General features: G+C 34.1%; 4 protein-coding genes and 1 long non-coding RNA gene across 6 annotated transcripts; 4 read left to right on the plus strand and 1 right to left on the minus strand.

Moving 5' to 3' along the window:
- The first annotated feature begins 6,833 nt into the window (after positions 1 to 6,833).
- LOC131594670 (uncharacterized) lies at positions 6,834 to 9,873 on the plus strand. 2 transcript variants are annotated; one of them, XR_009281446.1, is made up of 5 exons: positions 6,834 to 7,018; positions 7,099 to 7,512; positions 7,765 to 7,947; positions 9,064 to 9,090; positions 9,328 to 9,873. It is a non-coding gene; the product is annotated as an uncharacterized LOC131594670 (long non-coding RNA). The 2 variants fall into 2 exon arrangements; XR_009281445.1 differs by having other exon boundaries at positions 7,204 to 7,512; positions 9,328 to 9,871.
- A 1,743-nt stretch (positions 9,874 to 11,616) lies between these two features.
- On the plus strand, positions 11,617 to 28,550 carry LOC131594668 (protein FORGETTER 1-like). Its single transcript, XM_058866852.1, has 33 exons — positions 11,617 to 11,986; positions 13,438 to 13,503; positions 13,611 to 13,784; positions 13,861 to 13,991; positions 14,119 to 14,195; positions 14,563 to 14,744; positions 14,937 to 15,014; positions 15,621 to 15,753; positions 17,301 to 17,361; positions 17,461 to 17,542; positions 19,808 to 19,933; positions 20,037 to 20,180; positions 20,271 to 20,370; positions 20,461 to 20,589; positions 21,602 to 21,658; positions 21,948 to 22,021; positions 22,102 to 22,271; positions 22,460 to 22,553; positions 22,785 to 22,882; positions 22,966 to 23,101; positions 23,282 to 23,388; positions 24,422 to 24,517; positions 24,620 to 24,707; positions 24,807 to 24,927; positions 25,112 to 25,223; positions 25,304 to 25,427; positions 25,524 to 25,601; positions 25,683 to 25,801; positions 26,457 to 26,510; positions 26,585 to 26,687; positions 27,387 to 27,515; positions 27,882 to 27,993; positions 28,302 to 28,550. Exons 1-33 carry the CDS (start codon positions 11,714 to 11,716, stop codon positions 28,331 to 28,333), a joined length of 3,660 nt encoding a protein of 1,219 aa, XP_058722835.1. The 5' UTR covers positions 11,617 to 11,713; the 3' UTR covers positions 28,334 to 28,550.
- Positions 28,551 to 28,710: 160 nt separating this feature from the next.
- Positions 28,711 to 30,451, minus strand: LOC131594669 (metacaspase-5-like). Its single transcript, XM_058866853.1, has 2 exons — positions 30,026 to 30,451; positions 28,711 to 29,528 (listed from the first exon to the last, which is right to left on the minus strand). Exons 1-2 carry the CDS (start codon positions 30,381 to 30,383, stop codon positions 28,711 to 28,713), a joined length of 1,176 nt encoding a protein of 391 aa, XP_058722836.1. The 5' UTR covers positions 30,384 to 30,451.
- A 27,032-nt stretch (positions 30,452 to 57,483) lies between these two features.
- LOC131596963 (protein neprosin-like) lies at positions 57,484 to 60,385 on the plus strand. Its single transcript, XM_058869687.1, has 7 exons — positions 57,484 to 57,640; positions 57,736 to 57,822; positions 57,910 to 58,104; positions 58,307 to 58,471; positions 58,601 to 58,654; positions 59,559 to 59,696; positions 60,014 to 60,385. Exons 1-7 carry the CDS (start codon positions 57,491 to 57,493, stop codon positions 60,383 to 60,385), a joined length of 1,161 nt encoding a protein of 386 aa, XP_058725670.1. The 5' UTR covers positions 57,484 to 57,490.
- Positions 60,386 to 68,619: 8,234 nt separating this feature from the next.
- On the plus strand, positions 68,620 to 71,589 carry LOC131599007 (protein neprosin-like). The gene is made up of 7 exons (XM_058871531.1): positions 68,620 to 68,776; positions 68,872 to 68,958; positions 69,046 to 69,240; positions 69,411 to 69,575; positions 69,705 to 69,758; positions 70,664 to 70,801; positions 71,125 to 71,589. The coding sequence occupies exons 1-7, from the start codon at positions 68,627 to 68,629 to the stop codon at positions 71,494 to 71,496; spliced, it is 1,161 nt and encodes a 386-aa protein (XP_058727514.1). The 5' UTR covers positions 68,620 to 68,626; the 3' UTR covers positions 71,497 to 71,589.
- Positions 71,590 to 72,089: the final 500 nt, after the last annotated feature.

The raw sequence follows: 72,089 nt of genomic DNA on the forward strand, positions 1-72,089 counted from the left end.
TTTTCTCTGATTTTATTGAAAATTGCATGGAAGTGTTTATGGATGACTTTACTGTTTATGGTTCTTCTTTTGATGCATGCTTGAACAGTTTAAACTTGATTTTAGAAAGATGCATCGAGACTAACCTTGTGTTGAATTATGAAAAGTGTCATTTTATGGTTGAGCAGGGAATTGTTCTTGGTCACATTATTTCTGAAAAAGGAATTTCTGTTGACCCTGCTAAGATTGATGTGATTTCTACACTGCCTTACCCTTCTTGCATTCGCGAGATTCGTTCTTTTCTTGGTCATGCAGGTTTTTACAGGCGTTTCATCAAGGATTTCAGCAAGATAGCTCTTCCGCTGTCGAACTTGTTGAAGAATGACGTCACTTTCGAGTTTGATGACAAATGCAAACAAGTGTTTGACTTCTTGAAGAAAGCATTGACCTTCGCTCCCATCATTCAGCCCCCTGACTGGACACTTCCTTTTGAGCTTATGTGTGATGCTTCGAATTATGCAGTTGGGGCTGTCCTTGCACAAAGAGTTGACAAGGCTGCCCATGTTATTTACTATGCTTCTAGGACTTTAGATTCTGCACAGTCTAATTACACTACCACTGAAAAAGAACTGCTAGCTATTGTTTTTGCTCTTGACAAATTCAGATCTTATTTGCTAGGTTCCAAGGTTGTTGTTTTTACTGACCATGCAGCTTTAAAGTACTTGCTGAAGAAGCCGGATGCAAAACCGAGATTGATTCGGTGGATGTTGCTGCTCCAAGAGTTTAATGTTGAGATTAAAGACAAAAGTGGAGCTGAGAACTTAGTGGCTGACCACTTGAGCAGGATAGAGAGAGAGATGAAGATCCTTTTCCTATTAAGGATGATTTTCCTGATGAGCAGTTGTTTCTTTTGCATGGGATTACACCTTGGTTTGCTGACATTGTTAATTTTCTTGTTGCTGGTGTTTTTCCTACAGGTGCATCTAGATCACAGGTTCACAAACTCAAAAGTGATGCCAAATATTATGTTTGGGATGATCCATATCTATGGAAGTTTGGTAGTGACCAGGTAATCAGGAGATGTGTCCCCGACAATGAGATTGAATCTATTTTAAAATTTTCTCATGCATCTCAAGTCGGCGGACATTTCGGTCCTCAAAGGACTGCAAGAAAGGTCCTTGATTCAGGCTTCTATTGGCCAACTATTTTTAAGGACGCTTTTGAGATTTATCGCACTTGTAAAGAGTGCCAGATAGCAGGTACCAACATCACTCGCAAGAGTGAAATGCCTCAACAGCCTATGCTTTTCTGTGAGGTATTTGATGTATGGGGGATCGATTTCATGGGTCCCTTTCCTGTATCATTTGGTTTCCTTTATATTTTGCTTGCTGTTGACTATGTTTCAAATTGGGTGGAAGCTATCCCCACTAGGACTAATGATTCTAAAGTTGTTGCAGAGTTTGTCAGGTCTAATATCTTTTGTAGGTTTGGAATACCGCGAGCTATCATAAGTGACCAAGGCACTCATTTCTGTAACCGCACCATGGAAGCCTTATTCCGAAAGTATGGAGTTGTGCACAGAGTCTCTACTGCATATCACCCACAGACTAATGGGCAAGCTGAGATCTCCAACAGGGAGATCAAACAGGTTTTAGAGAAAATGGTGCAGCCAAACAGGAAAGACTGGAGCCGTCGTCTAGAAGACGCACTTTGGGCTCAAAGGACAGCTTTCAAGACACCCATTGGGATGTCTCCTTATCGACTTGTTTTTGGTAAGGCGTGTCATCTTCCTGTTGAGATAGAACACCGTGCTTTTTGGGCGGTGAAGAGTTGTAATTTGGAGATGCAACAAGCAGGTATTGAAAGAAAACTCCAATTGCAACAGTTGGAAGAGCTTAGATTAGAGGCTTATGAGAGCTCTAGGATTTATAAAGAAAAAACTAAGCACTTCCATGATAAAATAATTTCTAGGAAGGAGTTTTCTGTGGGCCAACAGGTTTTACTGTTTAACTCCCGCCTTAAGCTTATGGCTGGGAAACTTCGATCCAAATGGATTGGCCCCTTTGTTGTTACTAATGTTTTCCCTCATGGTGCAGTAGAAATAAAAAGTGCAGGTACTGACAAAGTGTTCAAGGTTAACGGGCAGCGGCTGAAGTTATTCCATGAAAGTTCGGGGCCTGAAAATGTCAGCATAGAGGAGCTTTCTTTAGAAGCACCTGACTACACTACAACTTGATCAGGGAGTCCTTCTTTCCTTCTCTCTACTTTATTAGCAATGTCTTTTCATTGAGGACAATGCTTAGTTTAAGTGTGGGGGAGGAAATTGTGTGTTTTATTTGTTTTTTGTGTGTTAGTATTTTGTTTAATTTCAATAAAAAATGCATCTTCTTGAAAGTTTTAGGCTACACACTGATTTGAGTCGGGTTTGCGGAGACTTGGGAAAAGTTCACAAAATCGGTATCGTTCTAACACCGTAAGTCTCCTGCATACGAAAATTGATTTGAATTTGTTATTATGTTTTAGCCTTAATTTCTCATTCTTTGACAGCTCTTGAGTAGTTTATTTCAGCAGTCGGCACCATCTCTCACACACTTTACGCAGGAAGCCGATGAATATAAGTGAATGTTCCGAAAAGAAAAAAAAAAGAGAAAAGAAAAAGGTAATACACCTTCTAAGTTTGGTGATCCTCACCCGGTCACTTAACCCAACGGTTGTGTAATCTTTAAAATAAAAAAAAAGTTTTCAAAACTCTTTGTTAGTTGGTTCAGCGGTTTCTGGTGCTGAACTTGGTAGGGAGGATTACGGTCCGATCCCCCGCAACTACATCTGAGTAAGCAAAGGGTTATGCCACGCAAGTACCGGAACCCCGTGCAAAAGGATCAGAGTCACTAACCGGTTGTCCTGCTATAAGTGTGTGGAGATAACGGGCTTAATGTGATTGCGCCTGAATGAAAAAAGAGTAAAAAGGATGAGTAAGTTAGGCTATGGTATAATAATATGATTTGAATTGGTTTGTGTATTTAGGAGCCTTATGTCTGCATATCTGTGGTTAGTGTTCTTACGATGTCCTTAGTGTGCAAGATTAGTACCTGTCGATGTAAACTCACCCAAAGAAGATCTGTAGCCTAGGATGAGTAACTGTTGATGTTTTTCTGCTTTCTTTTCATTTTGCTCGGAGGGCAAAAGTTCAAGTGTGGGGGAATTTGATCAGTGCATTTTGATGCACGTTCTTCCATGTTTGTACTCAAGTATTTCTTCGGTTTGTTTTATTTATTTTTATGTTTTAATATGTTTTTATATTTTGTTTTATTTTTGCACTTATTTGTTTTTCGTATTAATTTTTCAGCATTAGCAGTCTGCACGGAAACGATCATATCTGGAGTTCCAGAAGTCCGATTGAGGCGTTCTAATAATCGACGGAAAGCTAAGAGAAAGAGCTACAATTCTTATGTTGGAGTCGAAGTCAGAATCGGACTGTAGCAGGGCCAGAAAATGCGTTGAAGTTGCAGCACTAGCTTTAGTTAAGTTTCGGGTTAATTGGTTTTGGGCCTGGGTCGTATGTTTGACCCAGTTGGATTGTAAAACGGGTTGTGGCTTTGACTTAGGTTAGGCAGCCGCGGTTACTGTTCATCTGTCACGATTCACGAAAATATTTTGAAGCTTTGGTACGATCGTGTAATGGAGAACTAATCTGAAGGTGAAATCTGCCGGACGAGTTCCAAATACTTTGAGGTTTTTTATCAATTCCAATTAAATTATTCATTCCTTTCAATATCGTGTTCTGTGTCTTGTTTGCTTAATTCAAGTTCCATAGAATATATATTGATTTGATTCGATGATTGTTCTTCCTATAATTTAATCGCGTTTGCTTTATCCGCGCAATTGTGTTTGCTTAATTCACAATACTTTAATCTGTTTGCTTAATCCGGACATTAGGAATTTATAATCTTGTAGTATGAATTGCGCTTGTTAATTCGAAATTACAATCGAATAGGAATTGAAATCATTTAGGGACTGGAATTATATTGACCGATGATAAGTTGGATGTCGAACCGGCAGATTAACCTGTTTTAATCACTTATTTCAAAACAGCTTATTTTCAGAATCACTTATTTTAAGCGCTTCTTTTTCTGAAATTCGACCACCAAACCAACCCCCCAAATTCGACTTTGCTTTTAGTTAATAAAATCAAGAATCCTTGCGATACGACTCGAGCCATTGTCGCTATACTACGTTTTACAAAATACTCGTTTTTGATCCGCGCGCGACAGCGGATCAATTGCATACCCCTGATGAAGTTGAAGAAGAAGCAGAAGATGCTGAGGAAATTGAGGAAACTGTCGATGACTACCTATTGTTCAGAGATAGGTCACGATAAGCCATCAAGCCACCTCAGAAACTTGGGTATGCAAACCTTATAGCTCATGCCTTAATCTCTACAAGTGAGGTTCTAGACGAAGAACCTAGAGACTACAAGGAAGTTATGAGGAGTCTAAATAAGACTGAATGGATGAAGGCCATGGATGATGAGATAAAATCTCTTCACGATAATCACACTTAGGAACTGATTAAAAAACCTGTTGGGGCAAGGTTAGTCAACTATAAATGGATTTTCAAAGTTAAGGAAGGAATCGAAGGAGTGACGTCAAAAAGATACAAGGTAGGGTTAGTTGCAAGGGGTTTCACTCAGAAAGAAGGTGTCGACTTCAATGATAAATTTTCTCCTGTTGTGAAGCTTAGGTCCATTCGAATGTTGCTTGCCATGGTGACACAGTTCGACTTTGAACTAGAACAGATGGATGTGAAGATTGCGTTCTTGTATGGTGATTTAGATGAAACGATCCTGATGAGGCAACCTGAAGGGTATGTTGAAAAGGGGAAGGAAGATTACGTGTGCAAGCTAAAGAGATCTTTATATGGGCTGAAAAAATCTCCTCGACAATGGAATTGAAGATTCGACAAGTTCATGGCACGCATAAGTTTCATTAGAAGCCAGTTCGACCACTGCGTTTACTTCAGATTTCGACCTGGTAATTCATTTGTTATTTTGTTTTTTTACGTGGATGATATTCTCATAGAAAGCAACAATGTTGAAGATGTGATGGGGGTGAAGGCTGAACTCAATAAGGAGTTCGATATAAAGGATATGGGAACTGCTTCCAGGATTCTTGGAATTGACATTCAAAGAGATAGATATAAGTCGAAGTTATGCTTATCTCAAGAGGCATATCTACGAAAGATTCTCGAAAAGTTTGGTATGTCGAATTCAAAGCCAGTTGTGACTCCAACAAACCCTCAATTCAAGTTGAGTATTGATCAAGTGTCCCAATACTAATGTTGAAAGAACCTATATGAATAACATTTCATATGCTAATATAGTTGGTTCTTTGATGTATGCTATGGTCTGTACTAGACCCGATATAACATATGCAGTAAGTCTTGTAAGCAGGTACATAGCGAATCCTGAAAAGGCTCACTAACAAGCATTGGAGTGGATTTTAAGGTACATAAATGGGTCTCTGAACAGGATCCTAATTTATGGTGGAGCCTTGGGTGAAGATAGTAAAGCAACAATCGAAGGATATGTCGACTCTGATTATGCAGGTCGTATGGATTCTATAAAATCTATTTCTGTATATATTTTCACTATGTTTGGCACAACAATTAGTTGGAAAGCAACACTTCAAAAGGTTGTTGCTCTATCAACCACTGAAGCATAATATATTGCTCTCATTGAAGCTGTGAAAGAAGCATTGTGGCTTGAAGGTTTTGCAAAGAAGCTGCAACTTCAAGGTTGAGGTATCACTATTAAATGTGATAGTCAAAGTGCAATACATCTGTCGAAGAATTCAACCTAGCATGAGCGAACTAAGCACATTGATGTGAGGCTGCATTTCGTCAGAGGAGTAATCGAGCGTGGAGAAGTCAAAGTGTTAAAGGTTTTGACTGAGGACAATGCTGCTGATATAATCACAAAGACATTGCCGAGTTGCAAGTTTTCCCACTGTATGCGGTTGATAAATTTGCATGAAGAAAATTAGTTTGTTCTCTTGATGTTGTATAGTTAGGTCCAAGGTGGAGATTTGTGAGATATTCACTACGCCAAAATTGACTTTAGACAGCACATTAAAGACAGCGCTTTTTTCAACAAGTGCTGCTAAAAGTTCAAAAAAAAATTATATATATATATAACTTGAGAAAAAGCGCTGCTAAAGGCTTATTTTAGACAGCGCTTCAGAAAAGAGCTATTATAGGGCTTTTATAAAGCACTGCTTAGGCAGCGCTTTTTTCATAAAGCGCTGCTATAAGTTCAATAAAAAATTAAAAATTAAAATTATAGAAAAACGTTGTTAAATGGTTATGTTCAAAAGCGCTTTCAAAAGCGCTGCTAAAGGTCTTTTAGAAAAAGCGCTGCCTAAAGTTCAATTAAAAAAATATTTAAAATATATTCTTTAAAACCAAATGAAGAACAGTAGGGATCGAACCCCTATTTTTGCAGTGAGCTAAACGCTACGTTTTAAACTTAATATTACTCCCTCCGTCTCATAATAAGTGTCCCATTTGAGTAATGCGCGGTTTTTAAGAAAATGATTGGATGTGTGGGTTTTAGTAAAAAAGTTAATGTCATTTACTAGAATACCCCTATTAATAGTAGTTGAATAACGTGAAAGTTAATAAATAGGGGTATAATAGTGGAAAAATAATAATGATTGATGCTTTGAAATTGTAAATAGACAATTAATTTGAGCAAGGAAAATCTGTAAATGGGACACTTATTATGAGACGGAGGGAGTATTTTAAAGCATAAAAAAACTTTGGTTAAAATTAGGATAGTTTGAAACCCTATTATTACCTTCTACACCAACTCGCCGCAATTTTCTGTTCATAAACTCTCAATCTCTTCTCAAGCACTTCGTCTCCTCCTCCATCTCTTTGTTTCTTCTCAAAACATCACTAATCAAAGCAATCAGTTTCAAATTCAGTTTTCTGTGTTTTAGTTCAGTTCAAAGCCTCCAAAGCAATCAACTCCAATCTATAGGTATGATATCATAGGTGTGTTTATTGTTTTTTGGTTGTCTTTTCCTTTTTTTTTCTTGTAATTACATTTTTGTTTTGTAGATTCGGTTTTACTGTTTGCAAAACAGAGGGAGCGGTGCTTCGCTTATGGCGAAAGCTGCGATGAACTCACACGAACCTGCACTTTACTCACTTGCTGTTATACAGTTTAACGGAAGCGGCGGTACCAGAAGTAGTAAGGACCTCTGTCGGATCTCCGAGGGGACGCGATTTCTTATTCAAATCTTCAATCTCAACTCCGATTCTTCGCGGCATCTGAATTCCTGGTCCTTGATGTTCTATCATCTCCGCCGCCACCCCCACCACCACCATTTCTTCTAACTCCGTCATCTTTTCATCTCACTTCATTCTTCTATCGTATTGTGGGGTATCAATTTGAAGTCAGTGGGTAAGTCCAAGAAGACAAAACAAACTGCAACAGAATTTGATGATTTATATATGATGCTTCTCGTCAGGGTAAGTTCTATCTCTACTACTATAACACTTGTTAATCTGATTGTGAATAATGGATCTGGGATTGAAGCGATTTCCTTGTTGACTTGTTATAAATTGTTTAAACAGTTTTACAAGTTTATGTCATTAGAATAGTTTGAAGAAAGCAATCCAAACATGCCCTTATTTTTGCCAAAAGCGAATTTCTTACTTTCCATATAATTTTTAAACATATACATAATTCTTACTTTGGGTTTTCTGTTGTTGTTTCATTAGGAGGGTAAGATTGATGTAGTTGTGGGTGCTGTGACCAATGATATTCGTGTTTATGAAGTGCCTGCGATAAAGGTAACTACTCTGAGGTTCACAGAAACTGCTAGAGCTAGAATTGTCAAGGCTGGTGGGGAGTGCCTTACCTTTGATGACCTGGCTGTTAGAGCACTTTTAGGCTAGAACACGGTATGTAAAATGCTGCTCTCCTCTGCTGGTTACAACTCTGTGTTATTTTGTTATAATTTTATTAGTTTTATTAGTTGGGATATTTGGAAGCTCATGTGAGCTAACATTATACATTTTTGTTAGTTTTGACTACCAACTTCTTATCAATATGTTCATGTACATGTCTTGTTGTAAAACTCCCTTTTTTCACCACTGTTTTTGTATCAGAACTTGGAGCAATTTTGTGTTTTCTTATGGCTTTGACTAATGGTTATTCAGCAGGAAATATTGTTTTCACTGTTATCTTGTTGTCACCTTTGTGAAAGGGGAAATCTATAGAATGTTGAATGTGAATGTATCTAGACTTTCTTTATTTAATTATCACCTTATGGTGAACTGTGATGGTTCTTCATGTTCTTTTGTATTTTCACATTATAATTGTTGTACCTACTCTTTCAAACTTGCATTACTATTTCTTGACAACTTCCATATAACTGTAGTGTATTTAATTTATATAAAATTGGTTGATAGTTGTTTTGAGTATAATTATATTTAAACTGTGAAAGGAATAAAAAATATCTGGATGTTCAACTCAAACCTGGTGTATTTCCTGTTTCTAAATTGGTTTGTTAAATATAAATTGTTTATCCACTTCAGACCCATCTATTGTTATAAATTTATATCAATTTGGGCAATTGATTCTATCTTGTTTACAGTTTTCACTTCTGTTTGGAAAGTTGAAGAAGGCATAAAGTTAACTCTTAGCATTTTTTCCATGGATTAATGTTTCCACTCCTATTATCTCTATTAGATGCATTGTAATTTATTTACAAAATATTGTTGCTGCCATAAAGAGTTGCTTAGTTATGTATCTTTCATAATTCATGTATGAAGTGGAATTAGTCTATCTAGAGCTAAAGAACCTGTTCTTTGTTTTCAACTTTAACGTGAAGTGGTGTACCATTATTTAACTTTTACGTGTAATGCTGAATTTTACATATAAATCATGAGCTGAAAAAAAATGTATTTTGATATAATCTTCAAATTTTGTTCAGTAGGTTTTTTGTTAATATTTTTAACAATATTTTTTTCATTTGTGTATTTTATTAATTTATTTCTTATACCTTGTATTTTTAGGTCTATGAAATAGAGATTCCAACCATGGTATGGATTTCTAACTTATGATTTATTTTAATATTTAACATATTTCATCTAATTAATTAGTTTTAACTAAATCATATTAGGCTATATTATGTAGTACTTTGATGAATTTAAGTCTTCTACTTACTCGAAAGATCATATAAGGTATTGGAAGTTGAAAAGTGTTGTGAAAAATTAGATTTAGTTGTGTTGGAGCCAAGTTAGTTTAATTGACCGTGTTGTTCTGTTCATATCTTGCAGGACCAGGACCGTCCGCTCGTCGGATTTTGGCGATTTTGGGCTGATTTTGTTAGGGCTGATTTAGTTTTTGTTAGGGATGACCAGATTTTGGTTCTGTTGCAAACATGTGAATTGAATTATAATGGTGTATATATTTTGGATTATAATGGTATATAATGCCTTTTTTTGTATATTTTCCGGCTTCTTTGTTGAAATAAAAGCTCCTTGAAATGTAAGGCTTGAGTTACAGGTTTATGGGATTAATCCCAAAAATATGCTTTAATAAAAAAAGAAATAGAACTCGCTGATTTATTGTTATTATTATTTTGTGTGCTGCTGTCAAAAGGGGTGCATTATTAGAAGGCACTTATAAATTAAAGTGAGGAATAGACAACATTTTTAAAGAAAAACGTTGTCTAAAAGATAACCAAAAGGGGTGCATTAGAAAGCACTTCTAAATTAAAGTGGAGAATAGACAACGCTTTTAAAGAAAAGCGCTGTCTAAAGCAATGTCTAAAATATAACCAAAAGCGCTGTCTAAAGAGAAAGCGCTGTCTAAAGGGGTGTATACGAAAGCGCTTTTAAAGTCAAAGCGCTGTCTAAAGGAGATATATAGCAGCGCTTTTACATTAATCCAAAGCGCTGCCTTTACTTATAGCAGCGTTGACTTAGGCAGCGCTTTTAAGCGCTGTCTAATGTCAAAAAAAGCGCTGTCTAAAAGCTTGTTTGTTGTAGTGATTGGATCGAACTCTAGTATGGTCGAAGGGTATCTTATTGGTTCGACAGGATTAAGCACGAAGTCGAAGGTTGTTCACATACTTGTGTCAAAGATGCTAGGGTTGTTAGCATGTTAAATTAGGTTTAGTGTTTAAACCCTAATTTGTTAAGTTAGCTTGTTTATTAAGTTGACTTGTGTAACGAGCCTTGTGGAAAAAGCCATTAGTTAGTATGTTAGGTTTTATTATAAATAGCATACTGGTCTCTCATCATTGCTAAGCTGCAAATCTTAATTTAGGGTGAGAGAGGTTATGTGTTATTCTTGTAAAACTTGTAATCTTGTTTTAAGAGAAAGTAAAAGAATAGCAGTTATAACCAATTCTCGCGTTCTTCTTATCTTCCCTAATTCCTATTATATTTTGTTCTTGACATCGTTTTTCACAACAAAGACATTGAAACATAATCAAACATATCCTTCGTTATATCCAGGGTACTATGGTCTTATATTTGTTTTATCCCAAAGTATCCCAATTAGAATTAAGTACTCCTCATAAATAAGTTTTTTGTTTACTTGTGGTACAACTATTTCATGACGATCTATGAAATACACCGTGATAACAACATCATCAAATTATGCAGAACTTTTAGCACCATAGGACAAGTCTAGAATATGTTTGGCCGAGGTCTCTAATTCAACAAATATATCATACTTGAGATTTGTGTTTTGAAAAATAAATACAACAACCATATGTGAAAATAATATTTCATGCAACACACAATTGGAAGATAACATTAAAAGAGAGAATAAAATACATTTCTCTATTTTTTTTTCCACTTATGATCTTCAGAAGAGTGATAATATAAAACATCCAATAGATTCATCCATGTGATAATCTTGCAAACATTTTTACAAAATCACTCATAAGTAGAACTTCTAATCAACTAAACAAAAGATTAATATTCATCGTTGAAAAAATAATCATTCAACTAAGAAAAATGTTTTTTTAAAAAAATATTATACTCTCATTATTTCATTAATTTTTTTTCCATTAAATGTTTTTAAATAAAGTTTTAACTAGTCACATTCAAAACAAACATTGAAAAAGGAGAATGTCAAGAATAATGGACATCCAATGTTATCTCTCAAATATTTTAAATAGGGTTTAATGAATATGCACTGACAGTGTAAAATAGTTTTACACTGTCATCCGATAAAAAATCACAAATTTGTCATGTCATTAAAAATATTTTAAAATAAAAGAGGACTTTAATTAAATACATGATTGTGATTAATTGACACTATAAAGTGCATCACTTATTTTCTCTTTCAAATAAGGGTAACAATTTTTTACGAGGTTCTTCTCTCATATACCTACCCTTTTACCTCCGTTTGCTTTTCTAAACCTAAAAATTTTATAAAGTTTTTTTTTCTTAAAATGAAATGAGTTATTATTATCCAATAAAAGAAACTTACTTAAATCAAAAACAAAATACTATTACTACTATCTGCTATCCTTTTCACAAAACACTGGAGTCAACAAAAAAAAAACTTACTTATAAAAAGTACATGACTATTTATTTATCCACGACCCTTCCTATACCTCTAAAAAGTAAAAAAAAAAAACTTATATAAGAAGATAAAAAGGCCCGCCAACTCCACCATTTTGGCGCTCACTCTTCCACTCTCCCCATGATGCATCAACCGCCACCACAACCTCCTCCCGCCGTTAGGGCTCGTTGCGCCGGTTGCCGGACCTACTTCCACGCGGCGCAAGGCGTGACGGAGCTACCGTGTCCGAAATGTCAAATGCCGCATGTATTCTCGATCGATCAATCCGCTGCTCGGATTCGATGTCCAGCTTGTAAGGCTCTTGTTAAGGGACCGAGTAACCTCGCGAAGTTCCCGTGTCCTCAGTGCAACGTTGAGCTTGATTTTCTTGTTGATGGTGAAGATGACAATGAGGTTTTTACTTTGACTGGTTTTGGTTGCGCTATTTTTTTTACTGTAGTTGGTGATTTGATTTTGACCTAATTTTTGAGATTGGGGGAGTTTTGTGTAATGCATGTTGCGTTTATGAGATAATGATTTTGGATTGTTTATGTGAGTTTGTTAGTTCGTTTTGATTGGTTAATGTTAGGTTTTGACTTGACCTTTCCTTTTTTTGTATTTGTTGATATTGTTACTGTAGTAGTACTAGTACTAGTAATAGTCTAAGAAGCACATACACCAGAAACACGACATTGTCGCGTTGACACTGTCACCAACGCCGATAATAATTTGAAAAAAATGAATAAATTAAACGTAATCGGACACGGACATTGATCCATGTGTGTGTGTGTGTGTATATATATATATATATATATATATATATATATATATATATGTATAATTATGGTAACATTTACAAATGAGTGAGGAATAAGACTTCCGGGTTCAACAAATACTGCATATCCGTTGTTGATTTCATCTTCATTATTGATAAGCAGACTATACAATAATGTTGTTCAGTGGGAAATGTTAAAATCAAGTCAATAGTTGTGGTAGTATTTTGTGATCTTATTTTTAGGCATGCGGCTGCTTCATTTCTTTTATCAAATACTAATTTTTTCTAATTTTTTGTTGTGGGAAAGGAATAAGTATGAGTGGGGCTGGAGTTGGTTGTTATAAATTTTTTATTCATTGTAAAATTGAAGTTGTTTACAGGTCTTGGAGAGTGGTTTTCCATGGCAATGCTACATAGGACAGCCGGTTTTCTTTTGCTCTTTTTTGGTTATATAAATAGAGTCACAGACTTTCTTGTATCATGTTGGATTTTCACGAGATTAGTGTTCAGATTCAGGCTATTAAAAGATTTACAAGCAGCATCCACAATGATGACTCTTTGGAGGCATGATTTTAGAGAGGAACATTTCTTAAATTTAATGGTTTATTGTTCCTAGTATTTATATCTTTTATTTTTCTTAATTAAAGGATTTCATGAGAGGAAAGAATACAGATAGGATGATTGGAAATCTTAGTAAAGCTAGAATCAAAAGATTAAAGAAAAGTAAAGTAGTTTGACTCTTTATAGCAACTATTGCCCCCTTGCAAGTCTAATCTTGAAACCGCCACTATAAATCCATGAGGAGAATCCCAGAGAGACGTTTAAAAACAACCTTTCTTAAAATGTGCTGGAGATGGATTTGGGATAAGAAGCTAAAAATAAATCAATGGATGACTTTCTCCTTTGTTATTTCTATATTTTCTTCAACATTTTAGTTATATTTTATTCCTTTCTTTTATTTCCTCATGGAGTGTGTTTGTCAATTTCCTTTTAAAGGTTTGATGTCTTTGGAAATATTGATTATATATCTTTAGTTTTATTATCCTTGTATTTGTATCTCATTTTCTTTTTCAATATTAAAATGTATCAGCTACTCAATGAAGTGGAGCAGGATGAAGATGATGGTGGTATGGCTGGAGAAACTTTTACAGATTATGTGAGTTAAAGACACTTTCCTCTAGAGAGCCGTTAATATTGAAAGTTTGTTTGGGTTAATTTATCAAACAACACATCTTATTGGTACCAAGGTTTCTTGTTATGCAGCGACCAGCAAAGATATCTATCGGACCTCCACACCCAGATCCAATTGTAGAGACATCTTCCCTGTCTGCTGTGCAGCCACCTGAGCCTACTTATGATCCAAAGATTAAGGATGATTTGGAATGTTCAAAGACTTTGTCATGCTTGCAGATTGAGACTTTGGTTTATGCTTGTCAGGTTTTTCTCGCCACATGATTGAATATTAGTAATTACAATTTAACTTTCATATTTATGGTGCCTGTTTCCTTGGCAGAGACACCTTCAACATGTTCCCAATGGTGCTAGGGCAGGGTTCTTTATTGGAGATGGAGCTGGGGTAGGTAAAGGTCGAACAGTTGCTGGGCTAATTTGGGAGAACTGGCACCATGGGCGTAGAAAAGCCTTGTAAGTTTAGGTCACAGTATGAGCATGAAAACATGGGTGTGCTATTTCAACTAGCAGCGGGTCTATGCATTGCCTTTTCATTTGTTCTTTTTAATTCCTAATTTCATGTTTCAATGATCTCTCTCAGATGGATTTCTGTTGGCTCAGACTTGAAGTTTGATGCCCGAAGGGATTTGGATGATATGGGAGCAAATTGCATTGAAGGTATTCTTTTTGGGTTTGTGTAACTAAAGTCCTATGATATGTTTAACTTCTTTGACAATTTGATGTCATTATCACATGGTTAACATAAAAAAATGTCATTAAACACCAATAAAAGGGATTCAGTTTCAGTTGTGAAGGAAAGAGTAAAGTTAGTAATAATGAAGTGAAAATTCTTTATTTTATTTACTTGATATTTTGCATGTTTAGAATTATAATGTATGAGTAATTCATGGATTTTTTTTGTTAACATTGCACATAAAACAATATTAGGATTTTTTTTTTTTTTTTTTTTTTTTTTTTTTTTTGTATTTTGCAAGATTTATTATGCATTTAAATTTAAATGTATTTCTTTCTTGAATCTGTCCAGTGCATGCTTTGAATAAACTGCCTTATTCTAAGCTTGATTCAAAGTCTGTTGGAGTTAGGGAGGGAGTTATTTTCTCGACATACAGTAGCCTCATAGCATCATCTGACAGAGGTCGTACTCGTCTCCAACAGCTTGTGCAGTGGTGTGGACCAGGGTTTGATGGTCTTATAATTTTTGATGAGGTATCAGACTTTTTTTAATGGAAATTATTTCTTTAATCATTTGGTACTTCCACTGTTTAATATTCACACAGATATAAAGTTGAAATTTCCTCTGTTTATTTTAAAGAATAATTCTATTAAAAGGTATTTCGAGTATTTAATTTATATTTATCTACCCTTTATTGCTTAAGTGTGTGAGTGGCTTCATTACAGTGTCATAAAGCAAAAAATTTGGTTCCCGAAACTGGTAAGAAGCCAACAAGAACTGGTGAAGCAGTACTTGATATCCAGGTTTGTGCATCTTACTATGTAGCTGAAAGCTTCTAATACTCTTTCCGTAACTTCAAATGATACTGATTTTAAGTTGAGATGGCATTCATTTTGGCCAGAAATATTATTTTTTAATGTATAGTTTCTTTTTCCATTTTGATCCTCAATTTTTTCTTCATGTGAACAAGATTTTTTGCGGTGATAAAAAAATTTTATGTGATGATGAAAGGTTTTTGTTGCTGTCGATGAATACTACAATATTGCGAATATTTTGCTAATAGATTTAACTAATTAAAGAATCATATCTAAACTAGGAACTATGTAAAACAGTTACAAAGACGATTGTTGTTTTTGTATTTCTACACGACACTGCTTGCACAATAAGCCCCTAGCTTAGAGGCGAATGAATACAGTAACTTTTTTAACCGTGTATTTTTGTATATAAATGAAGATCCTATAAGGGGCATTTAAAGTCTTTTAAACTGAAACCTTGACACAGTTAGCCACTAAGTTTTCTAAAATAAACCTCTTCGTCTTTGTCTCTTTTCATTCATTCTCTCCCTTTGGTTTATACTCTAATTAGTGAGTTTATTGATTAGTCCAAGTTATTTCAATCTAATTTGACAGGCTCGACTACCTGAAGCTCGTGTTGTTTATTGCTCAGCTACTGGTGCATCTGAACCTCGCAATATGGCTTATATGGTTCGGCTTGGCCTTTGGGGAACTGGGACTTATTTCAGTGATTTTGCTGAATTTCTAGGTAGGTGTTCTTTGTCTCATCTTTTCCTTCTGTTTTCAAAACAGTAACTATTGCTAGTCATCTTTTTTCTTCACTTTTTTTTTTCTTTTTCTTTATTTCAAAAGATATACTAATGGAAGAAGATATGCTTCTGTAGTTTGATCATGTGATTTGGCCACATGGTATATTGTAAATTATAACAATTTGTAATGGTAGTTCAAGTTTTTATTTCTGTTTTTTATTTGTATGTAACATGCTACATGTGGAGATTATTACTCATCTTTTTATATCAACTGACACCTACTTAATATTTAGGTTCTATTGGTTGTAAAATATCTCTAAGAGTATGTTTGAATCAAGAGGACAGTTAGTTAGTCATAAAAGAGTCTGTTTGATTTATTTTCCATTTTCAATTGGTATTTTTTCATCATTATCAAAATAACTCAATCATGGTTTTATATTTAAGATTTTCTCCAGGAAATGGGGAAAACAGCACTTGTTTTAATAATTTTCTGACAAAATGGTGAAAACAAGGTAAATACATCAACTGAAAACAAAGACAAGAAACAACGCAAACAGTTTTTAATATTTTTCAGTTGTACTTAATTCATAGCATTGTTGCTCAACAATAAGTTTTTGCGTATTTTAATGATTTAGACCAATAAGAACTGGACAGATAGATAAATGATATTTTGAATTGTTTAATATAGAAAATCTAGACTTCTTATTAGTTGTTAACTGACCTACTGCTAGAGTTATTTGTGATGTCGATGTTGAAAATCCTTGGAATATGTTCTTTTCTTGCCCTTCTAATGTTGATGTGTGGGTTTAATAGGGGCTTTGGCATAGATCTTTCTATTTTTGCATACCTTATTATGGCAGTTACGTCAATTATGTTATTATTTTTTAGGAGTAAATAGAGAGCGAAAAGGAAAATGGTTATGGGATAGTTATTGAGTGGTTATGGAGGGAGAGAGCAAGCTCTCTAATTCTTGGAAGGGAGGGTCCGGAATTCTTGGATAGAATTTGTTTTGTAATAATATACTTTCGCTCTCATTAGTTTATGTGTGAATTTTGCGTTCTCTAGCGTGTGCAATTCTGTTTCTGTTGTAAACATATATTCTGCCATCAACAAAAGTCAGTTTCTCTATAACTAAACAGTATTTTGGTACTATTTTTTGACCATAGCATTTCTGAAGAATATTTTGTTATGAATAGAGTACCTGCACTAATTTGCTTATATACGTTGTGCTACACCTAACGACTGAATAAAGGACCAAATAAAATGATTACTTATAATTACAAAATATATGTCCAATAACAATAAATATGTCATTAGCATTTATAACACTTCCCCTCAATCTAATGAATAAAAATCTATCATTCTTCGTAGGTAAGTTGGCTGATCTGTTTTACTAGGTTTTCAACTTACTATTGCTGCATCACACCGAGCATTTGAGATATTGTTATTATTTAATTGTTTCCACATGCACTCGTGTTTCCTTCATTTGGCCATTGGCTCTCACCCTGTAATTGTTTGAAGTTAATTAACAAGGTAATGAATCCAGGTGCTCTTGAAAAAGGGGGGGTTGGAGCTCTTGAATTAGTTGCAATGGACATGAAAGCGAGGTAATATTTCTACAAAACACATTCACTCCCAGCCTTATGCACTTATATGTATCTGAAAAATATATTATTCTGCTTCTTTTTTTTTTTTTTTTAATTCAGGGGGATGTATTTATGTCGAACTCTTAGCTACAAGGGTGCTGAGTTTGAAATTGTTGACGCACCATTAGAAGATAGAATGATGGTATGACTGGCAGATTTCTTTGAGCATATTGATGTCTTTTCTTTACTGTATTCTGAAGTGGTAATTGTCGTTCTTTGTTAATAACAATTTCCATGACTTGTTAGTTATTTCATTTCAATAGTCTCCTCTGTAGATAATTAAATGAAGAAAGAAAAATTCCTTCGCCAAACTAGTAGTCAATAGTTGCTGGCTTGTGCTGGCGCGGAGTGGGGTGAAAGGCTCTCCACTTTCCTAGTGTTTATGGTCAAAAGTTCAACTGTTCATTATTGTGGTGGAATGCCATGGTTGCATATGGGCATGCCTTGAATAGTACTATAGTAGTGGTTGCAGTGTCATCTGAACCAAAACATTTATGTCATTATAGCTTCTTCATAAATATAGCCCATGGTGTATTTTCTTCTCTGACCACAAGACGATGCTCTCTAACAAGAGGTGCTGTGACTTCGAGACTACAAATCACAATTCCAAAATGAAGGCACGGGGACAACTTTCACCGTTTCCCTTCCCTTGGCTTTTGACAGGGACTAGGGTAGGGGTGTTAATATCCATACTGATCCAAAGTAAAACCTCAAGCTGATACGAAAAACCGAATGCCACACAAGCTCTATCCAACGGGTATTTTGGGACGATTAGAGGAATCTTTAAGTGCTTTGTTGCTTCCCCAAGTGCTGGCTACTATGAAATGGGACAAGCTGGCTGTCGGTGTCTGAGAAAGGGCTACCTATGGAGGGGCAGACTAGAAAGTAAGTAAACAATCGGTGTACAGCTGCTGAGACGGCTGTTCTCAGAGGCAATGCTTTGATATCAATGAAGTTTCATCAGTTTCAGTGAGTTAGGTTTTGGTTTTAATAAATCAGTATCAAAGCCTCGCAATATAACTTGTTTATACTCTGCTCATTAGAAATAAGCGTTCTTCTAAGATTTTCTTTCTCTTTATGAAAATCTTCTAATGATAGAAAGGATAGAAAAATCAAATTTTGAACGCCTCATCAAACCCTCTCTTATCTGTGAAATTTCTCAACAAGGTACTAGTTTGGCTGTAGATAAACCTGAAAAGAGTAATGCCCCCTTATTTAGTTCTCTTTAAGAATCAAGTCTTGGAGTCACATTTATGGGAATACATGGGGTAGGGATTGAGTATACCCATGTTTGTTGCCAGGTTAAGAAAAATTATTGCCAAGTACAAAAGTTTCCAGGAATCGGATAACTTCCCAGAACTTCCAATCTTCCCATGAATGTTGAGCTCCCCCCTCCTCTTTGCTTCGGTCACACCTCTTTTTGAGCATCCTTGCATTTGTGTCTCCTTTTGTAAACTTCCTTCATTTGGCCTAGGAGGTATGCGATACTTGATTTAGGGCTAGCATCAAGCTTATGTCTGTTCACTTCTAAAGAAACATCCTTTGAAGAATAGCACTGTAATCATCAGTCAATTCTATCATTCCATCTTCCTTCCGCTTTCGCTTGTTGATGAAGATTATTCCACCTTTAGTTTCAGTACATGTAAATTGATTTGGCTTTTGTACATTGCGAAGTGATGGGTTCATCTCAAAAGCATTTGCAGCAACTGAAAGATGGGAAATTGCCAACACTTTCTCTCGTTCGTGAAAGCTATTCCATCTTCAGCAGCTGTGCAGATAAATTTATTTAGCTTCAGTACATTATGCGTTGTTTTCAAAAGCATTGGCAGCATCTGATTGATGATCGACTGCCGATCTCCGACAGTTGTTCCTGCACCTTAATCTCCCATCTATGTGGTGATTGCTTACCCATTAATTCAACCAAAAGGAGTACACTCCTAGTGGTTTCTCATCCTTCATCCAATGCAGTAGCCATTGGATGACGCCCAAACATTGTTAAGCTATTAGAGTAGAAGATACTCTTGTAATTTACACTGTCTTTTAAGGATCATCTACCACTTTTAAGTATATTTCCACACAGTTTACACCCATAACAAAGAGTGTATTTTCTTATCAAGCAAAGCTCAATGATAGATTGTTGTCTTATGATAGTCAACGTGCATGCAAACTTGAGTCTCTTTCAATTGCTGCATCAGTTATGTGTATTAAGCTATGTAACAAAATTTGCTTTAGTAGAATTTTGACATCATGGTCTATTTGGTGGTTTAGATCTGTCATTTGTTTTTCTCATTCATTTGTCTTTTGAGTTCAGTACTCTCATCTGGGGATGTATGTTCTTACCAAATTTCTTTTAAATTCAGTATTCTCATCTGATGATGTATGTTTTTTTTTCTTTCAAATTTCGTAGGACGTATATAAAAAGGCTACAGAAGTTTGGGTGGATTTGCGTGAAAAGTTGCAGTCCGCCATTGCCTTACTACCTGAGAAACCTAATACTAGGCAACTATGGAGACTTTACTGGGCAAGCCACCAGGTATTAAGTCTAAGTTGTTACTAGAGACAAGTTCTTCATGTCTATTCAACATTTATTATTTATTGAGGTTTTTGGACTGTTCCTTTTCCTGGTCAAACTGTAGCACTTCTTCAGACACTTGTGTATGTCTGCTAAAGTTCCTACTGCAGTGAGATTGGTGAAACAAGCATTAATGGAAGACAAGTGTGTAGTCATAGGTCTGCAGAGTACAGGGGAAGCAAGGACAGAGGAAGCTGTTTCAAAATTAGTGTGTATTTGGATCCTTTTTCTTTAATTTAATGCAGTTTTTCTTGCGTTTCAGTTGCATTATGTGCTATTTTTTATTGTATTTGGGCAGGGCTATGAACTTGACGACTTTATTTCTGGACCACGTGAGTTGCTGCTAAAATATGTTGAAGATAATTACCCATTGCCCAAAAAGCCTGAACTTCCCCCTGGTATTTACATGCTATGTTTTATTATATACGTTTCATTTATTTTCATTATTTTGCAATCATTTGTTTTTATTTTCATTTCAATTATAATAGACGATGGTGGAAAGGAGCTTCAAAGGAAGAGGCACTTGGCAAGTCCCGACGTTTCTGGAAAATCTAGAGTTAGAAAAGTAGCTAAGTGTCAGCCTCCTAGTGATACTGAAAGTGATGAAGAATCTGAAAGTGAGTTTCAGGCAAATTTTGACTAATCTTTTGCAGCTATCATTCTTTTTTGTCATGCTTCAAGTGCATATGACAACCCTTTTTCCTAATCTATCAAGCACCGGGGCCGACCCGACATGTTTAGAGGCCTAAAGCCACTTTCAAAGTGAGGCCTTTAAAATATATTTAAAAAATTAATTTTTGTGGTTGTCAAGTGTTGAACCAAAGACCAAAAAGACATGATGCCTTCCTTTAACCTACTCAACCATTAGAATTAATGTAAATTATATGTGATTTTATATATTTATAATAACTAAATTGAACTTTTTTGAGGCATTTTTTTGGCCCAAATTTTTTAGGCCTTAAGCTCTTGCTTGGGTCGCCTTACCCTTCGGCTGGCCTTGAAGCACGGACATCGGCCACTAACACTGGCTCGGAATAAATTAAACATAGCACATGTGTTGGTGTTGGACACATGGCGTCATTGCTATAGGGCTCCTAATACATTAATGCAGACTTATTAACAACCTTATATGGGGCGTAATAGAAAAAGGTAGGGCGAGCCGGCGAGGAAGGGCGCTGATCAACTTTACTATTAAAAAAGTTATTCAATTAATAAAAATACATTAGTTTTTAAAATTCTAGTATTATTTTTTGTAAACCCTTTTCAATGAAAGAATTTATTAAGAGTGGCACATATGGAATTGATCAAAACAGAATCACAACAAAGCAAGTACCATGGCCACTTTTCTACTAGGATATTTTCATTTAATTAAATTGGGTAAATAAAATTTGGAGATCTGGTCTGTTCTTTTTGTCCATTCTTCCTTTTAAATTTATTGCTTATTAATATTAAGAATAAAAACTATTGTTTATTTAAACAAGTAATTAAATGTTGGGGTTTGTGAAGAACTGCTATAAGAGGGCTATTATTGATAATATCCAAAGTTTTCTTAGTGTTACTATGTTAGTAATATTCAGTCACATCAACATTAAATGATGCCTCTTTAATTTCACCATTTGCTTGATGCAGCTGCCTCTGTTCCTGAATCTTCTGATTCTGAATACGGACCAGAAGGGGATGAAAGCGGTGCGTTGTCTATCTCATGTTATAATAGATTAACAAGCATTTCTGTTTTTGTACTGAAGTTGTTTGGGAAAATAACAAAATTCACCCTCTTTTATTATTCTGGTATTATTATTGTTATCATCAAGCGCTACTGTGCATGTCCACATGCCTGCTATTATGAGGAGGAACTGTTAAATGAATGCCGTTTATGATTTGAGTGTCTGTAGTTCTATTACCTTAATGATGGTAGTATTCAGTACATTTAAAATCATCATGGAAACCATTTGATTTTACCATTGATTTGACGCAGCTGCCTCTGGTCTTGAATCTTCCGACTCTGATTTTGAGGAGTTTCAGAAATGTGAAATTTGCAGTACTGCAGAGGTAATTTTGATTTAATTATTCTCTGTTTTTTTTTTGTGAATTGACTGCCATCTGTAGGATTCACGTATTTTTCTGTGCAGGAAAGGGAAAATTTGTTGCAGTGTTCCCAATGTGGAAAATACGCTCATCAATCATGCTTGGTGCCTCCAATTCGCGATGTTGATCTTGAGGAATGGGCATGTCATTTGTGCAAGGATAGAACTGTTGAATATTTCCCTTCTGGAACAAACATAGTTGAACTCCAGAAGAGGTTTAGAATTTGGATAAATTGTTTTAGTTTGGCTCTCTGGTTTCAATGGCATAATTTTTACTTTTATGTTTCGATAACTAGCTTTACTAACAACTTTAAACCATTTTTTAAATCAATAGAATTTAGTCCGCAAAAAGTTAGAAATAAAGAGTATGTCAGTGATGAATTTTTTCATGGACTTGCTGCAGTTATGACACAGCCATTGAGTGCAAGAAAAAATTATTAGAAAAGATTCATGCTTTGGATCTTCCAAATAATCCCTTGGATGATATTATTGACCAGGTAATGATCATTCGTTGATTCATCCTCTTCTTCCCCTCTAAAGGTACATTTCTTTTATAGGGCATTTTGTTAACTGTCATTAGGCAGATAACAGCTATTATGGCTAGTTCCATAACAATTAAGCAAGTATGCTATAAAAGATGTCTGTTGTAGCAATTTTCTGCTTTGCAACTAATGCTAAATGTGAAAGTGTAGATCTTTTACTAGACTATAAATGAATTTTTGATGCAGTTAGGAGGCCATGATAAAGTTGCAGAAATTACAGGAAGAAAAGGAATGCTTGTTAGGGCCCCTAGTGGAATGGGTGTTGTTTATCAAACTCGAAATTCGTGAGTTGCAAAATGTCTCCGTATCTAATTGATAAACATCGTTTCATGCTAGCTGAATTAGCTTTTTGTGCGTTTCCTTTTAGAAAAGATGTCACTGCCGAGATGGTTAACATGCATGAAAAAAAGCTCTTTATGGAAGCAAAGAAGTTAGTTGCTGTCATCTCTGAAGCTGGATCAGCTGGTGTTTCGCTGCAGGCAGACAGAAGAGTGAAAAATCAGGTAATCAGACTGTTTGGAAATATTTCTATCCCTTGAATCACCAGCTTTTTCGGTCTTATTATTTTGATTGCTTTTGCAAAGTTCTTCTCTGAAGCAGGTGATATTATAATATTTTGCAAACTTTACAATTGCTTTATGCTTATTTTGCTGTTTCTGTTCCCTTTGGCCTTTACATAATAGAAAAGAAGGGTTCACTTAACTCTAGAACTTCCATGGAGTGCCGATCGAGCAATTCAGCAGTTTGGAAGAACTCATAGATCTAATCAAGTCTCAGCACCAGAATACAGGTCACTAAGCATTATTGATTAATTTGGTTTTTGAATTTTGTATAATGATATACGTTTAACCCCTGTTTGCTTTGCCTCTAGTGACCTTCCAGCTCAAATTAAGCGTTGTTTAAGGTTATTGAGTGTACTAAGCATTATTGATTCATTTGGTTCGACTGTACTAGTCTTCATGATAAAATGAGTTTCGTCGACTAAAATAATTTCGTTAATAAAGTAGTTAGGTGGATTGACATACAATAAATTAGAGTATTGTGGAAAAAAGTAATTAATGCTTCATAGGTGTTCTAAAAGGACAAATAACGAGACATGAAAATATTTCAAATGTGAATTAATATTTAAAATATTTTACTAAGAACAGAAAAATAGGAGTGATTTTATTAATGGTACCCAGAGACTACAATTCTCCTACCAAAGCCCCAGGCTCCTACTATTTAATTTGTCAAACTATCAATTTAGTCCCTAAAATATCACCCCTTCTCCAATTTAGTCCCTAAATTTTGTAAATAAAATTAGTCTTTAAAATATGTAAACTCATTCAATTTAGTCTCTGCCATTAAGATTTTAGAGACTAAATTGACGGATTTTCATATACTTAAATTGATGTATTTATATACTTTAGGGGATGCCTATAATATTTATATAGTTTAGGGACTAAATTGGAGAGAGTGGTGGCTTAGGGATATTTATATAGTTTAGGGACTAAGTTGGAGAGTGGTGGCTTAGGGATTAAATTGATGATCTATATTAATTGAATATGCATTTCCCCAAAAACTGCCCCCGCACTCTCTACCTTCTCCCGTGGTGCCTACTTATTCAGCCATGTCACCAATTCCCCATCACAGAAAATTTCCTCAATGTCCCCACCTCTTTCTAGAATATACTTTCCGTATAGGTGGCTTGATATGACCCCCAAGTTCAATAGTCAATCCCGCTCTATCTGGTGTGAACTGTACGATACTATGCATGTAAATCTTTTTGAGCTTAGACAGAAGCACTTTAGATCTTATTTGTTATCTTTGTAAATGTTCTTCAGGATACTATTTACGAATCTTGGTGGAGAACGCCGGTTTGCATCAGCTGTTGCTAAGAGATTAGAATCCCTTGGAGCTCTAACTCAGGGGGATCGCAGGTAAGTTGGATTCCCTGTTTTTTTTTTCAGTGAGTCAACATAGATAAATTTTAGGCCTAAATTTTAACACCTTAGTTAATGGTGTTCCTTTGTTCATTGCAGGGCTGGACTTTCGTTAAGTGCATATAATTATGACAGTGCTTATGGGAAGAGGGCTCTGATGATTTTGTACAGAGGAATAATGGAGCTGGTATGTGGTTTTTATTGAAAATTACAAATGTGCATATTGACAATGAGTTTAATAGGAAACAAACAAGTTGAATACATTTACTGATAAGTAATTATGTAGGATCCTCTTCCTGTTGTACCTCCAGGATGCTTATCTGACAGACCAGATACAATCCAAGGATTTATCAAGCAGGCAAAAGCTGCTCTTGTTTCCGTTGGAATTTTAAAGGATGCCAATCTTGGTAGTTCTTATTTCCCCTTACCTAATGTTAGATTGGATAGTTTTAGTTATAGTTATTATTTATAATATCAGTGATATCTAATAAAAATATATTCCAGGCTTCATCATTGACTGTTGTAAAATTTATGATGCCACATTTCTTGTGTTTTTCATCGTTTTTAAATGTTGATTTCTTATATTTAAAGGAGATGACATTGACCCTCGATGGTTATCTTGCCACATTGATGATAAAGATATACATGATATTGGACGATTTCTAAACCGGCTTTTGGGAGTAGCTTCTGAGACTCAGAATAGGTTTGTATTTTGTGAATGAAATGATTAGATACCTCTGCTTTCAGCATTTGGCTCAGTACACTAACTTTCTGTACTAACAGGCTATTTGAGTTATTTGTGAATATCTTGGATCTTCTTGTTCAAAAAGCTCGCATCGATGGTAACCTTGACACAGGCATTGTTGACTTGAAAGCTAATGTAATTAAACTGCAAGGGACTCCAAAGGTATTTATTTTTGTCCTTAACTTCTTGCTGCCACCTATTTTCATATGTTACCTGTATAGCATATTTAAGACTGAAGATAACTTTCCTCTGATGTAGACAGTCTATGTTGATCAAATGAGTGGGGCTTCAACTGTTCTGTTCACATTCATCTTGGATCGCGGTGTTTCATGGGAGGTACATACACTTTCTCAGATGTCCTAACTAAATTGGACTTAACTATAATCGACATGTTTGTTGATATCATTTATGCATCAGTTGGCAAATACTATGCTGAATGAGAAGCAGAAGGCTGGATTTGGTTCATCCGGTGATGGCTTCTACAAGTCCAAGAGGGAGTGGTTGGGAAAACGCCATTTTATTTTAGCATTTCAAAGGTATCATTTCTGGTTTTTGTAGTACTTGTTATTCAATTTCAATAAATAACCGTTTGTGTTGTCCGGCATTTTTAGAATTTCTTTCTCATCGATTATTAATTCCCCAACATTTTGTCCCAAGTAACATTGCTTGTTTTATAGTTGTAACTTGCATTGTATGGCAAGTTTCATGTAATCTTGAGTGGCTATATTCTATCAGAATATAAATTACGCTTGAATCCTATACATTACATCTATCTTTGTTTCTGTCATTGCATTTACATTTCATGTGTTTTACTTTTACTCTTTGTTTCTGTCTATTTATTTATTTTCTAAACTCTATATCTAGGATTATGTTCTATACAAAAAATATGGATTGTGACAACATCTCTTGGATGTGTTGAATTAACACGTTCAATCCTGAGATAAAAGGATAAGGGTTCAATAGGATAAATTTCTTTCGTCATGATACTAAGAAAGGATCAGAGAAATTAAATGAATTTATTCGTATTTATGTCTGTGATTGATTAGTTTCTCAATTTCTGAATTCAAGAAATACAGTTACTCAAGAAGAATGGGTAGATATTGAAGGGACGCATTCCCTAGTCAAATACATAGTAAAACTTTCTGGTTTCATTTACTGATGTCATTATGTTTGTTCTTCTTTCTGTTCTAGTTCTGCTCCGGCTATGTATAAGATAGTTCGCCCCGCTGTTGGAGAATCACCTCGGTATGTATTTCAGTTACTTGGCCTTCTCTTAATTTAATCTTATTCTTTACTCATTTTCCCCCATGCAATTATAGGGATATGCATATGGCAGAGTTAACTAGAAAATATTCAAAAGTTTCATCTTTAGAGGAGGCTCAAAAAGGCTGGGAACACGATTATAAAGTTTCAACTAAGCAGGTATATATACCATAAGTTATCTCATAATTTTAACTTTATGCAAGGTGCCGAAAAGAACATAGTACACATTGAACTAATAAGTATCTAAGAATGGTAATAATCCCCTGCACAGTTGAGACAAATCTGAATGAGAACAAAACAAAGCAGTAGAAAATATACTCCCTCTGTTTCAAAATGAGTGTTGTTTAAGGTTTTTGCACACAGATTAAGAAATGTAATCATTCTCCAATATCACCCTTCAAATTCCCCAATAGCTCCATCATTCTCAAATGGTTACCAATATCACCCTTCCTCATCCCCTCAGTTACACCTGTCCCCTCCCTTGTGGTTGTCTTGCTTCTCAATTGAATTATCCCCCTCTAGGTGGATACCTCCCATCTTCCTTCTCATAAACTTTAAGGCCTCCATCATTATCCTTGGACATTCTTCTATAGAAACACCTTGTTGCTTGTTCTGAACTTGTGGACTAATTGGTACACACGGAACTGAACCATACATTTATTTGCAGTTGCACGACAAAGTTGTATTCTACCTTGCTGTATCTTCTGTGGAATTTAGAATCTAAACTATCAATGCATATGTGCTATATGCTCATTAGTGTGCCTCACTCATTTAGTCATGGGATGAGAAAATATGTAGATTTTTCAAATTAACATTATCTCATATTTTGACTTGTAATCTTATTGCCTTTGTTGTCAGTGCATGCATGGTCCCAATTGTAAGCTTGGTAGCTTCTGTTCAGTTGGCTCAAGACTACAGGAAGTAAATGTCTTAGGTGGTGTTATTCTTCCTGTTTGGGGAAACATACAAAAGGCTCTCTCTAAGCAGGTATTTCACCAACTCAAATCATTCATGGGAAATATTATAATTTGTAGTAGCTATAATTATTAATTGATGTATGATGCATTGATATATCTATTTGTCACTGATATCTTTTAGCTTTGATTATTTGAGTTTTGGATCGGTGATGCTGGCAATGTGAAAATTGTAATAGATAGCTTTTGTTGTGATATATAACATGATATAACTAACTTTTCAGCAACCTCGGAACTGACGAACTTTCTTTATCATGAAAAATATGGTGATTCTGTTGAGCCTCTGGTGGATTGTTTAATCATTGGAATATTATACATAAAATGGGATTATTATTTTATCATGCAAAAGAGTTCTAACAGCAAATAAAAATATGTACAGACTCGACTAATACACCAGAGGCTACGCATTGTTCGTGTGGAAACTACATCAGATAACAGACATATAGTTGGGCTTCTTGTCCCTAATGCAGCAGTTAAAACTGTCCTTCAAGGTCTCTTTCTTTCTCTCTCTCTACCCCCGACACTCACCAGCTTTTTCTTTAAAGCACACTTGCACATATACATAATATTGTCTCTTTTTCTTTTTATATTTTTTGCAACAAAAAAACTCATGCTCATACAGAAAGGATTGGCTTTTGTTCCATTGGGAGACTTCAACATTAAAAGCTTAATAATATTTTTTTGTTCTTGATTATTCTTAGTTGCAATGATGGGATAGACTTCTGTTTTAATTTTGGTCAAATTCTTTTTACCAAGGTGATGCGTATACTTACATATTTGCGTTTGACATCTTCTGTAGGTTTAACATGGGTGATAGAACTGGATGATTGACCTCAGGCACTAGGCGTCTCCCTTTTTTGAAGATCACAAACATTTTTTGTTTTAGGTAAAAGCTTAAGCTTGCTGCTGAATTTTGGAGAAATGGAAGTCCCTGTTCTCATTGATATCAGCACAATTGTGCAATCTCCATTTCAATACAACAATGTAAAAAATCAAGTGTGTATAATTCAAAATTGTATAATATTGATGATCATTGACATAGATGGATTCCTTTCAACTATGATATATGAACTGAATTGTGTCTTATGCTACACATTATTTATCGAAAATCATATGCTACATATAATCAGCGATAACATAAGTATTTATTGATTGTCTGAAACTCATAAAAGTACTTGAAAATCAACATAAATTGTATCACTTTCATATCAGCACACAAAAGGAGCACTGGCATGGTCATCACTGCAATAAAGTCCAGGCTTCTGAGTGTAACCCTGCCTATGTAGTTTCTTCCTAGCCTTCAGAACAAGCTGCCGGTTTGTAACTTCACCACCAGTCTCTGCAATTATAGCTTGTATGGCATTGCTAAAAGCCCCATAAGCTTTGTCAGGATTTCCATGTGGACTAGCATCCGCAGAAGTTTGGTCAGTTTGGCAACCACTCAGTAAAATTCCTCGCTCTACAATGTTATGCTTAGTTGATGTAGGCTTGACAGGATCTTCGATCTCCTCATCACTGTCACTCAGCTTATAGTTGAGAAGTCCTTGAGCAAGATTGTTCACCAGCCCCAAAATTCCACTATGGCCTTCACTCTCATCACCTCCCAGTTGAAATTTGTTCCAAAAAAACTTAATGAAGTTCTTCACTTTAGGACTAGCATCTTCCCCAAAGATATAAAATAGTGTAGGTCTTATCTTTCCAATTTCCACATCATCTTCCCCAGTTTTCTCCTTTAGAATGTCGATAAGAGTTGAAAGAGACAAAGACCTATTCTTCACATAGCTGTGATCCCTAGGATGAAGTTCACCATGTTCTTCCTCAATATCACGAGCCTCGAGTGTATCTTCTCGAGTTTTATGAAGGAAGTTTTTGAAGCCTGGAGTTGAAACTGATTCTCCTTCATGTGTGCTCTCTCCTACTTGCTCCTTTGCTAATTCAATCAATCCACCACTGTGACAAGAATCTGATACGATTGTGATCCTACAATCCTTAGGTACCTTTGCTACAAACTCCCGGAAATCTTCATCTGTTTGACAGACAAAATTACAATCAGCATCGTTTGACATAGTTGTGACAATGATTGCACCATTTTGCAGTTTTTTAACCCTTACATAATATACCCAGTCAAAAGATACAACAATGTTCAATAATATTTTTTTTTGTTAAAAGTATAATATTTTATATTACAAGGTTCTATTTCCAAGCGTTATATTGTAAATTGTAATCTTATTATAAACTTAAAAAAATTCATAGAAAACATCGAAACTTTTTCTTTTGGTTCAACAAAGCATTCCAGAAAATAATACACAGAAGTTAAAATAAAATGCAAACCTTGACTTTAAACTTGTTTGATTCACCTTGAGTTTTCTAAAATGAGAATAGATTGAGAACATAAACAAGTTTTCTTAAGTCAAACAACAAACTGTTGCATGCTTCCTTATTTATGCTAATAATAATAACAATAACAATTATAAATAATACGAAAGGACTTCAAAATGAAGTAAAGAAAGTAAAGAAATTCACCAGTGATGAGATTCATATCTGTAGGAACAATGCACTCATCATAACCAGTAGTATCATCGTGATCTCCGCTCTCGGCAGGGAGACGGGTGCCATGACCACTGTAATGGACGAATAGCACGTCACCGGGCTGAGCTGATCGAAGCAACCTAGACATGGCTAATCGAATGTTCTTGCCTGTAGGCTGTGTGTAAGAACGATCCGTGTCAATAAGAACTGTGATATCATCATCTAAGAATCCATAATTGCGAATGAGACATTCATGCATCCTCCATACATCGTTAATGCACCCTTTTAGTTCGGCCTTTGTTCCTGGATAGTTGCACCCTATCAACACTGCCTTCTTAGCCATTTTATGCATGTAACTAGCAACTCTTCTGTCTCTTCTTTATATCTTTGAATTTTTGAGAGAGGGAGAAATTGGGTTGATAGAATTATTGGTACTATTCAAAGTTTTTTCTTGGTACATAGAATTTGTAAAGGTTTTACCATTTGTATTTAATCATAAAAGAAATTATATGTTATTTATTTTTATTTATATATATGGTAGGTTATATCATATCTAGAAACAGGATCTAATTCTTTTAATGATTTATCATAAAAGAAATTTTATTTAAAAATTTGGATTTTCTACATTTTCTAAAGGTGATTTTTATAATTTAATTGAGTCAATTTTAATAAGTTAAAACTATACAAATTTTATATTATCAATCAATTATAATTATCCATCACTATTTACTTTTACTTTTAATTATTTTAAAATTATACATATTAATGTGATTTGTGAGAAAGTAAATTTTTTTATACTTATATTGTATAAAAAGTTATCTTTTTTATAAAAATAATTTTTTTAATATTAATTTTTTTCCTTTATCCTGTACAACTATTATCAATTATTTATCAATTATATACAAGTTGAGTCATTTACTGCCACCTGTCATTTATCTAGACACTACTTTCGTTCTTTAAATTATTTTTTAAATATTTTATAAGTTAATTTTAAAAATTGTTTTGAAGAATAAAATAAAATAAAAGATTTTTGATAATCTTACTTTTTAAAATTATTTAAGAAATAAAAAATGAAAAATCTTATTTGATAGATTTATTTTTAAAATATATTTTGAAAATATATTAGAAAGTATAGATGAGTTTTCTCATTTCTTTTAACAAAATTTCAATTCCATTTTTTATTAGCTACAAAACAGTTATGACTCAGCTTATATAGTTGGAAGGAGTGACCCGCTGTTGCAGGTTCATTGGTTCATAAAATGACACCTATCAGTAATACAAGTGGCTATTGTAGCTAAGCCTATAATACATTCAGTACCATTTCTCCACAAACTCATGGGGAGTTGACTACCCTAAATTTGTGCTTAAGTTTCAAAAACTTTGTAGATGTCAAAGGCTTAGTGAAGATGTTTGTCAATTGTGTAGTGCCAGGAATGTGCTGAACTTGGATGAGTTTGGCCATAATTTTCTTCCTAACAAAGAACAAATCGATTTCCATATGTTTTGTTTTGGAATGAAGAACATGATTGTGAGCAAGCAAAATTGCAGACTGATTATCACAGTAGATAACAGGCAGAGTGGTCGTAACACAGAGCTCTTGAAGAAGAGTTTGAACCCATAGTAAATCAGCTGTTGCCTAGGCTAAGCTCCTATATTATGCCTCAGTGATAGATTTAGCTACAACTTGCCGCTTCTTAGAGCACCAGCTAATGAGGTTAGTGCCAAAGAAGATTGCACCTCCCGATGTTCATCTTCTGACATCTGGATCAGAAGCCGAATCTACATCACATAAAACCTGCAAAGAAAGAGTGACGAAGGCAGAGAGAGGAGTGAGCAAGAGACCTTAATTGAGTGTGCCTTTGAGGTATATCAAGATTCTCTTGACAGCAACCCAGTGGATCTCAAGAGGGTGTGCCATGTATTGACACACTTTATTAAATGCATAAGTGATGCCAGACCTTGTGATGGTAGCATTACGCAAGGCTCGGACCACATACATGTACATATAAGGGCCATAGAGAGCAGGAAAACCTATTTTGGTGAGTTTGCAAGTGGACTGCATAAAGTGTTAACATAAGCAGCTTCAAGCATGTTAGTCTTCTCCAGGAGATCCATGAGGTACTTGGCTTGAGTGAGCATCATAGACCCAGAGGAAGCATATTTAACTTCAATCCCTATAAAATAGTCAAGGGAGCAAGTAATTTAAGGGAAAAAGGAAATGTTAAGTTGGTGATAATTACCCGTATAAGAGAGGGAGAACTACGATAATGTCACCAACATACTCAGAATTTTTCCAAATTCCTATCCACCATGATGACCAAGAAAAGACTACCTTCACATGTCCTTATGGTACATTTGCCTACCGACGAATGCCATTCGGACTCTGTAACGCACCCGCAACATTCCAAAGGTGTATGATGGCGATCTTCGCTGATTTTCTGGATGGCATGATGGAAGTCTTTATGGACGATTTCTCTGTGAAGAGAGCTTTGAAGGATGTTTATCGAACCTCAAAATGGTACTTAAACGATACATAAGTGTCAATCTAGTACTTAATTGGGAAAAATGCCATTTCATGGTCCGACAGGGAATTGTACTTGGACACATTGTATATGCTAGAGGGATTGAAGTCGATAAAGCAAAAATTGAAGTTATAGAAAACCTTAAACCTCCGAAAACTGTTAGAGAAATACGAAGCTTTCTGGGACACGCCGGTTTTTATCGATGTTTCATTAAGGATTTCTTTAAAATTACCAAAAGACTAACTGAGTTGTTAATGAAGGACGCTGAATTCATCTTTGATGAAAAATGCTCGAATGCTTTCCAAAATCTTAAACAAGCATTAATCTCAACGTCAATTATGCAACCTCCAGATTGGAATCAACCATTTGAAATAGTGTGTGATGCAAGTGACAATATTGTGAGTGCAGTCTTAGGACAACGAAAAGATAAAAAGCTTCATGCAATCTACTACGCTAGTAGAAACTTAGACCCTTCTCAAATGAACCACGCCACCACGAAAAAGAGCTCTTAGTTGTCGTGTTCGCCTTAGATAAATTCTGTTCTTACTTGGTAGAAGATAAGATAATCATCTATACCGATCACACCGCAATTTGATACATGTTAAGTAAGAAATATGCCAAACCAAGACTTCTTAGATGGATCTTACTCTTACAAGAGTTCGATTTGGAAATCAAAGACAAGAAGGGCACTGGAAATATGGTAGCTGATCACTTATCAAGAATGGAAGGTGTCCAACCTAAAAACATTCTGATTTACGATGATTTTCCATATGAACGCCTTTTAGCCCAGTTAAAAAGTAATTCGGTCGAACATTCGCTAACTTATAATGACACCGAAACAAATGAGGTTGTAAAAGCAATTTACACCAAAACCATGCTACCCTGGTATGCTGACTTTGTCAACTACCTAGCTGCTGGAGTATTACCGCCAGATCTAACCTATAAACAAAAGAAGAAATTCTTCCATGATCTCAAACAATATTACTGGGACGAACCACTTCTTTTCAAAAGAGGAGCTGATGGTATTTACTGTCGATGTGTCCCTGAAGATGAGGTGGAGAATATAATTTCTCATTGTCCTTCCGCTCCCTATGGAGGACATGCGAGCACTTCAAAGACCTGTGCTAAGATCTTACAAGCTGGTCTCTTTTGGCCTAATATATGGAAAGATGTCCATATCGCTGTTATAAATTGCGATCAGTGCCAATGCACTGGTAACATCTCTAGACGCGATGAAATGCCTTAGAAAGGTATTCTAGAAGTATAAGTCTGTGATTTGTGGGGCATATATTTCATGGGACCTTTTACATCTTCTTTTGGAAACAAATATATACTCGTAGCTGCCGACTATGTATCAAAGTGGATCGAGGCTATAGCCTCTCCTACTAATGACACACGAGTAGTAATCCAACTCTTTAAGAACATAATCTTCCCTAGATTCAGCGTGTCTAGATTGATGATTAGCGATGGAGGCTCCCACTTTATCTCAAAAATCTTGGAACAACTTCTTTTGAAGTATGAAGTTTGACACCGTGTAGCAACACCCTACCATCCTCAAACTAGTGGACAAGTAGAGGTCTCAAATCGAGAAATTAAGCAAATCTTAGAAAGAGCAGTTTCTACGTCTAGAAAATATTGGTCTTCAAAGCTACACGAAGCTCTGTGGGCGTATATAACAGCTTTCAAAACTCCAATAGGAACCACACCGTTTAAGTTTGTTTATGGTAAATTGTGTCACCTGTCGGTAGAACTTTAGCATAAATCTTATTGGGCAATTAAAACCCTTAATTTAGATTACACCGCCGCAGGAGAAAAATGAATTTTAGACATTCATGAACTAGAAGAACTTAGATTATACGCTTATGTGAATGCCCGAATATATAAAGAGAGAACTAAAAAATGGCACGACAAGCGTATATCGAGGAAAGAGTTTAAGGAAGGTGACATGGTACTTCTATTTAATTCTAGACTTAAGCTTTTCCTAGGAAAATTACGATCTAGGTGGTCAGGTCCTTTTTAGATTACTAAAGTCTTTCCAAGTGGAGCCATAGAAATTAAAGGTAGATCTAGCGAACCATTTATAGTAAATGGGCAGCGTTTGAAACACTACTACTGCGTGGAAAACATAAATTATTCCGCACGTTTGAAACTTATTGAGCTTCCTGCTCATTCCCATAACTAATCTTGTTTCAATCTTGTCGAGCTATCGACATTAAACAAAGCGCTTGGTGGGAGGCAACCCACATTTTAATTTTATTCTGTTTTATCTTTTCTTTTCTTATTATTATTTTTGTTTTTAATTTTATCTTTCTCTTATTTTTATTATTTTAAATTTTTTCTTCTTTTATCTTCGGCATTTGGCCAAATTCCGACTTGAGATTTCCATGACCGCACTAGGCATTAGAGATAGTGTACTTTTCTTGCTGAACCAAATAGGTTGGGATACCTCTCCCATTCATAGAAGATTTGTCACTTACCATAGGCTTACCCTTGAATTCCTAAGCTCTTTAACCTACCTACCAAACCATGTATTAGGATTTAACTGTGGCCTGATTTTATTTAGGATGTTTGGCATTGATTCTCACTAAACCCCTAGAGAATTTGCTGACCTTCTAGGTTTCCCTAGTGGCCCTAATGTATTTTCTGTGGCCCAAGAAGATATTCTATTAGACCATGAGCTAAACTACTTTTGCGGTAGTATCACAGGAAATAACCATCCTGAGCAAAATGCTATGTACTCTGAGAATATCCATAACCATGCAACCATATATTTCTATAAGATCCTAGCCCGCACCATATTCGGAAAGGAGCAAAAAATCACATCTGCGTCTCGTGATGAACTTTTCATCATGTATTGTGCCTCACAAAACCGTCCTGTTAATGGAGCTACCTTTATGCTAGCTAGTTTTGACCTTATTGCACAAACCACAAATGCTCCTATCCTAATAGGGGGCCTGGTGACCATGATTGCAAATGCCATTGGAATGAGACAACCTCTTGCTGGATTAAACCCTTGTGGTGGAATTAGACCCATGAACATTCAGTTCTGTATTAACACTAGCATTATATGGAACCTTGGCCCTAATGAGTTTGATTTACTAATCAATCAATCAACCTCTTTTTGGATTAAACCCTTATGGTGGAACTAGACCCATGAACATTCAGTCGTGTTTTAACACTAGCATTATATGGAACCTTGGCCGTAATGAGTTTGATTTACTAGTCAATCAACAAGTTGTGCACCAATTTACGTTGCATAATCCTATAACTAGTGTTCATTGTATGTGTGTGGAATTATGCAGGATTGTATGTTTGAGCTAGTACAAATATTCAATGTATGTCATGCTCGATGTCATGACATCTGTGTCTGACAGTAGTAGCTATTACTTTTTAGTTGTGAGGGTTCCTTATTTATCTCAGGTCTCTATTTAAGGAAACTATATATTGTTTGCTTTATGATTTGTGCTAAAATATCTCGAATTACAGTCTATGTAAACACTCTGATGATGTGGAAATTAGGTTAACTTGGTTAACCCTAATTTATGTGTGGATGGCCCAAGTCCTGCTGCCTGATGACTATAAAATGACTGCAAATCCTACTTTCAGAGGCAGAGTTTTTGAGCGTAAAGATCATTATACTCTTTGTGTTTCCCCTGTGTGTTACTTGTGATCCAAACAATTATCTCGTAGATGATTGTTTTGGAGTAATATCTCTTTGAGAGATTGTCAATTGTGAAGAACCATAGTTCTGTAGCTATCTCTTGTACTCCAGCAATTGTCTTTGATGATTGCGTTTGAATAGGTTGTTTGTGTTAATTATCACTCTAAGCTTTTAAGCACTAGTGTGTATCTCTTGATTGAAGCTTTTAAGCAGATCAAGGTGTGTTTTTGAAGAGTGTCTTTTCTTTGATTTCTTGTAATGTTTATTTGTAATCACTGCTGTGATTGAGGGGGAGAGAATGGAGATACTCAGGTCTAGGAATAGGTTGGAATTGCATTGGGTAGGTTTTAAGTGAGGAGTTGTAAACGGGGGAGTTTAACTCCGAATTAATTCTGCTTATATTGGATTCCCTCCCTGGCTTGGTAGCCCCCAGAGTAGGTTGTTGAACCGAACTGGGTAAACAATTTTGTGTGTTCTTTATTGTTTTTATGCTGTTCTGTTTTAATTATCTGTGTTGTGTAATTGTGGATGTCATAACATCCAGCAAGACATCGAGCGTGAGTTATTGCTGGATTAAACCCTTGTGGTGGAATTAGACCCATGAACATTCAATTCTTTTTTAACACTAGCATTATATGGAACCTTGGCCTTAATGAGTTTGATTTACTAATCAATCAATCAACCTCTTGTTGGATTAAACCCTTATGGTGGAATTAGACCCATGAATATTCAGTTCTGTTTTAACACTAGCATTATATGGAACCTTGGCCCTAATGAGTTTGATTTACTAATCAATCAACAAGTTGTGCACCAATTTACCTTGCCTAATCCTATAACTAGTGTTCATAATAAAGCTAATTGGCTTTTTGACTTAGACAGACCACCCACTCCACCCTCACCGGAAACTCCCCAAATATATGAACATCTTGATGACCATATCTCCGAGGCTGAATCCGACCCTGAAACCCCTCCTCTGTATCATCACTTTCCCCTCTTGATCATGCTACTGCTCTTCAAAATTTACAAACTGAAAATTGTTGTCATTAGAGGAGAGCTCACTAATTTGCGTGCAGACTTTCATGGATTTATGGATGTGGTGACTGAACAATTGGACCATATCTATCAGCACCTTTACTCTTCTCATAGTGGCTAAAGTGTTTTAAGAATTTTATTTTTCCAACTCTGACATGTAAACAGTGAGGATACTGTCTATGCTAAGTGTGGGGGAAGGATATTTTAGTTAGGATTTCACTGTTTTCTAATCATAGGATTTTTATTTTGTTTCTAGAATAGTTTCATTGTTTCTTGTTTCTAGAATTAGAGTTTACAATTTCCTTATGCTGATGGTTCATTTTGGTGATTTTGGAATAGTTCTATTTTGATTTTGGAACAACTCTGCTACTTTAGCAGAAAATTAACTTTTTTGCACAATTCAATTACAATTACTTTCTGCATGTTATGTTCTACTATTACTTGAGTTGTATATGCTTAACTACATAAATATGTATGTGCCTATATGCTAAGTGTGGGGGAAGGATATTTTAGTTAGGATTTCACTGTTTTCTAATCATAGGATTTTTATTTTGTTTCTAGAATAGTTTCATTGTTTCTTGTTTCTAGAATTAGAGTTTACAATTTCCTTATGCTGATGGTTCATTTTGGTGATTTTGGAATAGTTCTATTTTGATTTTGGAACAACTCTGCTACTTTAGCAGTAAATTAATTTTTTTGCACAATTCAATTACAATTACTTTGCGCATGTTATGTTCTACTATTACTTGAGATTTATATGCTTAACTACATAAATATGTATGTGCGTATATGCTACTGATTGAATTATGCCATCCGCTGTGAAAAATAACTAAGTCTGCTATCCAAAATTCAGCATAAACAACAAGCCTCTGGAAAAATATTGAAATAGCATTGTGCCCCTCGGCACAGGCTTGTTACGACCGACAAAGAAGCTTGTTGTGCCGTCCGTCACTCCCTTGCCCCGCTCGACACAGAGTAAATCTCTGTTACGTTTCTGGTTTTAAACCATAAACGTTTCCCTCTCCCCTTATCTTCTCCAACGTTTCACACATTCCAAACCCATTAAACCCATTCAAACCCCATTATCACACTCACTCCCACCATTCAAATTCTCATTTACTCACCATTAAAACCCATTATCTCTACTAAAATTTTCCCTTTATAAATTCACTCGTGAAACCCCCTCCAATCCACCACAATCACAACCCATTTCTATCACTAAATCAATCTCCAAAATCCTTCTCCTTTTGTGCTATCAAATGGCTCATATGAATCAATAGGGATCTAAACCCGACCTTACCGGCATTGTTTTCAGAAACAGTGACCAAGGCTATCAAAGGGAGCAATACATCAAATTCTTCAAGCGTGGAGTTCTGGCCACGAGGTACCCTGAAGAAGGATGCTTAAAAAATTTGGGATTATTAGAAGGTGTGAAATGACTGCTCTATAATTCTGATCTTACTTTCGCATGCACACAAAATTACCCCACCTACCCGATACTGACGCTGGAATTTTTAAGCTCCCACTCCTATAAAACTACTACCGAAGAAGACATGTACCTCACCGGAGTTGCCAAATTCCGCATGTTCAATACCGAATACGCTCTGAATCAAGAGCAACTGAGCGACATGCTGCATTTTCCTTAAGGAGAACGTGTACACCCCCGCATTCCTCCCGAAGACGATTGGGCAACAAATGCATTTGACTTATGGAGACAAATTACCGGTGAGGAGACTACAAGCTGGGATGATCTTTATGCTTCTCATATTATAACCCCACTATCCGACATTTCTTTAAAATCCTCTCTAATTCAATTTTTGGAAGGTTTAACAACAACAAAGTTAATTCAAAAGAGTTGTTCTTCCTGCATTGCATTTTCTCTCATGATACTAAGATAAATGCTAGTTCATTTCTCTTGCACCATATCGAAAGCCTTTGTACGAGAGAAAATCAACCTTTCCTAAAACAGATGCAACAACAGCATCAAGAGTATGGCGAGAGGAACGAAAGGCAAATGTCAAGCTTAACGGAAGAGATGGGTAATCTTAATGCTCGCATGGATGAATTCCATGAGATTATTCACCATGTGGGTGTGCCTGGATATGAAGGACGTGGCAGAGCACGAGGACATGGACGAGAGTAGAGTGCCCGCTGTTGTTCATTTCCCTTCTCACCTTATTTCGAAACATTGAGGACAATGTTAGATTTAAGTGTGGGGGAGGAAACTTTATCGTTTTTTTATATTATTTTCTAAGTAGATTTGAATTTCAGTTATTTCCCTTCAATAAGACATTCATGTACTTTTAAGTTCTTTTATGCGAATTTTCGTTTATTATTGGATTTCCCCACTTTCTTTAATTTCTTGAGCCATAACAATTTTTTTATTGGTTATCGCATGATTTAACACTCTCGAATAGTATGTAGGTTTCCTATTTTTAAGACATATTAGAAATTTTAGAAATATGAAACAAAATTGTTACGGTCTTGACGCTTTAGAACTCCCGATTACGCAAGACTGATTTGAGTACCTATTATACCGAAACCTTAAACTTTAGTTTTAAAGTAACCCCAAGTAGTTTATTTAGCAGTCGGAACCGTCTAAAGCACAAACTACAAAGAGAACCGATTAATATAAGTGAATGATCCCAAATATTTGAAAAGTAACATGCTTCATAATTACAATTAAAGAATGCACCGACTAAGTTAGGTGTCCTTCACCCGGTCATTTAATCCAAAGGATGCGTACCTTACAAATTATAACAAAGAAAACCGTTGTCAGTTGGTTCAGAAGTATCTGGTACTGAACTTGGTAGGACGAACTGTGGTCCGTTCCTCCGCAACTTGCAATTGGTTAAAAAGAGGTTACCACAATTGTGTGCCAGAACCCCGTGCTTATATGGATCATATTCACTAACCGGTTACTCTACTATGTGCGTGTAAAGATAAAGGGCTTAATGTGATTGCGCTCGAATGAAAATGGGTGAAATTTAGCGAAGAGAACTAGGTTGAGCTATAATAGCATGATTCGAAATGGTCTGCATAAGTGGAGTTGTTTAGTGTCTTTACCGTTACTTTGATGTTGAAGTTAAGCTTTTATCATTCTAATGGAAATACATTACAACCGCATACAATTCGATGTTGTTTCATTTACGTTTAATCCATGATTTATAACGCGAAATTTTATCGTATATTAAGCTTAATTTACATGAATTAATTCTCCATTTTTATTGATTATATTACTTCACGTTGGTATTTTTACTATGATTTCAGGTTTTTACATTGATCCAAGCTTGCATGGAGAAATGGGAAGAAAAATGGCAAAAGATTGCACTTCTGCTATTTAGCAGAAGTGTCTGCATAATCCTCCCTAACAGAGCATTGTGCCGACCGGTATAACTACTCTATGACGACCGACACATATGGAAACTGTGCCCCACGACACACAAACACGACGCTCGACACAAGTCTTATATTACTTAAACCAGAATAGCCCACGAACGGTGAAACAGAAGCCCAATTTTGACGATTTCTCACACGATTCAAGTGGTGCTCTCTAGATTCTAGGGAGACTTAGGTCATGCATAGATAATTATAAAAGGATTCAGTTATTGAAGTAAGCCTTCTCTCTTCTTTTCCCGTCACTTTTGCATTTTTGGTTTTCTCTGCAAGTTTTATGCTTTTACTGCTATTTTTCTTTTTCTTTGCAACCCATTGCTCTTAGCCAATTTTAATCACCATCCAAAGCAATAATTCCTTTCATTGAGAGATTATTGCACCTTAGATTTAGTTTCTATTTCCGGAGCCAGAATTTGTACGTGAGGAACATCTCTGTATCTTGAAGTTTTGGCACTTGAAGGATTATTTCAATTTATTCATATAATTTAATTGCCATGCTGTTATTATTATTTCCATGATTGATTTATCTTATAATTTAATTGCCATGCTGTTATTATTATTTCCATAATATTTATTATGCATGTTCGTAATTAAAAGCATGTTAGGCTAAATTTCTAATACTAGTATGTAAGGTCACCGAACCGACGGGTTCGATAACGATTTGGCATAAAAACTAATTAAGCGTTTTTTTGGTCTTGATTTCTAAAAATAATATTAAATTGTTTTGTTACGAGAGTAAATTACAAACTAAGGTTTAAAATCAACACAACGAGAGTTTTAGTTTTTTACCAGATAGTAGTCATCAAACATTAACTCTAAATACAGCGAGAGCGCTTTAGAGTTAATTATATCTTATTCGATTTTCAAAAAGTACTTTCGGTTTTTAAATGATTTAGAGAGAGCAAACTTTAGAGCTGATAGTGTAATTCGAATCAATAAACATGACAGTGTGAGAAGGTTTTTAATTCGAATAACTTATTCTGAAAAGTGTTTTATATTTAAATATATGTCAATGACTTATTGAACCCTGACGTCTGACTATTGCATACCGGTACCTTAGTATCTGATTATTTAATTAAAATCCTATTTAATTTCTGTTCCCCCTAAAACCAATAAACTGATAGCTTTGGCTAACTTAGTAATATAAGATTGTACTATATTGATCCTCAGTCCTTGTGGGTTTGATATCTTTTAAAACTAAACGACTAGAATGTGCACTTGCAGTCAGTTTTCCGATAGACTTATAAAGTCACGATCACAAATGACCCAAACCCAGATGTTACGTATCAGAGTAAGACCCTCTTTATTCGACAGAAGTAATTTAACGCACTCCAAAGCTATCCTCTAAGCCTCAACGAGCTATTCCTGATTAGCTGAGTTACCCACGTTGAGGTAATATTCAAATAAAAAGGGTGAGTAATTCATAATCATTAATAAAAGATATAAGGAGTAAATATAGTAGCTGCACAACAATCATCAAAGATATCATACGTACAAGTTATGTTACCACCCATCACCCAATCATTCATAGCGTAATCATGTAATCAAATCACAATCACTATCAAAACATCATTTATCCACATACCATTGACTCATCACCTAATCAATCATTATGCAATGTCACAAAGAATGCAATGTTTCATCAATGACTCATGCACGTGGTACTAAAACTTCACTAATGACTCAGTCATTGTTCTCTAGAGATCCCCACCAATAGGATCGATTCTCTCTTGGAACCAGAGTACTTCATAATATTTCACCCAATCCACACTATGAGATTGAGGCCGTTATTGGACCAATCGTCCTGCAAACATCACATGACCAAAATGGGTGATAAAGTCCCTCAGTGCTTCATTCACCTAGCGAACTGAGCGATTGAGATTCTCGCTGGTTCATTCACATGATGGTCTAGGGGCGAAACCAATTCCCGAAAACTCAATATTTCTCGCCAGGAGCTCGCCCGGAGGCCTAGAGGCGAAAGCTGGTTTGCTCGACACTTGGGTAGTTTGCCCAGAGAATTTACGCAAACAAAGATTCTCTGTTTGTGTTCCTGCACTAAAACCAGTCCTAATTCTACACGATTTCAGTCCAATGATAGTCTAATTTGCACATAATTCATCATGTTTTCATCATACAAAAATAACACATCATTATAGGTCTCAAATACATCAATTCATAGCATCACCACATCAATTTCTACACAATTATCATACAATTATCATTAAACAAAATCCCTAAAGTACAACTTACAATTATCTAAACCTTGTATCAATTATAATAATCGTGATAAATCCCCTTACCTTAGGTCCTTAGCTTTGATTCTTGTTCCAAGTTCTACTGTTGATTATCTCCTCTTCTCTTCGTGCCTTAGCTATCTCTTTCACTGCCTCTCCAAATTTCTCACGATTGTGCAGAATGAATGTTTTTCTCTCTCTTATCTTTTTACTTAGTTAACCTTAGGACCTTTTCTATGATCTTCCTATTATGCCCTCACCCAATTCTCTTAACTATTTATTCTATTATTAATTTCTACTATTAATCTAAATAATATAATTTAATTATTTATATCAAGGTCATTCGAACTCATCCTAATTCAAATACTATCCCACATACGTCACACATCATACTTCACACAAGTCATACAAATTCATCAATAACTCACAAATAATCAAATAAACTGATAACACGAAAATGTATCGTATATTTGACTCAATTTATATGAATTATGTCCTTATTTTATTTTAATAAAGATACTCTTTATTCGTATTATGCCATTATTTTCTATGTTTTCAGGTTTTTATTGTTTACAAGGCATGTATGAAGAAAGTCACAAAAATGGAAAAGAATCGAGCTTAAAACCACAAAGAATGAAGGAATGAAAATAATATATATATATATATATATATATATATATATATATATATATATATATATATATATATATATATATATATATATATATATATATATATATATATATATATATATATATATATATATATATATGATAATAAATGTGGAATCGAGCTTAAAACCACAAAGAATGAAGGAATGAAAATAATATATATATATATATATATATATATATATATATATATATATATATATATATATATATATATATATATATATATATATATAATGTGATTTGTGATGCAAAAGGGGGAGATGCCCGTCTCCTACAAAATAGGGGGCCACGTCTTCTTTTGGGGACGCCCGTCTCCCACCTTTTTCTCCGTCCGTCTTCATCATTTTCTCCAGTTGAGACACACGTCTCAATGACTTACTCAAATTCTTCTATTTTCATGCCATGCTCTAAGTCAAAGTGGGCTACACTTCAGGAAGATTAAGGCCACGATTTAAAGAAATGGAAGTTAGGAGGAAGCACTATATAAAGAATCGGATATTCACGTAGAAAGGGGTTGGACCATGCTTTGTCCCAGCCACAATTTCTTTTGTCAAGTTTTCCTATTTTCAATTCCAGCATTACTTTTCCTGCATTGAAGCTTATTTCTATTTATTATTCTTTTTCTCTTTTCATAGTTTTAGGCAGATATTTATTTTCTCACAATAGTTTCTACACCGGAAACTATTGTGTAATTTTTACTGGATCTAACCTTACGTTAGATCATAGTATTTCATTTCCTTGTTTTTATTATTATTTGATCGAAGAATTTATCGAAGAACAATCCAACCGATTTGTGGTGGAGGTTCGAGTTTGAAGATCTAAAGATTTATTCCAGATTTATATTATTCAGGTTTTCTATTTACCGCATTTATTTCTTGTATGATTTTAAATTGTGTTCAAATTAATATGCCTGAATTTATAAACCAAATCTATTATTGCATGCTTAATCCAATTAATATGTCTGGCTAATTTATTTAGATGTCGGTATGTAAAGTAATTTTACCGTAGGGATCCGAAATAAATTGGCTTAATTATATTTTATTAAAAATCACTCGTTTCTGGTTTTGTGTCTAATTTAATTTGCTAAAGTTCTAAAATCAACAGAGCGAGAGTTTGAGATTTTAGAACTGATAAAGGTTAGGATCAACAGAGTGAGAGTTTGAGATTCTTAACTGGATAGTAGACATAGGACATTAGTTTTAAGGATGGCGAAAGCGTATTAAAACTGATTAGAATTTATTTACTTTCAAAAAGTGTTTTTAAACCCGACGCGGGATGGCGAGAGCGTACGTTAGGGAATACTATCAAGATCCGAGTCAACAGAGCGAGAGTTTGAGACTAGGAGATTTAAGTAGGTAACGTCTTCATGAAGCGAGCATTTTATTAACTATGCTATTTCCAAAAAGCGTTTCTAAATCTGGTGGGATGGCGAGAGCGTACATTATGAGTTAGGATCGTAGTCTTAATCAATAGAGTGAGAGTTTGAGAGGAGGACTTTTAAATGACATAGTTAGTAAAGGTTTTTGATTTAATAAGAATCTGGCCAATGGAACTTCGGATCACCTAAGTTAGACGAACTACATACCGATATCCGCGCATTTATATTTTATCTATATTTAAGATTTTAGTTTCCCCTTATAAACTATCCAAATATTCTTAGCCTTAGCTTTACATAGTAACTTTAGATAACGGTAGATCGATTTATAGTCCCTGTGGATTCGATATCTTTTAAAACTACACGACACGACTGTGCACTTGCAGTTATCCCGACTAATAGACACGCAAAGTCGCGATCAAGTTTTTGGCGCTGTTGCCAGGGACTATTCAAGTCGATATCGTAACTTGCTGTTACACCGTAGAGACTAAGGCATTATTATTATTATTTTTTTTTCTTTTCATTTACTACTATGTATCACCCAAACTTTTTCTACAACTCCCAACAACAGTATTTCGAGGGATACCAAGAATCCCATAAATCCGACCTCGAGATACTATTGGAAAATTTCAATGCGTCACAAACTCATTCTCGCCCAAACTACCTCACCAACTATCAATCCCAACATTTTGAGGAGTCGCAAGAATTTTATAATTCCAACCAAACCTATCCTCAACCGAATTTCCTCTAACCAAATCTAATTCACGGGGTGTTACAAAGTCAAGGAGAGTTATGCCATTTTGATCATGGGATCAAGGACTTGCCAAGTTAGGTCAAACTTCTTGAACCAACATTGAATCTCTTGAACTTTTATTGCATTATAAATCAAGAGAAGGTACATAAGACCTTGAAATGATGTTATCTTGAAGCTCACTGGATGATGAGACTCATAGCTTGAACTTTCAAAGGGGACCTATAATGTTTTCTCACTTTTGATGACTTTTCTTCATAAAATTTCCTCTTGACTTGTGAAGAGATGTTTTTGATGATGTCAAGGAGAATAATTTTCCAAAAGAGGCACTAAATTTTTTTGAAAATTGAAGGAGTTATGCCCTTGTGATCATAAGATCAAGCCAAGAGCATCACAATCAAATGTGCTTCAAGATAATATCAAAACATCACATAATCAAACACTATGCAATGACACAAAGAATGCAACACAACATCATTGACTCATGCATGTGATATCAAAACGTCACTGATGACTCAGTCATTATTCTCCAAACATCCCCACCAATAGGATCGATTCCCTCTTGAAACCAGAGCATTTCACAATATCATACCCAATCCGCACTATGGGATTGAGGCCATCAGTGGACCAATTGTCCTCTAAACATCACTGAACTTTCGCCCTAAAATATGCTATGAATGTATGATGCACAACATCATATTAATCAACAACCACATCTGGTCAAAATTGCATTATCATTCACTTACTCACCATATCTTAACATCATTATCCAATTACACAACATCCATACAAAACACACTTCACTTTCATCATATCACAAATCATCACAACAACAACGAACAATACACCCATATAGTCAATTAATTAAATTCTACGTCATCGACAAATAGCCATCTAAACCCATCTAAACGTGTCAATTAAATTCCAAGAAATTACCAAAAAATTAGCATAAAATATAAGCTCCCATAATCTGAAATCATTTTTTAAAAGTAATATTTTTTTGTCCCAGTAACTTGCACTAAACGGCCCCTTGCTCGCGCTAAGCGCGTTACTCTCTAAGTTGACCCTTGTTTTATTTTTGGAGGCACGCTAAGCGGGCTCCACCATGGTAAGCGAGGTCTGCAATTTCTGTAGAAAACCCTACGCGACCTGCATCATACCAGTTTGAATCCTTCACTCTAAAACATGTTTTAATCATTATTTTCCTGCGATTTAAGTCCTATTAACCTAGTTCTAACATGTATTACTCATCACAAACCTAAAAATACAATTATTCATCACAACCCCACAAATCATTCTCAAAACCATAGACCATCAAACCCATGGAATGGTGGATTGGACTCTAGATCATGTTATTACTCACCAGTTCATCAATCATCAACATCATACGTCGTATTAACAACACAACTCGATTATCAATCACCATAGTTTCATCATAATCATCAATTCATCACAAAACCCGAAAAACAAACACAACCTGCAATTATCTAAATCTTAGATCAATTATAAGAATTATGATAACTCCCCTAACCTTCGATTATTGGCTAGCTTGATTCTCTTCCCACGTTTCTATGATTGTTTCTTCTTTTTACTCTTCTTTCCATAGCTCTCTCTCTCTCTCTCTCTCTCTCTCTCTCTCTCTCTCGCTTCTTCCACATTTTCACGATAATGAATATTTCTTCTCTTTTTCCCCTTTTTACTTAGTTAGACTTAAGACCGCCAATATGATCTTCCTATTATGCCCTCACTTACTCCACCTCACATTATCACATTTATTTTATTTAATTAAATAATAAGTATAATTATAAACTCTATTTACTTATTATTCTAACTAACACTTTAATTCAACTACCCCACACATATCACACTTAGGCTTCACTTGTCGAATAATATCATCAATAAAGTACAATCACGTCATAATAATCACAAAAATCCACATATTCATACTTAATCAATTAAATAATGGATTAAATAACCGAATCTAATTCACGGGGTGTTATAAAGTCAAGGAGAGTTATGTCATTTTGATCATGGGATCAAGGACTTGCCAAGTTAGGTCAAACTTCTTGAACCAACATTGAATCGCTTGAACTTTTATTGCATTATAAATCAAGAGAGGTACATAAGACCTTGAAATGATGTTATCTTGAAGCTCACTGGATGATGAGACTCATAGCTTGAACTTTCAAAGGGGACCTATAATGTTTTCTCACTTTTGATGACTTTTCTTCATAAAATTTCCTCTTGACTTGTGAAGAGATGTTTTTGATGATGTCAAGGAGAATAATTTTCCAAAAGAGGCACTAAAATTTGTTGAAAATTGAAGGAGTTATGCCCTTGTGATCATAAGATCAAGAACTTCTCATATTAGGTCAAACTTCTTGAATCAACTTTGAATCTCTTGAACTTTTATTGCATGATAAAGCATGAGGAGATACATAAGACCTTGAAATGATATTATCTTGAAGCACATTTGATTGTGATGCTCTTGGCTTGATGAAACTTGTTGAAGAAGGCATGGAAATAAACATATGAACCTATGGAGTTTTTTGATGAATCAAGCCACATGATCTTGAGATAAATTTGATTAAATGAAGTTGGAATATGTTCAAGACATGACACTTTGATGATGAGAATGTTCCCTTGTAATTTAAGCCATTGAGCTTCTACGAATGACCAGTTGATTGAGAATCGATCCTTAAAACCCTAATTTAGAAGAGGAGATGAATGCATTTGGCTCAACACCTATAATGTACAAATTATTGAAAGAAAGAAGATATATTTTTTTTTGTATTTTGGTTAAAGATTAGTATAAAAATAAATATTCACAACATAATCAAACTTGGGTGCTTGGTGATCTCTCAATGGAAAGATAAGCACAGAACCCAAGGTCACTCTCAAGATTGTGGTCTTGATGTGTTGCATGAATGCAAAAGTGATTGAGGATTAGTATGGTAAAAAGTTAGGGTGTAACACGGTGGGAGAACTTACTTTAATATTTCGCAAACAAATGTTGCGGTGAGCAAGAGTCGCCACCGACTTTTATTTTGTCCAATTATTAGGAAAGGTATAAAGGTACAGGAAAGACCTTTTAAGAAAAGAGTTTGAGTTCGGGGGGTAAGTTATGAAAAGGGAAGGTGTTAGCACCTTTTTCATCCGTAGTTATCTACGGGCTCTTAGTTTGCTTAGCTCATTTTGTTTTGTTTGAAAGGCTTGAAAAAGCATAGTGTGTGTGTTTTGAAAAACAGTTTGATTTTGAAAATGTCTAAAGAGATAATGTTGAAAAACGGGGAGTGGAAAAATTTTTATATTGAGCAAGCAAACTAAAGGCTACTTACCTTATGTTTGGTCTTTCCTATACTTTCTACTTTCATTTAAGGGATAGGACTAACTATACCATTTGTGGGTAGGTAGTCCCATCTATTGGACGTTTTAAGGGACATCGAAGGGTCATCGATGGTCGTTGAAGGCAACAAGATAGAGGTACCTAAAAATATACAAAATAAAATCTAAAATATAAACTAATATTAAATTCTAAAAAAAGTAATGACATACGTTTTGGAGTTTTATTTTATTTTTAATGAAGAGAAGATAAAAGTCTAATTCTAAGATATATAGAAAACTATCATATTTTTTGTATTTTTAGATATTAAAGGGAAAATAAAATAAATATAATTAAATGACATGTATTTTTGGATTTTTAATAATTAAAAGAGAAAATAAAAATCTAAGTATAAATATGTTTCTTGTATTTTTGCGGTAATTAAAACGATTATAAAACAAAAATCGAACTAAGTAAACTAATAAAATAAACTGGGCTAAAAAGCAATATATGGGGGTGTGATTAAAGAATCTGGGCGCTGGCCCGATAGTGGCGTGCAGGCCCAAAAGATAATAAAAATAAACTCAGCAGGGGGTTCATGGGCTCAGCTGCGGGTGAGAATTAAAATCCGGTCCATGGCCCAATAGCTTTTTCATTGCTACCCATTTCAAAATGAACTTTTAATGGCATAAGTGAAAACAAAAATAACAGAACCATGTGACATATTATCAATTGGTCATCTTTGAATTAGTCACTAAAAGACAAAAAACTAGGCTGACCAATCATGCGACGACACGTAGTCGTCTTCTTCATGGGAACACGAGGTGGATCGTGAACCACCACCCTAACAAAACCGTGAATTGCAGCTCCACCCTCCCATCTTCACATGTCCATAACTCCATCAATTCTCCACGATATCAAACGGAATTTAAACCAAAATTGTAGATCTAAGTGCCATGAACACAACCATCAATAATTTGAAGCAAAGAAAAGGCTATATCATGTAGAAAATTAACCTCAAAGTCACGGATTCAATATGTTTCAACAACATAAACACATAATGAAATTCAATCAAAACAATGTTATTCTAACAAAGAAATCACCCAGATCTCCTAATTCAAACATGGTGAGTCTAATGGTGTAATTTGTTTTGCTCAAAACCGGCTATAACCATAAAAACAAAATGGGAGACCTTTATGCCCGAACAATGGAGGATGTTTATTCCTGTATCAAACCTTTTAAACGACAGTTCCAATTGACTCTAAACAACATAATGAACATGAATATGTGAATGGAAATCATTTAAATTGCCTGTATTAAAAGTTTGAAATTCAAGAAAGTGAACAAACCGACGCTACTCAAAGAGAACGTTTGGAGATGCTTCAGGCTTCAAAGAGGGTATGGTTGTGTTCCTGGGACCTTCAGGAGGATAATGGAACGTTTGAAATCGATTGATACTTGCTGGAAAGAATTCTTTCGCATGCCCTAATTTGTTGAAAGTTGGAAAGCTCGGAGGCGTGTTTGGAGGCAGTGAGTTTCATATGTTTGGCATCTGAGGGTGTAGTACTTACAGAGAGCAAGATATTTGATCAAGAATTATGGGAGAATATATTGCTTTGAATGCAAAAATATTTCCTTGTAAAATTTTATCAAATATTTCCAAAAGTGATATTTTCTTGTCCTTGAAGCATGTGCACAAATTTGGCATGTATTATGGGTTATCTTGGACCGCAAGACAAGTGAAAACAGAGCCCATATGCATTTGTAACTTACTTTTGCATTTTATTTAATTTAAATTGAATTTAAATGGAATTAATTCAAAATAAGTTGAATAAATGGCAAGGAGGCGTGCTCTTGGACTTGGAGATCATGGATGGGCTTAGGAATAAGTTTAGATCAAAAGAACTTAGGCCCATTTGAAAAAAAAAATCAATTTTGACAAGTATTTTTTCTTCATGCACCTTTTCAAAAATGCTCAACTCGTGCAATTTGTATCTTGCTCAATTTTTAACATTTTTAGGTGTTCTTAGACTTTTTAGAAATCTCAAAGAGTCCTTTAAACACTCCTTTTGGTTTCATCTCCATTGAAGTTTCCATGCTCACGTACACTTCTTTGCAAGAAGATGACGTTTGGTTGACTTTTTGAAATGACCTATAATGTTTTGGCTCCTATCTCCCAAATGATGCATTTCTTGACTTTATGTCCACCTTCAAAGTTGTAGAGAATTGAATTTCCTTGAGAATAGGCTTTGGTTGGACTATTTTTGATGAACCATGTGAGAGTTATGACCAATCAAAGTTCACTTGACTTTTTCCTAAGACCCTAATTTAGAAACTATATCTTTTGTTGATTTTTGAAGCTATTCCTGATGAATCATGATCAACCCTTGATTAAATGAAGAATATAACTTCAAAATGTTGATGTTGACAAAAAATTAGGAGTTTTGACTGTAGGTTGACCATAGTTGACTTTTAACCTAGCATAGTTGACCGTTGACCTTTTGAGCAATTGACTGGGCAGTGTTGTGAATAAAAACTTGAAACTTGTCATGATGATACTTTGAAGAATATGAGGAAGTGTGAATACAACTTGAGGCATTAGGACTTGATTTTACCTTGAGAGGATCAAAACCCTAGTTGTAGGCTCGTTGCTTAGGAGACAGATAATCATGCCTATTTCTTGTCTGACCTTGAGTAGCTAAAGATCATATGTGCCAAAATATATTGAAATTTGATGGGAAAATTTTGGGGTATGACATAGGATATGAAAGGTCAGAATTGTATTTGTGTCTTGAATGAGCGTTAAGATTGAATCATTGATATGATCGTCTCTGCACCGTATCTGGATGATAATGTTCTTTTGATTGTTAAATGACCTGAAAAGACGAAATTAGTTTTATGCAATGTCATGATGCATGTATTGTGTGATGAGGTTCTCGAAATAAACGAGAGTACTGTATGTTATGGATATGTTATGAATGTTGCAGGGGTGGACTATATAGTCGAAGCATATTGGTAATTCTGTATATCAACTGCTGGTTGAGAAAATAAATCTTTGTGTGCTGCTGGAGATAATGGCAAGGTGATTATGTTGAGAGTTCATGTCTTTCGTTCAAGGATATCCAACTGGGGATTTTTATTACCGATTGGGGATAAAATTAGCTCGAGTGATATGATCCTGATGTATCCTGGGGACAAGAGAGAAGAATAATCTTCTGATGTTCTATCTGATCGAGCTCAGATGTGAGTGTCCACTTTAACGGGGACAACGAGTCTGAATAAACCCTATTGGAGAAGAGGATTGTGTTGGAGAACCGTTAGTGTCGGAGATGTAAACTTCGTTGGGGAACCAAGTCTCTGTTGGGAAGATATTATTTGAAGATAACTTTTTGAGGATTGCTATGTGGGGATATATTGTGAAAACTGCTCTATGGGGAAGATTCCCAGAGATTTCAACTTTTCATTGCCCCATGTCTTTGAGTACTTGCTGTTGGAAAACACTTTTTAACCATATATGGTCCTTCGCTTGTAGGAGTCTACCTGCCCCTGTATTTAGTAACCTAGTATGCTTGACGCTTGAGATTAATGGAATTAGAACTTGAAGGAGATACTGATCTTACTGTTAGTATCTAAATAGCTTTTGCTGAGATTTGTGACTAATGCAACATGCCCCAAGTGATAGGCTTGCCTCTCTGACTGTTTAGTGCCTTTGAGAGATTCTCTGAATCTTTACTTGATTGCCCCAGATGAATGGGATAATAACATGCCATGCCCCCTTGTATATACAAGATTCTGACTGACTGAGTCAGGCGTACGAGACGTCTCTGCAACTTTATCTGTCAGGAGGAATTTTCGAGATTCGTGCTATCATAAGCAACATGCCTTTGTATCATGATCTTAGGAATCATGCCCCTGATTGATCAGGGTTGGAGGTAATTTCAAATGTGCTTGGGTGAATGCCTTTAATTGCTCAACGCTTCTGAGAGATTCTTTGAATCTTGACTTGATTTCCCTAGATATCTGAGCGCTTATATCAGATTGATAGCCTTCTCCGCACCATGTTCCAAACTGCAATTTTTATCATCTGCCATACTGTTTTTATCACATTCCTGCTCCGCCAGATGATCACCAGTGAACGAGGAAAATTCGGCTATGCTGTCGGAAGAATCGCCACCCCCTAATCCTCCCTGACCAACCGAGAAGCTCTCAAACCAGCTATTAAACGACTTCGAAGAAGGCATCGATGAGTTAGAATTGGAAACTAACCCAGGCGCGAAACCGGCAAAACCAAAATACTCCTCCCTTAAAGTTATAAGAAATTCCTTGCCATCAATGAGTGACACCACCGAATCGCTAAGACAAAAAGAAAACGGTACCCTCACAAGAAACCTTGCAACGTCGAATCTCGCCCCGTTTGCTGTATTGTCGTCTAAACAAATGAGAGAATCCATGGAGTTAGCCAAAGATTCAAACAAGCCTTTGTTCCATCCATGACAAGGGGTAACGTACGCCCTAACCCACATCAGCTTACTATCATCAAATTCGTCTTCCTTCCATCTCCTGATGTCTGTGAACCATGTTTTCCACCAAACCTCACCTTCACCAATCAAACCCTCTATGAAACCCTTTTCTTTCTCTTCCAGCAAACAGAGATGAGCTCCTAAAGGGGTGACTTTGACTGCAAAGAAACCTTCAAGCTCAAAGTGAAATTGCATATTGTAAGTGGATCCAGGAATGCAGACTCTACCCACAAAAGCTTTGGAAAATCTCAACTTGTCTTCCTCTAAAGATTTGAAATCTCCAAGAACAACAGGCTTGTTCACCACTCTAGAAACACCAACATCTTGCCTCACCGTCCCTGCGAACGAAATCCCCTCTCTTCTTTGACCTGAAAGGGCATTAACCTTACTTGGTGGAACCTTTTGAATCCTCTGCACCCCTTGGTGTCTTTCCCCCTTCCATGCGATAAAATCGACCCCCTTCCTCTTTCAAATCTCGACAAATTCGCGTGAATCTTCCTCCCATCAATCAAGATGTTATCGAGTTTCACCGCAAGCAAACGGGCGTCTGTAACTCCTCTGAAACGAGCAAACTCGAACTTCTTCCCAAATTTGTTGAACCGCAGAGAGATGGCTACCTCCACAATTTCTCCGATGCATCCAAACAGCTCAAAGATATCAATAGCCTTAATGCGACTGGGAAAATCAGAAAAATAAATAGAAATTAGCGGTTCTCCCTCTCCTTCTTTTAACTTTCTCTCCACTGGGTGTGAGTCCCATCGCGCCTCCAACCCCCGGAAAACCCTATCCTTCGCTACTGACCACCTTCCTTCACCGTGGCCGTGTTCACCAACCATGAGCACCCAAACCCCAAGAATCGCTCCTTAATCGCGATTGGATGAATTTTATTTTTATCATAAATTTATGAAATATTTTTTTTAAATTAGTTATATTTTAATTTTCTCGTACAAAATTATGTACAATTTTATTTTTTAGTTTGTATTAAATTGACAAATGGCTTATAATTTAAAATAGCACTACGCCAAATTTAAGCTGTAGCAGCGCAACTACTAAAGCGCTTTTAGCAAAAGCGCTCTCGTAGGGCTCGCTAAAAACAAAATTAATAAACAAGGAAAAATGATGCAAAAAAAGCGCTCTGGTAGGGGGAGTTATGAGAGCGCTTTTAAAAAGCGCTCTGGTAGGGGGGGTATGAGAGCGCTTTTAAAAAGCGCTCTGGTAGGGGGGTTATGAAAGCGCTTTTAAAAGCGCTCTTATAGGGTGGGTGCTACGAAAGCGCTTTTGGGATAAAAGCGCTCTGGTAGGGGGTGTTATTAAAGCGCTTTTGAAAAGCGCTCTGGTAGCCCATTTAAAAAATTATATATTTTACAAACACACGCGTTTTGTTTCAGATCTTTCTTCTTCCTTCGTTGCTCCGCCGTCCTCTCTCCGAAACCCTAGCAACCTCCGCCGTTCTTCTTCCTTTCAGATCCAAAACACACGAGTTTATGGTGAGTTGAGGTTCGTGTTGTTGCTGAGTTCGGTTTCGATTCTGAATCTACAAACCAAAACCGGGTGAGACCTTTCTGAGTTTATTTCTTATTCTCTCTTCCTCTCTCAAATTTCTGAAGGGTTTGTTTGATTAGGAAAGTGATGAACAAATGTTTGGGTTTGATGAATGTTTGTCTGGTTATGTTTGATGATGATTTGTGAATGGTTTTGTTTCTGATGAATGGTTTGCGTGTATGAGAAAGATGAACAATTAGGGTTTTGGTTAGTGTTTGCGGCTGTGTATTGTGATTGTTGTTGGATGAATATGAACAACGTATTTACAGTTTCTGGAGAGGTTTTTCGAAGATGATGAACAGAATTTTTTTTAGGGTTTTTGGTTGTTGGCTCTACGGCTCTACGGCTGATTTTTTTTAGGGTTTTTGGTTGTTGGCTCAATTGACTTGTTCTTTTATCAAAAACTATTTTTATGTGCATGTGGTTGTTAATTGATTTCTTATAAATTGGTTTCTGTTCTGGTATAGCACTATTTTTATTAACTATTTTGTCTTTTGTTCGGAGATGAGGAAATTTTTGGTTGATAGAGAAAATATTGAGAATGTGAATGTTGTGTAAATAATCACGTTTTTCTATTGTAGGTTGAGCTTCTAACAGTGGATGGACTGGTAAAGGATAGAACACAATGTGCCCCTGCCGATTATGTTCCACAGAATATGAATCAAGTAATGTACCCCGAAGTCTTCTGTGGCAGGATCGTTCGGGGTACAGTTATTTGATTCATATTCTGTGACACAATACAACATAGCTCAGGTGACTACTGGTTCTCCACTAAAGCATCAATACAACATAGCTCCAGATAATACAGGAAGCGTACATTGGTTGCATAAGAACTCGGAAGTTGTTTCCCATTTAGTTGTTTTGGTTTAGAAATATGTGAATTGGTTTAGTTGTTTTGGTTTAGAAATATGTATATATGTATTTTGATTTACATTAATGGTATATAATATAATACTTTTTTTGTATATAATCGATATCGATTATAATGGTATATATCGATTTGAAATGATAAATTATAGGTTCATGAAAAAATACTGCCAAAAAATAGTAAATTACAGGTTCTAAAATATTGCTGCCAAAAGTGCAGGTTTAGAAATAATAAAAAGCATAAAAAAAAAAAAACGCAACATACGAAAGCGCTTTTGAAAAAAGCGCTCTTATAGGGGTGCCTACCAGAGCGCTTTTTCCTGAAAAGCGCTCTTAAAGGGGGGCCTACAAGAGCGCTTTTTCCAGAAAAGCGCTCTTATAGGGGGGCCCTACCAGAGCGCTTTTAAAAGCGCTTTCGTAGCCTATGCCAGCGCTGGCTTTGGCAGCGCTTTAAAGCGCTGTTAAAGGCCAAAAAAAGCGCTTTTAAAAGCCTTGCGCGTTGTAGTGTAGGTATAGTATATTTAATTTGAGACATTGAATTTCTGTTTGTATGTAAAACTACAAAATACTTAAATGGGAAGTGCTTTAAAAAATTTAAATATTATGACCTTTTTAATTGGATAGATATAAACAAGGAAATGTTATTTTCAAAAAAGATTATTTCAATAAAATAAAATAATTAAAAAGTAAAACAAAACCAACTTTTTATTTACTTTTCTTTTCCTTATAAGGAGATGGAGGGCCAAACACATTTTTTTATAAAGCTCTTATGAAAAAAGTAGCTTTTTTTAAAGACAAAAAATTGAATAAAAGGAGCTTGTAAAAAAGTAGTTGAAACCAATTTTTTAGGAGCTTAAAATATGTGGGCGCGGTTCGAATCTCATTGAAGACACTTTTCTTTAAAAAAAATAACACTAGTATAATAAAGTGTAACTTTTTCAATTTTTCTATGGTTCATACATTTAGAATTATATATTTTTTTTCTTCTTCTTCTATTTACATTATCATTTTTGTAGATACTGATATTTTTTGACTTTTATTCATTTTGTGTATTATATCTTTTAATTTTTTATTGTATAATAATTTTCAATTATAATATTATTAATTTCTTATACTATACACTAAATTATATATGTTAATACAACAATTACTCAATACGCATTATATATATATATATATATATATATATATATATATATATATATATATATATATATATATATATATATATATATATATATATATATGATCAGGATCAAATGACACCAAAATGTCAAACTTAGAAAATAATTATAACTAAACAACTTTAACTTTATTTTAAAAGCTCTTATTTTTAACTTTAACTTTAAAGTAACTTTTAAAATTTAAATAAGTTAGGCCAAACGAAAGAATCATTTATCACAACAAATAAAAAATAACTTATTCATTGACTTCATATATTTTGTCTTTATTAAATTATTATATTGTTTTATTTGTTTTTGAACATCGATCTGCCTATAAATAAGCAATATACTAAACTTTGATCTAATATAATTAAGTCTTCACTAAAAGAGAAGGTAAAAAATGATCAACATATTGTTTTTGGTTATGTGTTTGGTGACAATGAGTATTGGGCACAAAGGTAATGTTATACCGAGTGGGTTGAAAGAAGAAGATTGGGAATTGGAGAGAGAACTAAACATCCTTAACAAGTCTCCTATAAAGAGTATACATGTATTTACACATAATTTATTGTTGGTTTAGGATAATTTAATCTGATTCAACCTTCTAACAACTTTGTTTTTATTTCATTTCTATGGTTTTTATAGACAAAATCAGGATACATAGTTGACTGTGTTGATATTAACAAACAACCCGCTTTTGACCATCCTTTATTAAAAAATCATAAATTACAGGTAAAATAATTTAATATTGTATTATTTTTAATTTTTTTTTATTACTTATACAACCTGTTTCAATGTTCATTTTTGTTTTTTGGCCAGAGAAAACCAATTTTTGAAAAGAATACTATTAAAAAAAGATTTCAAAATTCAACAATCAAGCCTAAATTTGTACTTGAGAAATTTAGGTGTCCTCAAGAAACCGTTCCTATTCGGAGGACAACAAAAAATGATTTAATTCAAGGAAAATTATTATTCAATGCTCAGAATGTAACTCAAAATGGCGAGGTCAATCATGTAAGTTTTCCAATATATATATATATATATATATATATATATATATATATATATATATATATATATATATATATATATATATATATATATATATATATATATATATATATATATATATATATAATTAGATTTCTAATTTCTTAATTTATTTGTATAATTAACATATATTAGCTTTATTTAATTAATATGTATATCTCTGTAGTTTGCTCGTGTATATCTTTCAGTGGCGGGTTCTCCTTACTATGGTGTTAGTGGAACTAGTAGTGTTTGGAATCCAAAACTTTACAAAGGCCAATCAAGTGCAGCTTCTTTATATGTTCGAAGAGGAGGAGGAAATGATCTTAATAAAATCTCGCTCGGATGGCATGTGAGTTTAAATTTATATTATAAATGTTTATTCTAAAAAAATGTATGTATATATAGATATAAACTTTATATTTAAATGAATTTGAAGACTTGTGAATTATTTTTAACTTTATCTGATATTTGATATTAGGTGTTTCCAGAATTATATAATGACGGTCAAACATATTTATACATGTTTTGGGCGGTAAGTAAAAATTTATATAATTTAATATTCGTTTATTGATTGAATGTAAATTTTTTACTTAGGTTTTGTTTGGTAAATATAGCGGTTGACTGATAAGCTAGTTGATAGCTGATAGTTTATGGCTACTGGCAGATGACTGATAGCTTATAGCTAATAATTGATAGCTTATAGCTAATGAGTGATGACTTATAGCTGATAAGCTAATTGAAATGTTTGGTAAAATTAGTGGTTCAACTAACTGATTAATTAAAATGACATAAAAGACATTTAATAAGTAATTATTTTATTTTAAATTAAAATAAATTAGAGGGTAAAGGTAAATTTTAGTTAAAATAATAAGGATAAAATTGGAAGAGAAAATGATAAGCTTATAAGCTATAAGCTAAAAGAAATGCTATTCGAAATATCGTTTAAAAAATAAGCTATAAGCCAGTAAAATAATCTATAAACTCGTGAGAAAAAGACCTTTACCGAATATGTCTTTTATTGTTGTATGAATTTATAAGCTATAAGATATAAACTCAAAGAAGGACATGCCAAACAGAACCTTAATTGATTTATTTTGTATTCATCACAAATATTTGAAATATTTGAGTATTGTATCTTTAATCAATTACCAAAGACCATTTTATTTTATTTTTATATATATATATATATATATATATATATATATATATATAATTATTTATAAAATATTTTAAATTTTAAATATTTTCATTGCATTTTAGGCTAAAGATAAATATACTCGACTTTCTGAAATTGATAACAAAGAATGTTCCTTTCAAATAAATGTGAGATGAATACTTTTTTATTTTTGTCAATATTTCTTATAATTCTTTTTTAATCTCAATTTATATGTAATTTTGTACGAAAATCAAAATACTTATAATTTTAAATATTACAGTCAGGTAAGAATGGTTGCTTTAATATGTTGTGCAAAGGTTTCGTCCAGGTTGATAGATCATATAACTTCGGTGCACGTGTATCTAAAACATCTACATATGGTGGAGAGATTATGGAAGTGCCGCTTAAAATTTCTCGGGTAATCTCTTTATGTAAAGCTTAAATTTAAAATATTAAGTTATATAATATCATAAATTCATAATTTTAATGCTATCAAGTAATAAACTTCAAAGAGATATTATACATAGTACTAGAGATTGTATACATCTTAAATGAGATTTTAAATGAGATTGAGTTCTTTTAAATTATATATATATATATATATATATATATATATATATATATATATATATATATATATACATATATATATATATATATATATATATATATATATATATATATTTGAGTATTTATAATTCTAATAACAAAAACATCAAATTTTATGGTGTTCAGGATAATATAGGTAATTGGTGGTTAAAAGTGGCAGATAAGAATATTGGATATTTTCCTGCAGCTTTATTTTCATCCATGAGCACCCAAGCTGATGAAGTGGGATGGGGTGGATATACGGTAACTCCAACAGGCACTACTAGTCCTGCAATGGGTTCAGGACACAAACCAGATAATGACTTTCGTCATGCATCATATTTTAAGTTTGTAAAATATTTGGAAATAATTGGAACCGAATTTGATCCTTTGCCATTTATGGTAGAAAGTTACAATGATTCTCCTAATTGTTATGGAGTTGTGAACTATGAAGATAAAAAAAAGAGTTTTGGATATTCTCTTCAATTTGGAGGACCGGGTGGTAAATGCAGTACTTGACTATAGTGAATAAGTTTCTGTTATTTGTAATAAATAATTCTAATGATTGCGGTCAAATATGAGTTTCGTTTTTTTAATATATATTTTAATAAATTTTAAAGTTTAAAACTTTATTTTTAAGATATAATATTATAAAATATTATTTTTCAATTATTTAAAAGAAAGTAATAAAAATATAAAATCCATTACTGTATAAAGTAGTAAGAAAGTATATGAAATATGTTAAGAAACTTTTCAACTGACTACTATTTTATTACTCAACTTAATATACATGTTTAGTGTCCTATTTAATAAAGTCTTAGATTAGGGCGCCTATCGCCTACCAAATAGGTTGTTACGAAATCTAATTGGCCGTCCATGTGGTTTTCCCTTCAAGCAATAATCTCCCTAATAAAAGAGAGTGGTTTAATGGTGCCACGCAGAGATGGATCTAAGTAGAGTAAATTAGGGTCAAGTGACCCCACTTGAGTTTTTTCTTTAAAACTAATAATAATAATTATTGATATATTGACCCCACATAAAATATTTTAATGTCTCCACACCACTCATTTATTTTAAATTTTATCTTCTAAGAAACATAAATCTGACACTTAATTTTACTTTATTGTTTTTATTTTCAAATGTAAATGCAACTTAAAAAGACATGAGGAAGTTGTATAGTTTTTTTTAACTAAATCTGCATAATACATAGAAAGTGGTATATTTGATGGTGTTGAAAATGAAATTTTTTTACAACACTTTTAAAATATGAAAACACGTAGAGAGCAATTATAATTCTTGAATATTAAGTTGTCTTCAAATTTTTTTATATACATTAGTATTTTGTTTTGTAATATTTAACTTTTTAGATATACATTATCATTATTTTACACATAAGTATTTTTATGTTTTTTTTTATGAATAATTATAATATTTGATTCTAATTTTTATATAAAAAATTGACCTTGATCCCACTTATTAAAATTCCTGGATCCGTCCCTTACCACAGGCCATAAACCCTAGGCCTCAGAAAACTCAAATAAATACATTATTCTTAATAAAAGACTTAAGTAACACATACTTACTCACAGTCAAATACCATTCAGACAAAACTCTGCTCCGGGTAACCGTAACAACATCACTCCAACTGTCTTCCTGCTTCGGGTAACACATACTTAACGTGAGTTGGTCCCATAAATACCCTAAAAAATACCATATAGGGAAACTCTTCACAGTGAGCTAACTCATATTCTCAAACTTGTAATATACATACTAGGACGTCTGAGTCTCCATGTATCATACCCCAAATTTGTCCACCACGTTTAAAAAAAAATCATATAATCTTAAAATTGGGTTTTATAAAATTTGTGGGTTTATTTACATTTTGGATATTAAAATTTCTTTGGTTGATTATTAACATTTTGGGGTTTTAAGTTTCTTTGGTTTATTTACAATAATAACATTTTGGGTTTTATAAACTATCCTCAACCGAATTTCCTCTATGATAACCACAACCAATATTTCAAGGAACCGCAAGAATCCTATAATTCTAACCTCGAAGCATTAATAGAGGATTTCAATGCAACAAAAACTTATCATCAACCACATTTCCTCTACGATCGCCACGCCCAACATTTTGAGGAGTCGCAAGATTATCATAAATCCAACCTCGAAATCTTAATGGAGGAATTCATTGAAGCACAAACTTCTCTAGGCTAGAATCTATGATGACGAAGCACTTTGAGGAAAGACAAAATGCAACGCTAGGTCCCTTTGAAGAACCTCAAGAATCCCATAATTTTGACTTCGAAACATCAATGGAGGATCCCGACGAGACGCTAACTCACTCTAGATTAGAAGCTATGATGGAGCACTTTGTAGAGACACAAACCATCCAAAACCAAGAGTTTCTCAAACAAAGTCTTCAAAACAATGAAACCCTTAGGCAACTGACCACTATGGTTAAGTCCCTCGCGACTCACAACATGGCATTAGAGACTCAAATCTCCCAACTTGAACAAAAGCCACTAGGAGACTTACTTGAGGAGTATATTTACATAACCATTAGTGAAAAACAAATTGAAATTCTAGAGGAGAGTGATTATGAGATTCAGGAGAGTGATTATGAGATTGAGGAAAGTGATGATGTGGTTGAGAAGAGTTCTAGTGAGAAAAGAATGGAGATTGAGAAAAATCCACCAACACAAACTGAAAGGGAGGTTGTAGAAGAAGTAGAGAAGGAAGCACCTATTGTTGTTCCTCTTCCCTATACCCCACCGATTCCTTTCCCGCAAAGTTTTATGGAAGCTAAGGTAGAATCCCAATCCAAAACGTATGTGGAGGTATTGGAAAATATCCACACCAATGCACCTTTGTTTGAAGTCTTGCATAAAAAGAGAAATTTAGAAGACCATGAAACTAGGGATATCATTACTGTTAAGAGGGTAAGGTTAACATTCGAGGTGGTGGATGAAATCACTAAACCCAAATTTGAAAAGCTTATACTTAGGATTGATCCAGAACCACCACCACGATTTTAAAAGAATGAACCACCCCACAGAAGAAAGAAAATAAAAGGTGAGGGATATGTGAGATGGCTTGATAAGTGGCCATGGAAAACTAGGTTTGCTAAAAGTTAAACCAAGGAGTCATTCTCGAGAGAACCACCTTGAGTGCTCGCACTCTTAAGCCGTCGAGCTATCGACGTTAAACAAAGCACTGCGTGGGAGGCAACCCACGAGCTTTCAATTTAATGTTTTCCTTTTATTATTTGAACTTGCAGATAATAAAGATATGGATCGCTTGTCACGTCTCGACCATATCTAGGCGAAAAATCTATAGACGATCTTCTCAAAGATGAGCGGGTCTCCACGCACATTCCTACGAGTGTTGCTGCTGGTGGTGACATAATTTATGAGTATGATAGGAAAAAGTATTTCCTCCAGACGCGGAGCATATTTGGTCGTGATAGCTCGCCGGTAGCATCCATACAGGTTCTGTTTTTCCTTTTTCACCTTTTATCAAAACATTGAGGACAATGTTTGGTTTAAGTATGGGGAAGAAGCTTTACCGCTTTCATTTATTACTTTATTTATTGTCTTCTAGTTGTGTTGTCGAGTCTTTATATGTGATTTTCAGTTGCTATTGAATTTCCCCTGAAATTTAAAAATTTTAACCACCAACAAAATTTATTTGATTTTTGATACATGGCATGCACACTCTGAAAGTATATTGGTTGTCACACTTTAGGCTTTGTTAGAAAGACTTGGAGATGTTTCAACAACATCGATACTGTCCTGACACCCTAAACCCCCTAATTATGTGATGTCAATTTGAGTACCCATTATGCCGAGACCTTAGGCTCAAGTTTTTAAAGTAGCTCTTAAGTAGTTTATATTAGCAGTCGGCACCATCTTAAGCACAAACTACGTAGGGAGTCGATGAATATAAGTGAATGATCATGTTTTTAAATGATTTAATTGAAGAATAACCTTCTAAGTTAGGTGACTCTCACCCGGTCATTTAACCCAACGGTTGTTAAGCCAATAAGGATTTGATAATTAGCACCCATTGTTGGTTGGCCTAGAGGTCACTGGTACTGGGCTTGGTAGGGTGGACTACGGTCCGATCCCCCACAACCACAGTTGGGAAAGATGGGGCTTCACCAATTAAAAACCAGAACCCCGTTCTAAAGAAAAAGGATCATAGTCGCTAACCGATTTCCCCTTCTGTGTGAGTGTACGGATAACAGGCTTAATGTGATCGCGCTTGAATGAAAAGGAGCGAAAGAGAAATGAGAGATATAGGTTGAGTTATAATGGCATAATTCGAACTGGTTTGCATAAAGAGGGAGTCTCTGAAACATTGTGTCATTACGGTATCCTTGGTGTTGATATCTAGTACCTATCGATGTAACATTAGCCTAGCAGCCGAATATGACTAAGAGTCGTGTCGTGCCTTTGTTTCAAAAACCATGCTTAATCATTTTATTTTATTGTGACGGTTGATTGCTTGAGGACAAGCAATGATTTAAGTGTGGGAGAATTTGATAACACGAAAATGTATCGTATATTTGAATCAATTTATATGAATTATGTCTTTATTTTATTTTAATTAAGATACTCTTTATCTGTATTATGCCGGTATTTTATATGTTTTCAGGTTTTTATTATTTACAAGGCATGTTTGAAGAAAGTCGCAAAAATTGAGAAGAATCGAGCTTAAAACCACAAAGAATGAAGATATATATATATATATATATATATATATATAATGTGATTTGTGATGCAAAAGGGGGAGATGCCCGTCTCCTACAAAATAGGGGGCCACGTCTCCTTTTTGGGACGCCCGTCTCCCACCTTTTTCTCCGCCTGTCTCCATCATTTTCTCCACTTGAGACGCACGTCTCAATGACTTCCTCAAATTCTCCTATTTTCATGCCACGCTCTAAGTTAAAGTGGGCTACACTTCAGGAAGATTAAGGCCACGATTTAAGGAAATGGAAGTTAGGAGGAAGCACTATATAAAGAACCGGATATTCACGTAGAAAGGGGTTGGACCATGCTTTGTTCCAGCCACAATTTCTTTTGTCAAGTTTTCCTATTTTCAATTCCAACATTACTTTTCCTGCATTGAAGCTTATTTCTATTTATTATTCTTTTTCTCTTTTCATAGTTTTAGGCAGATATTTATTTTCTCACAATAGTTTCTACACCGAAAACTATTGTGTAATTTTTACTGGATCTAACCTTAAGTTAGATCATAGTATTTTATTTCCTTGTTTTTATTATTATTTGATTGAAGAATTTATCGAAGAACAATCCAACCGATTTGTGGTGGAGGTTCGAGTACTTGAAGATCTAAAGATTTATTCCAGATTTATATTATTCAGGTTTTCTATTTACCGCATTTATTTCTTGTATGATTATAAATTGTGTTCAAATTAATATGCCTGAATTTATAAACCAAATCTATTATTGCATGCTTAATCCAATTAATATGTTTGGCTAATTTATTTAGATGTCGGTATGTAAAGTAATTTAACCGTAGGGATCAAAAATAAATTGGCTTAATTATATTTTATTAAAAATCACTCGTTTCTGGTTTTGTGTCTAATTTAATTTGCTAAAGTTTTAAAATAAACAGAGCGAGAGTTTGAGATTTTAGAACTGATAAAGGTTAGGATCAACAGAGCGAGAGTTTCAGATTCTTAACTGGATAGTAGACATAGGACATTAGTTTTAAGGATGGCGAAAGCGTATTAAAACTGACTAGAATTCATTTACTTTCAAAAAGTGTTTTTAAACCCGATGCGGGATGGCGAGAGCGTACATTAGGGAATACTAGCAAGATCCGAGTTAACAGAGCGAGAGTTTGAGACTAGGAGATTTAAGTAGGTAACGTCTTCATGAAGCGAGCATTTTATTAACTATGCTATTTCCAAAAAGCGTTTCTAAATCTAGAGGGATGGCGAGAGCGTACATTATGAGTTAGGATCGTAGTCTTAATCAATAGAGCGAGAGTTTAAGAGGAGGACTTTTAAATGACATAGTTAGTAAAGGTTTTTGATTTAATAAGAAATCCGGCCAATGGAACTTTGGATCACCTAAGTTATACGAACTACATACCGATATCCGCACATTTATATTTTATCTATATTTAAGATTTTGTTTCAGATCTTTCTTCTTCCTTCGTTGCTCCGCCGTCCTCTCTCCGAAACCCTAGCAACCTCCGCCGTTCTTCTTCCTTTCAGATCCAAAACACACGAGTTTATGGTGAGTTGAGGTTCGTGTTGTTGCTGAGTTCGGTTTCGATTCTGAATCTACAAACCAAAACCGGGTGAGACCTTTCTGAGTTTATTTCTTATTCTCTCTTCCTCTCTCAAATTTCTGAAGGGTTTGTTTGATTAGGAAAGTGATGAACAAATGTTTGGGTTTGATGAATGTTTGTCTGGTTATGTTTGATGATGATTTGTGAATGGTTTTGTTTCTGATGAATGGTTTGCGTGTATGAGAAAGATGAACAATTAGGGTTTTGGTTAGTGTTTGCGGCTGTGTATTGTGATTGTTGTTGGATGAATATGAACAACGTATTTACAGTTTCTGGAGAGGTTTTTCGAAGATGATGAACAGAATTTTTTTTAGGGTTTTTGGTTGTTGGCTCTACGGCTCTACGGCTGATTTTTTTTAGGGTTTTTGGTTGTTGGCTCAATTGACTTGTTCTTTTATCAAAAACTATTTTTATGTGCATGTGGTTGTTAATTGATTTCTTATAAATTGGTTTCTGTTCTGGTATAGCACTATTTTTATTAACTATTTTGTCTTTTGTTCGGAGATGAGGAAATTTTTGGTTGATAGAGAAAATATTGAGAATGTGAATGTTGTGTAAATAATCACGTTTTTCTATTGTAGGTTGAGCTTCAAACAGTGGATGGACTGGTAAAGGATAGAACACAATGTGCCCCTGCCGATTATGTTCCACAGAATATGAATCAAGTAATGTACCCCGAAGTCTTCTGTGGCAGGATCGTTCGGGGTACAGTTATTTGATTCATATTCTGTGACACAATACAACATAGCTCAGGTGACTACTGGTTCTCCACTAAAGCATCAATACAACATAGCTCCAGATAATACAGGAAGCGTACATTGGTTGCATAAGAACTCGGAAGTTGTTTCCCATTTAGTTGTTTTGGTTTAGAAATATGTGAATTGGTTTAGTTGTTTTGGTTTAGAAATATGTATATATGTATTTTGATTTACATTAATGGTATATAATATAATACTTTTTTTGTATATAATCGATATCGATTATAATGGTATATATCGATTTGAAATGATAAATTATAGGTTCATGAAAAAATACTGCCAAAAAATAGTAAATTACAGGTTCTAAAATATTGCTGCCAAAAGTGCAGGTTTAGAAATAATAAAAAGCATAAAAAAAAAAAACGCAACATACGAAAGCGCTTTTGAAAAAAGCGCTCTTATAGGGGTGCCTACCAGAGCGCTTTTTCCTGAAAAGCGCTCTTAAAGGGGGGCCTACAAGAGCGCTTTTTCCAGAAAAGCGCTCTTATAGGGGGGCCCTACCAGAGCGCTTTTAAAAGCGCTTTCGTAGCCTATGCCAGCGCTGGCTTTGGCAGCGCTTTAAAGCGCTGTTAAAGGCCAAAAAAAGCGCTTTTAAAAGCCTTGCGCGTTGTAGTGTAGGTATAGTATATTTAATTTGAGACATTGAATTTCTGTTTGTATGTAAAACTACAAAATACTTAAATGGGAAGTGCTTTAAAAAATTTAAATATTATGACCTTTTTAATTGGATAGATATAAACAAGGAAATGTTATTTTCAAAAAAGATTATTTCAATAAAATAAAATAATTAAAAAGTAAAACAAAACCAACTTTTTATTTACTTTTCTTTTCCTTATAAGGAGATGGAGGGCCAAACACATTTTTTTATAAAGCTCTTATGAAAAAAGTAGCTTTTTTTAAAGACAAAAAATTGAATAAAAGGAGCTTGTAAAAAAGTAGTTGAAACCAATTTTTTAGGAGCTTAAAATATGTGGGCGCGGTTCGAATCTCATTGAAGACACTTTTCTTTAAAAAAAATAACACTAGTATAATAAAGTGTAACTTTTTCAATTTTTCTATGGTTCATACATTTAGAATTATATATTTTTTTTCTTCTTCTTCTATTTACATTATCATTTTTGTAGATACTGATATTTTTTGACTTTTATTCATTTTGTGTATTATATCTTTTAATTTTTTATTGTATAATAATTTTCAATTATAATATTATTAATTTCTTATACTATACACTAAATTATATATGTTAATACAACAATTACTCAATACGCATTATATATATATATATATATATATATATATATATATATATATATATATATATATATATATATATATATATATATATATATACATATATATGATCAGGATCAAATGACACCAAAATGTCAAACTTAGAAAATAATTATAACTAAACAACTTTAACTTTATTTTAAAAGCTCTTATTTTTAACTTTAACTTTAAAGTAACTTTTAAAATTTAAATAAGTTAGGCCAAACGAAAGAATCATTTATCACAACAAATAAAAAATAACTTATTCATTGACTTCATATATTTTGTCTTTATTAAATTATTATATTGTTTTATTTGTTTTTGAACATCGATCTGCCTATAAATAAGCAATATACTAAACTTTGATCTAATATAATTAAGTCTTCACTAAAAGAGAAGGTAAAAAATGATCAACATATTGTTTTTGGTTATGTGTTTGGTGACAATGAGTATTGGGCACAAAGGTAATGTTATACCGAGTGGGTTGAAAGAAGAAGATTGGGAATTGGAGAGAGAACTAAACATCCTTAACAAGTCTCCTATAAAGAGTATACATGTATTTACACATAATTTATTGTTGGTTTAGGATAATTTAATCTGATTCAACCTTCTAACAACTTTGTTTTTATTTCATTTCTATGGTTTTTATAGACAAAATCAGGATACATAGTTGACTGTGTTGATATTAACAAACAACCCGCTTTTGACCATCCTTTATTAAAAAATCATAAATTACAGGTAAAATAATTTAATATTGTATTATTTTTAATTTTTTTTTATTACTTATACAACCTGTTTCAATGTTCATTTTTGTTTTTTGGCCAGAGAAAACCAATTTTTGAAAAGAATACTATTAAAAAAAGATTTCAAAATTCAACAATCAAGCCTAAATTTGTACTTGAGAAATTTAGGTGTCCTCAAGAAACCGTTCCTATTCGGAGGACAACAAAAAATGATTTAATTCAAGGAAAATTATTATTCAATGCTCAGAATGTAACTCAAAATGGCGAGGTCAATCATGTAAGTTTTCCAATATATATATATATATATATATATATATATATATATATATATATATATATATATATATATATATATATATATATATATAATTAGATTTCTAATTTCTTAATTTATTTGTATAATTAACATATATTAGCTTTATTTAATTAATATGTATATCTCTGTAGTTTGCTCGTGTATATCTTTCAGTGGCGGGTTCTCCTTACTATGGTGTTAGTGGAACTAGTAGTGTTTGGAATCCAAAACTTTACAAAGGCCAATCAAGTGCAGCTTCTTTATATGTTCGAAGAGGAGGAGGAAATGATCTTAATAAAATCTCGCTCGGATGGCATGTGAGTTTAAATTTATATTATAAATGTTTATTCTAAAAAAATGTATGTATATATAGATATAAACTTTATATTTAAATGAATTTGAAGACTTGTGAATTATTTTTAACTTTATCTGATATTTGATATTAGGTGTTTCCAGAATTATATAATGACGGTCAAACATATTTATACATGTTTTGGGCGGTAAGTAAAAATTTATATAATTTAATATTCGTTTATTGATTGAATGTAAATTTTTTACTTAGGTTTTGTTTGGTAAATATAGCGGTTGACTGATAAGCTAGTTGATAGCTGATAGTTTATGGCTACTGGCAGATGACTGATAGCTTATAGCTAATAATTGATAGCTTATAGCTAATGAGTGATGACTTATAGCTGATAAGCTAATTGAAATGTTTGGTAAAATTAGTGGTTCAACTAACTGATTAATTAAAATGACATAAAAGACATTTAATAAGTAATTATTTTATTTTAAATTAAAATAAATTAGAGGGTAAAGGTAAATTTTAGTTAAAATAATAAGGATAAAATTGGAAGAGAAAATGATAAGCTTATAAGCTATAAGCTAAAAGAAATGCTATTCGAAATATCGTTTAAAAAATAAGCTATAAGCCAGTAAAATAATCTATAAACTCGTGAGAAAAAGACCTTTACCGAATATGTCTTTTATTGTTGTATGAATTTATAAGCTATAAGATATAAACTCAAAGAAGGACATGCCAAACAGAACCTTAATTGATTTATTTTGTATTCATCACAAATATTTGAAATATTTGAGTATTGTATCTTTAATCAATTACCAAAGACCATTTTATTTTATTTTATATATATATATATATATATATATATATATATATATATATAATTATTTATAAAATATTTTAAATTTTAAATATTTTCATTGCATTTTAGGCTAAAGATAAATATACTCGACTTTCTGAAATTGATAACAAAGAATGTTCCTTTCAAATAAATGTGAGATGAATACTTTTTTATTTTTGTCAATATTTCTTATAATTCTTTTTTAATCTCAATTTATATGTAATTTTGTACGAAAATCAAAATACTTATAATTTTAAATATTACAGTCAGGTAAGAATGGTTGCTTTAATATGTTGTGCAAAGGTTTCGTCCAGGTTGATAGATCATATAACTTCGGTGCACGTGTATCTAAAACATCTACCTATGGTGGAGAGATTATGGAAGTGCCGCTTAAAATTTCTCGGGTAATCTCTTTATGTAAAGCTTAAATTTAAAATATTAAGTTATATAATATCATAAATTCATAATTTTAATGCTATCAAGTAATAAACTTCAAAGAGATATTATACATAGTACTAGAGATTGTATACATCTTAAATGAGATTTTAAATGAGATTGAGTTCTTTTAAATTATATATATATATATATATATATATATATATATATATATATATATACATATATATATATATATATATATATATATATATATATATATATATATATATATATATATTTGAGTATTTATAATTCTAATAACAAAAACATCAAATTTTATGGTGTTCAGGATAATATAGGTAATTGGTGGTTAAAAGTGGCAGATAAGAATATTGGATATTTTCCTGCAGCTTTATTTTCATCCATGAGCACCCAAGCTGATGAAGTGGGATGGGGTGGATATACGGTAACTCCAACAGGCACTACTAGTCCTGCAATGGGTTCAGGACACAAACCAGATAATGACTTTCGTCATGCATCATATTTTAAGTTTGTAAAATATTTGGAAATAATTGGAACCGAATTTGATCCTTTGCCATTTATGGTAGAAAGTTACAATGATTCTCCTAATTGTTATGGAGTTGTGAACTATGAAGATAAAAAAAAGAGTTTTGGATATTCTCTTCAATTTGGAGGACCGGGTGGTAAATGCAGTACTTGACTATAGTGAATAAGTTTCTGTTATTTGTAATAAATAATTCTAATGATTGCGGTCAAATATGAGTTTCGTTTTTTTAATATATATTTTAATAAATTTTAAAGTTTAAAACTTTATTTTTAAGATATAATATTATAAAATATTATTTTTCAATTATTTAAAAGAAAGTAATAAAAATATAAAATCCATTACTGTATAAAGTAGTAAGAAAGTATATGAAATATGTTAAGAAACTTTTCAACTGACTACTATTTTATTACTCAACTTAATATACATGTTTAGTGTCCTATTTAATAAAGTCTTAGATTAGGGCGCCTATCGCCTACCAAATAGGTTGTTACGAAATCTAATTGGCCGTCCATGTGGTTTTCCCTTCAAGCAATAATCTCCCTAATAAAAGAGAGTGGTTTAATGGTGCCACGCAGAGATGGATCTAAGTAGAGTAAATTAGGGTCAAGTGACCCCACTTGAGTTTTTTCTTTAAAACTAATAATAATAATTATTGATATATTGACCCCACATAAAATATTTTAATGTCTCCACACCACTCATTTATTTTAAATTTTATCTTCTAAGAAACATAAATCTGACACTTA

The sequence above is a fragment of the Vicia villosa genome, linkage group LG4, assembly GCF_029867415.1.
Source record: "Vicia villosa cultivar HV-30 ecotype Madison, WI linkage group LG4, Vvil1.0, whole genome shotgun sequence".
NCBI lineage: Eukaryota > Viridiplantae > Streptophyta > Magnoliopsida > Fabales > Fabaceae > Vicia > Vicia villosa.

Excerpts from the sequence above, each read along its gene's own strand:
- LOC131599007 (XM_058871531.1), top strand. The coding sequence starts at position 68,627 with ATGATCAACATATTGTTTTTGGTTATGTGTTTGGTGACAATGAGTATT. Across the intron at positions 69,576-69,704 it reads AAATCTCGCTCGGATGGCAT|GTGTTTCCAGAATTATATAA; the intron begins GTGAGTTTAAAT and ends ATTTGATATTAG. Across the intron at positions 70,802-71,124 it reads TGCCGCTTAAAATTTCTCGG|GATAATATAGGTAATTGGTG; the intron begins GTAATCTCTTTA and ends TATGGTGTTCAG.
- LOC131594668 (XM_058866852.1), top strand. The coding sequence starts at position 11,714 with ATGATGCATCAACCGCCACCACAACCTCCTCCCGCCGTTAGGGCTCGT. Across the intron at positions 15,015-15,620 it reads AAGCAGTACTTGATATCCAG|GCTCGACTACCTGAAGCTCG; the intron begins GTTTGTGCATCT and ends CTAATTTGACAG. Across the intron at positions 24,928-25,111 it reads TTTAAAGGATGCCAATCTTG|GAGATGACATTGACCCTCGA; the intron begins GTAGTTCTTATT and ends TTATATTTAAAG.
- LOC131594669 (XM_058866853.1), bottom strand. The coding sequence starts at position 30,383 with ATGCATAAAATGGCTAAGAAGGCAGTGTTGATAGGGTGCAACTATCCA. Across the intron at positions 29,529-30,025 it reads AGATATGAATCTCATCACTG|ATGAAGATTTCCGGGAGTTT; the intron begins GTGAATTTCTTT and ends TCTGTCAAACAG.
- LOC131596963 (XM_058869687.1), top strand. The coding sequence starts at position 57,491 with ATGATCAACATATTGTTTTTGGTTATGTGTTTGGTGACAATGAGTATT. Across the intron at positions 58,105-58,306 it reads AAAATGGCGAGGTCAATCAT|TTTGCTCGTGTATATCTTTC; the intron begins GTAAGTTTTCCA and ends ATATCTCTGTAG. Across the intron at positions 58,472-58,600 it reads AAATCTCGCTCGGATGGCAT|GTGTTTCCAGAATTATATAA; the intron begins GTGAGTTTAAAT and ends ATTTGATATTAG.